Here is a 71272-nt window from a genome sequence, read left to right as displayed (position 1 = left end):
ATTTGTTCACCTCGAAAATGTTGTAAAAATTAGTGAGTGAGGCAACAAACAAAACAAGGTGGAGTTATTTGTCTCCTACAGTACAGAGTAATTAGATACAATGCACCAATGCATGACAGTTATGCACCTAACAACCTCCTCCTCACCTATAGCACACCGTACATTAGTCCTAATATTTTTATTTGTATTCCTAAATATCCATAGATTTAAATATCAAAGGTACATAACAATTTACCAGGAAGTCAATATATTAAATAAGTTGTCCTTCCCGCCTACCAATTTGCTCGTGACAGTGGAACGCAGAAATGTCTGGATATTAAAAAAACTTCCGCGCGGATGCCCGCGGCTTTCAATACAACTTTTGATCTTTCAATTTTGTCACTCAACAATTTCACAATATGAATACTTGAAGAGTCCGCCCTGGTTTAACTTGTTTAGACAGTTTTCTTTTTTGTACTTGCTGAAAATGAGGGCTTCTTTTCTCGACGGTGCCGTGGTGGCGTCTGCTGAAATTCAATGCGAAATGGTCACTATTATTATTGCATAAATGACACAATACACCTACTAACAGCTAGCTTAACGTTGTCGGATAGGTATATGAGTAATCCTGACATATTTTTTGTGAAAATCATTAATTACCGACCGAAGCCCGAATATTAGCGCCTCTTTTGTAAATGTCCGCAAAATGGAACATAAAATATGAAATATTCGGCCGTTTGGAAAAAAAACTCTTATCCACACAATAACTGGGTATATCCAGGGCGAACCGAGCTTCCGTAATTATCATCATAAAAACTCGTTTCAAAAGCGTCGAACACATGTTTTCGCTGTAATTATTGGCTTTTAGCATAAAACATTACTTTTCCAGTAGGACAAAGGCTTCTTTCGGATGATACAGGTATATAATATACAAATGAAACCCACATCCTACTAATATTATAAAGAAGAAAGTTTGTAAGTGTGTATGAATGTTATTTTTGTTACTTCTTCACGTCAAAACGGCTGAACATATTTAAATGATTTTTTTCATGGAGTTAGCTGACACCCCGGATTAACAGATATGCTTTTATATACTTTTTATTATGCCGGAATTCCTAAGGGAATTTTTTTAAGGCGAAGCGAAGCTCGCGGGAGCAGGTAGTCAGGCGCGGATCCAGACCTCAAAATAGGTGATGGGCAAATCTAAAAAAGTTCTTTTGCGTCGCCTTTAGGGACAGATAGCTGATTTTTTGTATGTTGTTAAGTACTTATACTAAATTAAATTATTTAAATGTATCTATGAAATGCATCTCAAAAGCTCTCCAATATTTAACTTAATTTAGACACAGTGCTTCAAAATAGTTGAAACATTAAGAAAATGTTACGAAAGGTGAAAACAAAAAAACTAAATTAAAAAAGAATTTTATCTAAAAAAAAATCAGGCACTACAGCTTAAAAACATAATCAATTTATAAGCTTTAAAATGACATATTCCAATCTAAAATCGATTAATCTAAAATATATCCAAAACAACCGCAAAGGCGAACAAATCCCAGTAGGGAAAAAACCAAGATTTTGTTCCAATTTTAAGGTAAAATGTCTTATAACTGGACTTTGATAGAGCTCTTTACCGTTTACTAATTATTGTTTTCCGATAGCGCGATTCCTCAAAAGCACAGATCGACACAAGATTGCTTCACCGAAATAATGCTTCTCCGATAACACGGTTAGGTTAGGTTAGTAGGGACTGAGATTAGTCCGCCTATGCGGTTATTTTGGCTATATCTTGGTCATACCTTAATCGATTTTAGATTGGAATATGTCATTGTAAAGCTTATAAATTGATTATGTTTTTAAGCTATAGTGCCTGAAAAATTCTAAGTTAAAATTCTTTTTTAATTTAGCTTTTTTGTTTTCACCTTTCGTAACATTTTCTTAATGTTTCAACTAATTTGAAGCACTGTGTCTAAATTAAGTTAAATATTGCGCAATTAATTATTATAATTAGTTGGCTAAGGTGTCACCAATGCAAAGCAATAAAAAAAGCATTTAAAAAAATGTTAGTATGTGAAATATTTTACTTTTAAACATAAATTTTGGCAAAAACAAAAAAAAAACTTAAAACTTAAATAACTCAGAAATGGTTGAATTTCGGATAATGCATTATGGGGTTTAATCAACTGAAAATGCCTTCGTCTACAACCCATTTAAAGGAATACATCGACTTTCCAATCACCCTGTATACTTAGACATAGCATTTTATTACATATTAACTAAGTAGAGGGATTATTCGGCAAACCTTTTGCTTACTTAACTTAGGGGTTACAATTGAGAAAATCTAACAAAACTGATATTCTGGCCGTTATGCAAAAAAAAAACGATTTCTTTATTTTAAATAAAATTATCATAAAAACTACCTACTTATTGGCTTATCGATAACAAACTAGTCTCTTGTACGAGTATTATGTACTTATAAGTACGTAAATAGTGGTTTTGGCCGTAAGCCGTAACCGTAACACAGACTCTTGGCATGACTTAAAATTTTATGCATTTTTAATTTCTTTAACAACCATCCGGAGGGCTTTCAGGCTGGAAAAAATGATATAGCATAACCCGAAATAATCACCACCAACATAAAAAACAATCACACCTCTTAGGTGATAAAATAACTACATTATAAATATTAAATTCTCATGGTTTGATATGGGGCAAGACATTTAGGTGATGGGCATGCCCACCTTGCCCATATGGGTGGATCCGCGCCTGCAGGTAGTAAAGAATAAAGTAAAATGTAATACAGGTATACCTTCAACGGAAGTACAACAATACTTGTGTGCACCTCACAAGTCCTCTACTCAAGCTTCAACTAGCAGAGAAAATCATTATCAGCATGACATCATAATGATCAATTAATAAAGGCAAGGATCTTATCAAACATCTGCCGTCGAAAATTAGATCTGAAATTTTGCGCTCATTTTATTCAATACACTAACCATGAGTTTAGCATGTTAAATTTAAAGTGTTACGGTCTTATTCATAAAAAGTTACGGGAGACCTATAGGCCTGCTATAAGCAAATATCAAAAAAACTTTATTCATAAACGATCAATAGCGCTAAAGAACTCTCCAACTGATTCGTAAAACCTTGATATGCTAAAGTTGGCTGGACCCTACTAGACACCTTCCGTAAACCTCCTCTTGTACAAAAACATGGCGGCCGGTCAACAGCTGTTCTGCTTTATTGACGATTTGACATTTGTTGTGAGTTAATATTTGCTAAAAATAAGTTGCCATGGTAACGTATTTTTTTTTTTTGTGGGTTTTGGCTTGGCCACTGCGCCTTTAAGCCAACGTAAACTTTTTTAAGTGCCGCGCCGTGGCTAACATAGATAATAGAGATTGATAAATGAATGAAACTTTTCGCTATTTTTGTTTATGGTTTCGTCAGACCGGCAACTTAATAGGGTAAATGTCAAAATGTTTGGTCTGTGAAATCTATTAGCATCACTATAGTTATTGAAGGTTTACGGAACGATTATGAATAGAGATTTTTATGAAACCTCAAATAGGCTTAAAGTGTTCCGTAGCTATTGAGCTCAGTAAACCTACTTTAAGGTTTTTTTATGAATAAGACCGTTAAACTATAATAGCACTCTATTTTGTTTTCTTATGCGCGCTGTATCCACACTATCTTTTAAAGCTCTGACACATAAAGCTCTGTCTAGGTAGTCGATATCGCTCGCTGTCGATGAGTTTCTCACATAAATTTTCTGCAAATAAGGTACCCTGTGGGTTTAAAAGTAGAAATTGCTAAAAGCACACTGCTACTTTTACAAGGCGTGAGTACCTTTGAAAGTATAAGTTTATTTCGAATATCTCATGGTAGGCGTTCGTGAAATAAATTGATAACGTCGCGAGCCCTCTTTGAGGAATTCCCGCAGTAATTTGTGGACAATCCGCCATTTGCAAGTTACAAAAGTCTAAACTTTATTTGACGTCTTCTTAATCAAGGGTCTTTTTCATCTCCCTTTTTAAAAGGAGGTACCTAGTACGTCACGTAGTGGCCAAGAATAGCCGCTTCTATTGCTGTTGTCCGCGAAGTTACTTCGACATAAAAAGTTTTCCAGTGAAAATCTTCGGAATAAAAAGTAGCCTAACATGTTAACGTCAAATACACTCACGGGAAATGAAAATGTTCCACCTTCCGATGACGTTCCATCATGTCACTGAAACATTTTCATTGGTCGTTACTCTATACAAACTTTCGCGATGATAATAATTACTGTATAAGTAAGATGGTTTAGGCCAACTATTGTTAGATATAGCGAGTAGATAAAGATAATATTTATAATATCGTCAACACACCATCGTAACCATCTTACACCAGCGGCACAAACTTCGAAGCATAACACGAATGCTCCATGTTATTTCGTGTTCTTCCTTTTTCCTTTTCTCCAATTTCACGAGCGGTTCTTTTGTTAGAGCCGAGACAATATTAGATGAGAATAATGACATTAGGTGTAACAAAGAAATGAGTCGTCAAACCATTAAGCAATGTAGCCGGCCCGCTATTCTGCTAAATACAAGAATAACATTATAGCATAGATAGCATTGGCTTATCTTGATTAGACATAGTCATTGTTGCGTTGGGAGAGGCCTACGTCCAGCAGAGATTCTTGGCTCTTGAAATAAAGACAAGAAATTGCATTGCAATGTGTCAGTGTCATCTTATCTGTCTGGTGTTAAAAATAGAGAGTGTAGACTTTATACCTTGAAATTATTTTACATAATTATATAAATCGATAGTTATTATTAAGCTTATAAGTATACCTGGATAATTATTATTAAGCTTATAAGTTTTGTAAACCAACTAGTTTTAAGTCTTTTTTTCAGGAGTTTCTTGCCTCCGTTCTTCTCCTTAGACAGGAAGAGCCCCCCTTATCCGAACGGAGAGTAGTTTGTAAAAATTGACGTTCATCAGAAAATGTTATATTTATACGATGAATAAAAATATTTGACTTTGACTTTGGATGTATGTTATAAATAGGTAGAGAAAAATAATGACATCAGTTCAAGTTATAGGCCTTTTCCAGGAGGTCTAAGTTATACCTCAATGATAGATAAATTCAAATTACACGCTGGTGGATTACTCTAGCTTATAAAGAACGAGAGCTTCTTCTATAACTATCGGTTAGTTTTTCGAATACTAGAGTGACGATGTGACCCCACCTCTTACTTCATCTTGCAATGAGAGATTGGTTTTCATGGTACATTCAGCGATAAACAATAACATAGCGCTTTCTTTGAACTAAAAACCTGCATTCCGAAATTGATGTAGGTACATTTTGAGCAGATAGGTACGTAAGAGAACAGCTAATGATGTGAAGATAACATCGTACATTGGCCGAGCCAATACACATTCGTATTCAGATATATCCAACGCTTTCGCTTTAGCAATCTGAAAATTTTGGAAGAATATTCGGATAGCATGGGAAACCCACGGTAGCTGTCATCACCATCAACCCGTAATCGTCCACTGCTGGATAACCTTCTCCCAAAGAGTGCCACAACTTTGTGCTTAGCTTTCCTCATCCAGCTAATACTGGCCACTCGTCTAAGGTCTTGGCTAAGGTAAGGCTTGTATTTAAACCTCCACCAGAAATTATATGATACTGCCGCCAATAAATTCGAAATCTCCACCAAAACGGCTAAATCATCACCATATCATGCTTCCCAAAATATTTTTGAAATGAACCAAATTATTTTTTACTGCATACTGTAAAACTATATTGACACCATTAAAATTTATTTCAAACCAAATAAAGTATATCATCGCTATATAGATGTAACCAATATATTCTTTTATCAGTATCATTTTAATAATCCTTTCTAACCAAAAAAAGTAAAAGTAAATATTAAAAATTAAGTTTATACCAAATAATAAATAGCTTATCCCAAAACAAAGTCACTTGTTAAATTGCTTTATGAATTAATTAAATCATTAGTATGTGCCTAGTAAAATCTATCCGTTACGCCATCTCGACTCCCATTCGTGTGGCCGAGGGTTTGATTTTGCCATGTGCCAATAAATTCTATAGAAATAAGGAATTGAAATACAATTGATTATAGTTAAGTGCTTGGTGCTTGGGGTTACTCTGATGGATCGTATCAGAAATGAGGTTATCTGTCAGAGGACTAAGGTTATTGATATAGCTGTCAAAATATGCAAGCTGAAATGGCAGTGGGCTGGTCATATTTGCCGAAGAACCGATAACTGTTAGGGTAGACGAGTTCTCGAGTGGAGACCTCGAACAGGCAAACGCAGCGTGGGACGCCCTCCTGCCCGCTGGACTGACGACCTTAGGCGGGTTGTGGTTGGATGAGGAAGGCCGAGGACCGAGTGTTGTGGCGCTCCTTGGGAGAGGCCTATGTCCAGCAGTGGATGATTATTGGCTGATGATCATGATGATGATAGGTAAATGTATGTATATGAGTATGCGGGCGCGGGGGGATGGCGCCGCTCAAATTTGACCTTGTCCAGAAGGGGTGAATTTGCCGCGATGTATTGAGGTCGATGTACTAGACATCAACATTGCGTCCACAAGCATCGCGCAAATTCAAAATTCATGCCGCACCACTCTTAAAGCCGCAAATGCCTACATATTAAAATTAAGAGGTAAATCGATTACCTTTATACTATATTTTATATTGTTTTTGGGTAGGATAATTTGGTGATATAAAAAAATTGAACACTTAGTTTTGGTGTCAATGTTTATATTTTAGTATAGCATAATTTGGTGATGATTTATCCGTTTTGGTGACGAAAAGATTTTCTATTGTAAACTTGCAATTATTTGGAGGCGTGTTTATTTATTTTGGAACGTAAACGTTTTTTTTTGGGGTTTCGATTTTGGAGTTGATTTAATTAATTTGGTTTTAATTTTTTTTTTTTTTGGTTCAATGTATTAGCGTACAATTTTTTTTTTTGGTGATGATTTAAATTGTACCCTTACAATATGTGGGGATATCTCACCCACAGCCATCCGACCCCTAACTAGGCAGAGCCTGTACTATGAGCATCGGGCAGCTGATACACCTACACAAATACACAGATAGATACATATTAACACGCAAGATCCGAGTAAAAACATCTGTCTTTAAAAAAACATCTGCCCGGCCGGGGATCGAATGCGGGACCTTCGGCATGCCAGTTCACTATCGCTTTGTGATCGCTAACTAGCCCTGAGTAGGGCTCCTGTCCTGGGTTACATTAATTAAATTAGTCTGGCACCGACTCGGCTCCACTCATTTCATTGGCTAATATGGTTTATGTTTCTGCAACCTTTGCTGATACAAGATCACTCAGATATTTGGCATGTGTTTGCTAAAAACTCCGTTATATATATTTTACTTAGATACAATACAATACAATACAATATAACTTTATTGAACAAAACACACAACATACATTAAATTACAAAAGGAGTAAGCACAATAGGCGGCCTTATCGCTAAAAGCGATCTCTTCCAGGCAACCTTTGGGTGAATGAGAGACTTATTGAGTAGAAGAGGAAGGTACACCTACACGTATTGCATTTAAATACTAGTGATATTTTTATGTTTTAATAATAAATACTTAGATACATACATACATACAAATATAATAGATACTTATATATATACATACATACCATATACTTATATAAAGATTTATACGTAGGTAGGTACTATTAAATGATGGACAGATAATATTCCTTTACTTGTCTTGTACTATCAGAGACGGATGGAATCTGTTTTTGTTTTTTTACCTACCAAAAAAGGTTGGTGATCCAATGATCACAATTGATACGCACAAAGATCATGTGAGTTTTTAGCCTGGTCTAGAAACTAATTTAGTTAGTTAGTAGTGCATATTTAATTATATATAGTTATTACATAGTTTTGTGTTAAATTGTATTAGTTATATATTAATAATTGAGAATCTCATTTTGCCCGATATTAACAAATTGTGTTTAGAAATTTAAATTTAATGATGCTGTTGTTCCTAGAAACAAAATATTATTATAAGTATTTAGTTCTTCTCGTCAGAGAAATAATTTTAGTTTATGTGACGTCATATCACGTATGTTTGAAATAAACATAATATTGCTATTTATTTCTTTCACGACATATTTGTACAACATATGTATGTCAGGAGACCCAGGAGATGAACCAAGATGATCCAACTAATCTACTGTATTTTAATTGAGGTTTAGTTTTACCACACATACGTATATCAACAACAGTCGTTTAATTATCAATTTATACAGTAATTTAATCTTTACATTACGGTGTTGCGTGTTTTCCTTATAATTATAAAGTGTGAGGTCTTTCATGCTTTGGTCATTATTTTAATAAATAAGATATAAAATATATATATATAGTCTTGGGAATGTACAGTAGGTACGTTAAGGATGAATACAAACCTCATTTCGAATCAGATAATCACAACAAGATATTGTACTTAAAAATGCACAACGTTTTAATTATTTTTAGCAGGTAAAAAAAAATAACACGCACTCACGCCTTGTACTAATGTACTCCCTTGCGGGGTAGGCAGAGGTGCATTGCTGCACCCACTTTTCGCCAGAATGTTAGCCCCAATGTATTAGGGGGGCGGGCCTATTGCCATTTTACGGGCACATCCAAGACCCGAGAACAATCTGTCTGTGTTTAAACAAATATCTGCCCCAGCCGGGAATCGAACCCGGGACCATCGGCTCTCTCAGATATTTGGTACACACAGTAGTCAGGGTCACTAACCACTACGCCATTCGGTCGTCTTTTAGCAGGTAACTTAATGAATTTTATCTGCACAAAAAATACTTAAAACCGTCCATTCTGCTTAGCAACACTTCCGCCTCGCCATTCCAGTCCAATTAAGAAAATGAAAATAATTGAAGGCAAAAGATTTAGTAACGTTTAATAATTTTAAGAGCTTTTATTCTAGATAGTTTAACAATATTCCTTTCATAAAAAAATATCGGCAAACATTTCTTTAACTATAGGAAACGTCACTTCAGCATCACATAAATACATAACTATAGCAAACACTTTTAATACATATAGGTGCTTAATTATAATTATATAGTCTTTGTAAATTATACAAGGCACTCATAAAACAGGTTCACACAACATATAGGTATTTATGCGAATGCTTTAACTCCTAATAAGGATGTGATATTGAACTTTAACCAAATGCAAAGTAGCCATGCCCTATTAAGGCTTCAACTCATTTTATTATGCAAAACAACAAAACTCCATCTTCATTTACTTCCCGTAAGAATTGGCGTACGAACTGGCGCTGGCGAAGGACCCGCCATAACCGCTGCCGCTGCTACTGTGAGAGAAGGCTTGTGACCCGCCACCGTGGCTGGGTTGGTACCCGTGGCTGGGTTGATACCCGTGGCTGGGTTGGTACCCGCCCCCGTGGTGGGGTCTATGACCGCCGCCGCCGCCGTAGACTGGCTGCAGGACCACTATGCCTACGGGTTGGTACTGTTGTTTGTAGCCTCCACCGCCACCGTGGAACTTGTTCTTGTGATGAGGAGACCGGATCACTCGACCTGGGAAGGAGATGGGTGGGATTTGGTATGGTATTTATTTGGTACTAGCTGTTCCCTCGCGCTTCGCTTCGCCTTAAAAAGTTTTCCCGTGGGAATTCCGGGATAAAAAGTAGCCTATGTTCTTTCCCAGGGTCTAGACCGTATGTATACCAAATTTCATTCAAATCCGTTCAGTAGTTTTGGCGTGAAAGAGTAACAGACAGACAGACAGACAGACACAGTTACTTTCGCATTTATAATATTAGTTAGGAAGGATGTAGGTAAGTGACTGATGGCCCCAAATGGAAGGCGCTCCCGTGGAAACCCAGTTCAAACGTCGCGCACAACTGGACTTAGCTGGAGTGAGGCCAAAATTTACGAAAGGTGGCAGTGGTGGACGTTAGAGGAGACCCTCTGCACTTCTGGGGTGTCATATGATTTGAAAATGTAGGTGAGTAGCTTCATTACGTTTGTGACATTCACAGCGACATTTGAGTTCTGAAACGCCTAAAAACAGTTGTTCAAAATTAAAGATGCTAAATGGCGGGTTACACTCATCCATTCATCAACCAACATGAACGTCACTGATAAAATGACAACCTGTATGAGTTTTTTTTAAACTTTTTTAGATTTGCATCAGGCTTAAACTGAGCACGGGGCGTAAGACGCGTCGTACGTCAAGTCTTGACAAAATTCTCGCTCTCAAAGCCGCGCGATGTGAGCAAAACTGTTGTGTGATGTCTAAACGTAGGAGTCTTGCGGGGCGCACTAGGCCTTCTGGTTTGCAAATCATATCTATATAAACTATGAATTTACCTAATAATATACCTTTTATTTTCAACTGTAGCCTTACCTCCATCAGTGTGGTCCAAACAAACCCCAACTAGCAACACCACCACAACCGCAATCACTGAAATCCGACTCATTGTCACTACACAATCTTTCGCAAACTGGTTAAGTTAAACAAATCTAATCATTTTATATATAAAACCCAACGTTAATTGTCCGTCGTGGTGCCATAACTACAAAGATGAAGCGAGTTTGAGGTGAATCATCAATTCAATACGTAAAACGAAAACCACTTAGATGTTTCACGTTTCAGGGTTCCGCTGTTGAATAAGATGAGTGGCACGCAATTTTACAGATTAGCAAAATAATACTAGATTCCTATGATAAGCTTTTACCCGCTTCACCCTAAAATGATGTCCCGGAGCAATTCAAGTATAATATAAATAGTGACCCAACTATTTTCAACAAAAAAAAACATGCTAGACCTTTGCTTCGTTATAACATGAAAGAAAAAGCTGTAAAACTGTTTGTACAGCATTTTCATGTTTATTAGTGTTATTCAGAACACCCTTTTGAATTTATGGAAAAAAACTGTACTTACTCTTTTACTGCTGTACATTTACAAATCATTCATTTACCTATTCAGGGTACATATATAGCACATAATGTAACAATGTAGGTATCAACGGAAAACAACTTAAATAACCGTCCTACGAGTAAGTAAGTATTAGTAACTCAGCGTAACAACATAATTATTTATTATACGGAACTATAATGACGTCATATTTACTTGTACTCTGCAGTGTGACGCTCTACGCTCGGGGATTTACCTATTGTTTTTTTGTTCAGAAGGATATAATAAAGTAAAATTATTTATACCACTATAATTACTTTGTGTTTTTGGCAAAAGATGGAATTTTTCAAGTCAACATGTCTAATTGTCGGTTGAGTTTTTCTAAAGATTTTGTTAAGTTTTTTAAAAGGTAAAATACCTACGTGTTATTTTTCGTGCGTAGGCTTAAATAACCACACTATGGGTTTTATGCCCGAACTAACGGAGGTGAATACGCGTACGTTTCCTATATATTCAGTTACAATGGCCAATAAAATTCACTGAACCGAGCAAAGGTCTAAATTAAAATAAAAAAGCTTTGTTTGCAAGTCGTAAGTACAACACTACCGGTCCACCGACACAGTGGAAACATCTGCTTACGTATAGTAGAGGTACTTAGTCATGGCGTAACATCGCCTATTGTTCGGAGGCGCACGGGGTCTCTCTCTAAACTCTAAATCGACGAACGAAACTCAAACGGCACGCTTAAAACGCCCTACGCTATTTCGAAACACTATGGACATAGAGCCGTGGTTAGGGAGTTATCCCCAGGACAGGAGCAAACGTGACGCAAAGTTGACGTAAAACTAAGTATAAAGTGATCAAAATATGCACTATAATTTGTTATAATCGCCCGACATACTGAGCTACTTTATAAGATTGAAATCGAACGTCACTGATATAATACCACATCATAATTCTAACACCTTAATGCTAGAGGTAGATATCATCCGTAATGCAAAGCCTTCTTACAGAAAAATACATTGTGCTCTGTACCTTCTTCACTGCTTAGCACTGTACCCGGGCACCCCCATAAAAACAAATGAGCATGCGCGTAGTTTTCTATGTTAACAAGTTCTTTACGCGATTTACGAAAACTTTGTAAATACGTGTAACTCTATACGTGGACCTCTAGGAAAAAGATAGGTTTTAGGCCACAAGAAAGAATGAAACTACTATAGGAGTTAAGGTGATTGGTAATTTGGTACAATACAATGGTGTCGATTCTGAAGGTCCTTACCAATGTTAAGTATGTGACATTTTATTTTACGAACATTACTACTTCTCTGACGAGAAGTTTTGCTATCAATAGTAGGTTAGGTACCTAATCCATAAAGAAAAAAATATTATTTTAAATTCTTTATTGCACACAGATCAATTTGTACATAGGCGAACTTCATGCTAAAAGCATTCTCTTCCAGTTAACCTTGGGCGTTGTGGAGAAAGTGATAGGTAGTGCGAAAGACATTGAGGACAGTTTAATTACCCGACTGCCGAAGGAGGAGGGTAATGTTTTTCGATTGTATGTATGTATGTATGTATGTTTGTCTGTTTCTTTGTTCCCTCCTGTGGCCTAAACGGCTTGATAGATTTTGATGTATGAGGTATCGTTAGAAGCGTATTAATGGCGCGATGGTTATAGGCTATGTGAAGTTTCATTAAAATGTACATAGCGCCCTCTAGAGGACATAACGTGATGATCGAAAAAAAAATATTTTACCAACTATGCCGTGTGGGGTATCAAGTGAAAGGGCTTGATTTGCAAAAAATACAAAAAAATGCATATAGTAGGTATTTAAATAACAACACCAATATTATAGAAATAAAAAAAAATCATGAACTAAAACCCGACTACTGATGTAAAATTTCATAAAATAAAAACAACTATAAAGTTACAAATAAAAAAATATAATTATAAACAAACAAAAAACCCGACTGCACGCTAAAAAGATGAAAACAAGTCCCAATGTTAATGGAAAGTATCGCAGGCGGGGACCAACTTGACCGCCACACAAAGCTGTTTTCTAAGTAACATTCAGCTAAATGGTGAACCCTCTGCTGGTCCCCGCCAACGATACTTTCCATTAACATTGGGACTTGTTTTCATCTTTTTAGCGTGCAGTCGGGTTTTTGTTTGTTTATAATTATATATATTTTTTGTTTAATATCTATATTGTTAAACACTAGAATAGATACTTACTTATACATAATATTATACAATAAACGATTAAAATGAACAGCAAATAGAGGGTTTTTAGCAAAAACTCAATTTACACGTATTTTGTGTTTCGAAACTTTATTTTCCTTTCATTTAAGTACTTACTCGTACTTTACTTAGTTTCCAGGCAGTTATTGAGCTGAGCTCGAGCGTGGAGGATTTTAGTAACTTTCGACAGAAAATAAGAAGAAAAAAATATAGGATCGTATCCAAACTCCTTCAAGTTAACTGAAGTTAGTTTACACAGTAAAAGTTGTTCATGGCACGAGATGAAAAGAAAATTGCCAGAATGAGTCTTAAAAGTCGAATGATCTAATGAAACAAAATCATAAGTATATTATTCAAACATTAACAATTGTTTCTTTAAATATCCCTATTGAGCGATGAGAATTAGAAAACAAAAGCTACAACTTAGTCAATTCAATTCTTTCTGAAGAAATGTTTATTTTCCCTATTCCGGACAAACAGGAAATCCCCGACCACGGAGTAAATATTTCGTTCCGTAACATAGCCTCATACGGGCCGAAATGGACGTACACTGAGGGAAAAAAACACTACGTTATAGTACTACATTCCAAATTCAAAATGAACGGTTCTTTTCCGCGCAGGTGAAAAGCGCAGTGTATTTTCACCGCGAAGTGTGAATTATGTGTAGTACTCCCCGGGTAATGGAACAGACACACTGTGGGAGAGGTTCGATTATCTATTCATCCATTCATCTTCATGTTGTACTCATACTCTACTATCGTTCGTGTAGATATTTACTAAGTAGTTGAGACTATTACCGCCACGGAACTATATTTTGTTCGTATGAGTTAATATTTTTTAAGAGTACCTCCTTCGTAGTGCATTACACCATACCAGCCACCTACTAAATTGTGCTATATCTCTTGTGAGATGTAGCACAATTTAGTAGGTGGCTAGATAAGTAAGTACCTAAATGTCAGACAAGTTCTCCTTCCGAGGTAATAAGGCGTAAAGCAAACATCAAACTTTATTTTGCTCTCATTATTAGCAGAGAAACCGCCTCTGGGTATTATCCTAAAGTGTCGTCTCTTAAATTGAAATGTACATAATTTATGGCCCGTTGAGTCGCGCAATCTTCGTCTTCGCAGCTCTAGAAAGTATCCGCTGAAATTATGAAGAGAATCTCAAGAACTTAAAAGATTGCATTTTATTATTTTATGAATTCGAATCAAAATTTTGTATAATTTGTCCTCAGGGGCCGTCTCACCAGATAGCTGTGATAACTCAGCGGGGAACACTAAGCAATCAACATGCATAATAGGGTTTGATGACAGACAGAACATAGACTGAAAGAAAAATATAATAGAAAACATAAAAAGTACCTACTTACGTAAGTACTTAAATAAATTATGTTTAGGTAATTCTAGCAAAAAATAAAAAAGCTGTCCACAATTCGTAAAAGATCAAAGCAAAAAAATATTATGAAAGTTGCAAAGCTCTTAATCTTTACATTTTAATACTTTTGAAGGTTTGTCTCGCGTACCGAAAGATCTTTTGTTTCAAACAAAAACAAATCCCTCAGTAACTAAAGCAACTTTTCACCTAAAGGTGACTTTAAAAACCAAAGTTATTATTTTTCTCGGAAGTAGCAAAAGTGAAAAGGCTGTATAACAGATACCTACCGCCTGCAGCGTAGTACAAACGGATGACCTAAAAAAATGTGCTGTTGTCGTCACAACACTGTGTTACCGACGGATCACACATTGTAACGTCTTGTGCAAGACATTTTTCCCAACTGATCTTAACAATAATGCCATGATGGATATTATTTAACATAACTCTTGTTAGCTTTCCTTGAACTTGCATGTATGAATAATAATAACACAAACGAAAACGAATAATAGTTGATTAATCATCGCATTTACCTAGTTGTTTTAAGTACTGAAGATTTTTAAATTAGACCATAATGATGCTTTATCAAGTACCTCGATAAAATGCGTCCATAGTCGAATTTGAGCCCATCACGTATCACTGCAACGTGTCAGTATTTTATACTGTACTACCAAAACACCTTGAAGATAATGAAAATAATTTGTTACAGAAGGAAATTAACTTCACGATTGACGGTGAGACAACTGTTAAAAAAGCAAACGCCCAAACTCTAAACTCAGAAGGTTCACGTTTAATTCATGGTCGGTTTTGAATGAGAACAAAGATAGTGGTAGTAGTAGGTATGGTATGCTTAGAGTTTCAGGCATTTCTAAGCCCAAACTCTTAAACTACCCTTAATAAATGATCAGTTCGGAACTAAGAAGTAGGCCAGCCATTTGTGCAGAAGGAAAAGCTCTGGCTTTGAGCAAAACGGTTTATCGTAAAGAGGTTAACGTTTTTACTATTATAGGGTAATTTTTAACTACTTATGAATTAATGACGAGAAATTAAACTACCGTACTTATATACCTGATTACATTTATTTTTATGACAGCAATTAAAACTAACTGCCTAAACACACAGATTCCTGTAAGTACTTACTTCAAATTTTTCGATAATAAATACCTACACAAGTAAATTACAGTATGTTATTGTTTTCAACTTATCACTGCTTCACTTCAGTAAAAAAATTATAAATCAGTGTGTATAAACGAGGTATAAACTTAGTTAAAGTCGCCGTAGCCGTATCGGCTTGGAAGACATCATCAATAAGTATAAGTTTGTAGGACTTCCACATACATTGAATCAACCCCGAAGTAACGAAAACCAGCTGTTTCACACAATGACAAAATTCCATACTTACTGTACAATGTATGGCACGGAAAGTCGAACAATCGATATATCGCAGTGGTGTGGCAATTTGTCAACTGCGGCTGCGGAGTTGTCAAGAGAAAGCTGGCTGCGAGCGACGTTGGATCCCCTACGGTTACCAGACTCGACCCCTTTCTATACTAGCACTCAACTCCGAATATAATCTCCATAGTCGAGATGTTGGAAATGTATAAGTAATATCTACCAGCTACAACATCGCTAATTGGCTTTCGCGAACTCTGGGTGCATGGTATAATAATATACTTAGGTACTCCTACTATGGGGCCAGGCAAAGACCCTAACCAGGATTTTACCACAAACAGATCGACTGGGTTCATGGAGGTGCACGGTGCACTTCGTACCTAGTGCGTATTAGGTTATTAGTTATTTTATTACCTACCATAAATACTCTAAATAGAATAGGTCGAAAACGGCTTACGACTAATAAGGAAGATTTCGAGTACCTACGTTAACAAATGGCCGTTCGTAGCGACCTCGTGCAGATCGGGCCCGCCAAGACTTGGCTGCCAAGTTCCACACATTATTCTTCATCCTCGATGATACTGGGCTAGTTTACTAGCTACTACAGTCGGCGAATCCACGAGTATGTGTATGGCAATAGGATGAAAGCCTAAGCTAGACTTCCGTCCAAGAAAACGGCGAACAAAAAATAGAGAAAAGTATTCGGGAACCGCTGACCTGAACTACCAGCAGGTCTAATGCTTAAGTTTATTAAGCTTACACATTTCTAGCTTCTGAAAGTCCAGCCGCAGGATAAATAGCTCCATTCTAGTGAGCTGTGAGCACTAAACCGATTTCCCTCGCGAAATGACAACAATGAGCTATCTTCATTGTTTCATACTGCCATTGTGAGATAGCAATAAAACAGTAAATATTGTCACTTCGTCCAGCTGTTTTATACCCTGATAAGCTTTTATTGCGTCGTTTAATTACTGGATATTCTGAATTGAAAGGTTCCATATTGTATGGGAGTACTGTCGGGTCAAGCTAAGCGTTGGTTGGTGGTAGATAATTTACCTTTAAATAATCAAAATGTTTAAAAAAGCTAGTAGAGTACGCTGAAATGAGAGGACGCATGTAGAGTCAGAGCTGATGCACTTACCGAGTAGAATGGCGAGACTGTGTCCTCGGCCGAGCACTCGTTCATTGGCCGAGGATAGAGAAGGTGCAATCAGGGTTTTTTTGCATCGGTCGAGCAATGTTTCCAGCTTTATTGTGTATGCGTCAAGATCTTCTAACTTATTATTTATTAACACTGTCCATGTGAAATCGTATATATACCTACAGGTTTTAACTCAAATATTCATCAAGCACCTTCACTGTTAAACAAACGAACCTTTTCGTTTGAATTTTTGGCTTATCTCAATTTGAATTTCTGAATAATTACCGACTAAGTTCTCCAACAAACGTTTGTCGACTTATTTAATCAGTCAACTTCGGAGACTAGGTACGTTGAGAATGGTTTGCAGTTCAATTGAATTTTAGAACATGGAACGCTTTTAGAACTGAATATACATCATTATATACCTTGATGTATGTATCTAGCTTATAGGAATATATCTACCTACCTACCTTGTACGAAATAATTATTCTACTATCTCTGATAATTACGTAAGTTACCTACTAACTCTTGTACAGGGCCACTCTACCTTTACCGAAACGATATTTCGGAGCGCTGCATCACAAACCATGAATCTATCTCAAACAATTCGGTTCAAACAACTTGGTAGTTCAAAAGTTTTTATTCAACTAACCACGCACGCAGCTCACCAAATCTTCGACGTCAAGCAAGGGTATACCTACCCGATGAATATAATTTTGTTGGCATAGACAAGTTAATGTTACAAGTTATGGTAAAGTTTAATGTTTCTGATAACCTAACTCCGTCGTTGAATCGTCAACGAAAGTCAATTTTAAAAACATGAGTTTTTACGTGTTTTTAATTAAGTAAGATATTATTTGACATTTACGATGAACGTTTACAAAAGTTTAGTAGTTACAACTAATGACAAATCATTGTATCTACCCACTTGATACCCGCCTACATCCTTGGCTACTTAATTTCCACGGAAAAATATTTTAAGGCGAAGCAAATTTCGCAGATACGAGTAAGATCCACAAACATAGATAAATAAGCGCTTCCCGGCCTTGACGAGCCCTCCATCACTTCCCCAAATCCCCGGCATTTCAAAGAAAATCCAATTAGCACATGTCCGATACAGCATGTTTTTTTAAATGAAACTGTTAACATCTTTTCTTTAGCTTTTCCCTAATGGAATGAATTTAGTGAAAGCTGTCCAAATCCAATTTAGTACAAGCTCAGTCAGCTCAGTCTACAGTTGAACTCATTTCGTTGGAGCTGGGGTACATTTGCGACTGTTCTCATTTAAACAATACATAAGCAGCTACCTATTTAGTATTCTGTTTAATTTTAAGTAAGTACTTAGCTTACCTACTACAGAGACAATGAACATGAACAGATCAGGGCGCGTCGTTTAATTATGGATATACATATATACCTACGCAGGATAGGTAGTTAGGTACCTATCTATTAACACCTCCCTAGTAGGTACCTAGGTAGGTAGTTCAGTATTTAATTAAACCTAGTATAACCTAGACCAACCAAGCGTAGGGTGGGACGCCCTCCGGCCCGCTGGACCGTCAACCTTAGACAGGTGGCCGGTGTTGTGGCTGGACAGAGTGTTGTGGCGCTCCTTGAGAGAGGCCTATGTCCAGCAGTGGACGACTACGGTGATGATGAATCGTATAAATATTAAAGAGAAATGGTAAGTATAAGGCATACTTATCCTCTATTGAAAAAAAGAAAATGGCGGAACCACCCAAAATGGACATAGAGGTAATAAGTTTACTCGCGCTATGTCGGTCGTTCTAATCATAATAATTGTTTCTTTATTCACGGGAGTCATGAACTTGTTAGCTACAATGAGTTTTTCGTAAGAAGCTCTAATTATGACTCAGACCATAATTATGAAGACTTCAACATGTATGAAATTATCAGCTGGGCAACATAATAATCATAAGTAACGTAACGGCACCAGTAATGGACACCTTAAGGATTTTTCACAAATGATTTGGCTGTAACTCGCTCAATTTTTGAGTTAGAATATTGAAAGTTGGTATGAATCGTAGGAATATCTTGCCGTTTAAGATGAATGTACACTATCTCGATTTAAACTATTGGCATTTCAGTAAATTGCATATTTGTAAAATATGTCCTAAAACCACAGTAATGGACACCCAAACTCCAGTTATGGACACCCAATGTTGGACAGTGATTTTTTATTGAATAAAAGTATACAATATTATTTTATGCTTATATTATTATAATTGTAACGATGATGAGTAATCATAACCGTTTACCCAAACAGGCTTGGTCGCCAGTTACACTATGGGGACCATCAATGACGGCTAATACAACTTTTTGAAAAAAAAGTTTTACAGAACCACTAAAATTTCCAATTCATAATATTATAAATCCTGTACTCCTGCATTTTATTCTTCTTCTTGGTATCATAATGTTCCCCCAGTGGGGCAGAGGGCGGAAGGCAAACACAACAGTTTTTTTTTATCCCAGACTGTTAACATCAGCCAGCTTTGCATCGGACCACGTCATTCTAACTTCCCGCATCTCCGTCCGATCGAGCGCCGCCAGGTCTATTTAGGGTGGCCTTGCTTACGCTTGCCCTCCGGATTCCATTCGAGAGCCTGTCTCAGGATTTGGTTTTAATCTCTACGCAGGGTATGGCTATTCCAACTTCATTTGCGGCGTTTTATCTGTGAACCAACAGGATCTTTATGGCAGATCTATGTTGGAGATCATCTCGGGCCAGAAAATCTTCAAGTTCCGCCAGAGACAGCTGTTAATAAAGACCTCCAGCTTCTGTGTGTCTTTGTGTCTTTATGGTCTACCAGGTGTTGCAAGCGTATAACAGTACCGACTTTAGTAACGTTGGTGATAAATATCTTTCACTGTAATGGAGTTGTTTTGACTGCCACATGTATCGCAGACATGCAAATGCACCGTTGACCGTATCAGTACGGGCACCCACATCTAGGTCAATGCCACCATCTCCTGCAACAACACTCTCGTCTCAACTTCTTCCGTTCCCACAATCCTCTCGTCATATCATCTGGGTTATCCAGGTCTTGCATTTAAACCAGCCAGAAAATGCTTTTAATTCAAGCTTTTCTTTTCAGAATCTTTTCTCTCACTGCCCTTTTTCTACGAAAATTTTGCTCTTAATTCCTTCTCCTCCTAAAGCCTCTTCTTTTGAAATTCTCATGGTATTCTTACCAAGCTTCACTGGTCTATTTGTCACACGATCACTGTCTATTTCTCTATTTCTATTCTCTATGGGGCTGTTAGTACCTGCACCTGGCTCTCTCGAATGAAACCTTTGTGCTTGTGCCCCTAGGTCTAAACTACTCTAAACTGCATTACTAAGCTTAGACCATTTCCCACCATGCTGGTTCACTGCAGGTTGGCGGGTTCACATATTTAGAAGTCTAACTACTACTATCATATTACTAATTTAATTTCATACTGCTTCTGTGAGCCTTCTGTGAGCCAACCACAACAGGTCACGTGAAGACTTGCATTTTCATGTGCATCTTGGATCAATACTTGTTCTGGAACACTAGAAATAGATGTTAGGGGGAACATGTTTGTGTCTCCATAAGCATGGCTGCAGTGGCCATCTTGTACATCCATAATAGCATCTCCCATTTGCTTGGGCGTATATACGTTTTTCATGGACAATATGAAAAATCCAGTGATGGACACCCAATTATGGACACCTGTACAACACTGGTATCCTTCATTTTATTCATGTTTTACAAAAACTACCAATATAATTATGAAATTCTAAAGACAATTAAATAAGAAAACTCAACATTACCATAAAACATTATTTTCGACACGTGTCCATAACTGGATTAACTGAAAATTTGCAAACCAGTAATGAACACCCCCCTCTGAAATCATTTCCATAAACGTAAGCTGTCCTATTCCTTTGAAAATATGTGCGTAATTCAGTATAGTTTCCATAAAATCAAGCTATTCAAAATAAAATAAAATAAAACGAAATTACCAACAATATTCTACACTTACCTTCTTGACGATTTCCTTAACAAATCTCTATTTCATTTGTGAACCCCCGTCAAATGATTTTTTTTGCCTCACAATTTTGAATCTAAATGGATGATATAAATAACTTGTTTATATAACAAGGAGGGATGTCTAGGCTTTGAAACTAAGGTGTTACAATTTTCGTAAAACTATGCATTCTCTTATTTTAGACAAAATAAGTTTGTAAGTGTCCATTACTGGGTCCCTGTCCATTACTGGTGCCGTTACGTTAATAGAGTCCGCGCCACCATTGAAGTCTCGGCCAAATCAAGAACTAATCTGCCTCTCATACTATCTGACCAAGATCTGTCGACCAGGCCCTGTAGCACAGGGCGCTTTTAAGACGTGACAAGAGTTCTCCGTCGCTCTCGCTCTTGAGGCTGCGCGATGCAAAACTCTTGTCACGTCTTAAATGCGCCCCGTACTAGCCCTTCAGCTTGAGTAAATAATACTAAGTACAGTCAGCTGCATAAGTAGCTATACACTTCTGTACCTTGTCAAACTACCTACATCAATCAACTAGGGAATGCAATCTCGTACGAGATTTCCACCTAGCGAGATCTCGCAAGACTCAAAAAGCAGTCTCGCGAGATCTCACAAATTACGAGATCTCGCGAGATTGGGAGAATTTCAATAAAAACATTATGCAAATGCTTGTATTAGGAACTAGTAACTGACATGATTTGTAATTAAATAGTAACTTCGTTGTTAGTTATTAAAATAATGTAAGATTCTTTTAAAAATCAACAGCAGAGTAGGTACTTATTATTTTGTCTCTAACTCTAATAACATTTGTTTATGTCCATGCCTAGTTATTATAAGTCCCTACTGTAGCTAATAAGTTAAAATTCATACAATATTGGTAACAAAATAATGATCTATATTAAGTATTGCTTTAGTTTCAATAATTAAGAGTAATACAACATTACTGTTTATAAATAAAAACAAAAATTTAACTTCACAAGTTTGAAATAAATGTTGTGAGATCGTATTAATCAAATACAATAAGTTTAAAGTAGAAGATGAAGTTATCAAGGTACGGAAAAGCTAGTTAGTTTGTCTGAAAATGGCTTGTCAAAAAACACATATTTTGCATGAAAAACACGTCGTCACGCTGCATTTCTCGATCTCGTTATCTCGCGAGCCGAGATCTCGCGAGATCGAGATCTCGGCGAGACGAGATTGCATTCCCTACAATAAACTGAAAATGTTTGAATAGAGAGTTTGTGAGTTTGACAAGGTACGAATGTGTACAGCTACTTATGCAGCTGACTGTACGTTGAAAGAAAGAAGCTAACTAATATTCTCCATAGAAGTTGGTAACTTGGTACTCTGAGCATAGAAGTAATAGTTAAAAACTAGAGAATAGTAATAGTACAGGTTTGATAGTAGGTACTTATTAGTTTTTTTTTTAAGTTTACTTGTGGTGCCTGCATTGATTTATATCTGGTGCCTGACTCTAGCGGTAAGTATGATGAAACTTTAATCAGTGCGACAAAATTATCTTTCGGTAAGAGTGAACTTCTCATTACTTTATCAGATGGTTTTATTAAAACCGCAAGGGAATTACCACTACGGGCAAACTAAAATCTTCAAGAATGAAGGAATATCAGGCATTTACGTGAGCTCTCCCCGGAACCGATAAATTTGTACAGACAGAAGAAAACGTAAACTTTTAGGACTCATTCACACACAGTGAAGCAAGGACTAGGTAGTGAAGCCACAGTTCCGTCCGACACAGTATCACACACTTGATCCGTGTAACGTCGGCTATATCCGGCTATGTAATCTGTGGACACAGCGATCGTTCATTCATTCCGTCAGTTTCATTCATTCAATTTTGTGACGGAGAAGGGAAACGACAAAGTGGAGTGTATTATTTTTGAGAAATAATTCGTTTATTTAGTCAAAATAGCCATTTTCAAGATGAACAAAGTAATTTTCATTTGTGTGTTATCGCTGTCCATGTGCCTCAGTGCTCCTACCGATGACCAGGGTGAGTAATTACGTGTGCTGCAATCTGGCGGCCATCAATATGCGTTCTATTGGTTTTTTCTCACGATTCTATGACCAACAAATAGGCAGGAATTATAATAAATTGGTGGTGAAACTGGTTCTACAACTTGTCAGCGTCACATTTCTCAGTCTCTACAGGTACATTTCCTATTTAATGAAACCTATAAAGTTATTAATGGGTAACGTTATGTCTTCGAGCTGCATAAACAATTAGCTGTTATAGATTACGTATACAATTTTACATATTAGATTTGAGCCAGCAACACAGGATTACATAAAGTTCGCCCTTTATTTACTAATTATACCTCATTCCTAGTCGTTAGCCTAATTTTTTATCAAATTACATCTTGCATCAGAAATTAATATGTTAACATTTAGGTATGTTAATTGCATTCTTATTGTAATTACAACAGATAACATTGATTCAACATATTTTCACGTACGGTGGCCTGCGCCTAAAAGTATACAGGCGGAGTTTTAAAAATAGCGATCCCTGATGATGAAGGGACCAGCTACATCTGTTATAAATCCGGGGACGTGTTGTGTGTGATGTGTGTAGCAGTGGTGTTTATGTGGATGTGCTTGAGCAGCATGTGAGCTTGAAATCGCTATTTTAAAAACTCCGCCTGTATACTTTTAGGCGCAGGCCACCGTACTTACTAATTTTCATGAGACTATTTTGCCTGTAAAGTAACCACCTTAAGTTATTTTCATTAAGTTCTTGTATTCCAATAATAATGTATTCTTAATTTTATCATTTCAGTAAAACCTCCAGTATTAGAAGCAGGTGCTAAGGCAGCCGCACCACACACTGAGGCAAAGGCTCCGGAAACCGGCAAAGTGCCTGAAGCTCCGGTCCACACAGCCAACGCAACTGCACCCACCACACCACAAGCTACCAACGCCACAGCCGTCACACCAGCTGCAACCACCAACCACACCAACGAGACCAAGCCCACCAACTCTACCGTACCAGAGAACAAAGCTGATGACAAAAAGCATGAAGAAGCTAAACCAGTCCCTTCAAAGGATACCAAGAATGAAACCAAGCCAGCTCCTACGGTTCAGCCGACAACCGTCAAGCCTACTGAGCAGCCTGCCCCTAAAGCGCCCACTGATAAGAACACTCCTACCCCAGCAAAGACAACTGAAGCACCCAAAACTGATGACACAACACATCTTGTGAAATCATCCCGCGGGTAAGAATATTTTTTTTAACATGAACTATGGCTATACAACAGTATATTTGTAATGATCTACGATTTAAAATACCCAAGGAAAAGGTCCCCTGCAATACATAACATAAATTACAAAATCTTATTTTGATCTGGGTATCTAAGAGTTAATATGAATAATTTATGCCTTGAATAAAGACTTGTAGCATGTTGAGCAACTCAACCCTTCCTAAGGTTTCACAAACAAGTTTTACATTCCATACAGTTTTCCTTGATAAGTTAATACATACTAAAACTTGCTTACTGTACTTCTGAGTATTCATGCATGTTATATCTGCATATCAAATACTGATATGATATTTGAATTTACTATAAGTTTATTTTATACCTAGTATTTAAACTTGTTTGTGGTCACTCCAATACCACACAAACTAAGTTCATAGAAATAAGAATTCTTGTGCAGATTATCATATTCTTTTGCAATCAGTACCTATGATGTCTTATATCAGAAGTTATGCATAATTCATTCTTACTTAGCAAAAGAATAAATTAACTCAGTCATTGTATAAAATCTAGTCATTATACAATACTGGCTATTGATTTTCATGAAGTTATACATTTTTGTTTTTATTCATTTTAGGTTTGATGGAGCAAGCTTCGTTGGTGGCATCATCATGACCCTGGGTCTGCTAGCTATTGGGTTCATTGGCTTGAAATACTACAGGACCCAAACTGAAAGGAACTACCATACCCTTTAAGCCCTCCACTATAGTATGTTGTTACTTTAGTATCACTTTGTATCTATCCCTAAGTGCACTTGTAAGTTTATTTTGCATATTTTTTTACGTTTCTGTTAATTTAAGTGCACTTGCATAGTCCCCTAAGAAATTCAGTTAATTTTTCAATTTCCGTTTATTTTGGTGGCTGGTCACATGCATAGGTGTAATTATTTTTCGAATTTATTTTGATTAGAATGATATTTTTATGTGTACATGTTGCCACTTTTGTTTAGATTATTAGATTAGAGAAATTTGTAAATTTTTGTTTAGATTTATTTTGTTTAATTATTCCTTCCACTACGTGTGGTCAGTGGCAGACTTGTCAGAATGTCGCCGCCTAGAGGCCGCTGACCTGTCCTGACCTGAGGACCACTTGGCATTTATATTCACATTTATAATAATTATTTAGTCTGCTTTTTCAGACCAAAAGGCAACTAACTACGAGATTTTGAAAAAAACATGTGTGATCCTATTAAAACAAATTTAAATTAGTATTATATTAGAAATTATTACTCGAATTTGAAGATATTTTAAAAGTTATATCTATACGTGATGTTGAATATACCTACATATTTGTGTGCAATTTAGCATAAGAATCACTCTTACTTGAATAGTGCCATGCCCAAAAGCATCAAGATAATATGTTTTATTTTCTGACTTAAACAAGAATCTGCAATATTATAAAAGCTTACCTGAAATCTCAAAGATACTGTGTAATTTTAAGTATGTAATAAGTGTTTTTTTAAGTCAACACAATGTGATGATGAAATAAGGGTCTAATATTAATGCTGGTTCCATGCAATTAAGAACTTATCTCTAATACATAATTGCTTTACGTGGGTCATATGGCAATGTCTTGGTTGCATGGGGCCCTTTATACTTTTTCATAGTGATTTTGCATGCTCTTTAGATCAATTCGAAGATGTTTCGATTCCATCCTGAAGTGCTCTTAAACCGGATTCTAAAAAGTATCATTCAAATTATAATGAAACAGATGTAGGTTTTCAATGTATTCTCACATAATAATCGCTACTTTTCATCACCATGTCACTGGCGAATTTATGTTTAATAATATTAATAAAGGTGTATACCAAATAACAATATTTAATTTTAAACTATATTTAAGTTCCCCAATTATACCTATGGTTGTTAGAGCGACAGCTTTGTAGATGTGTCATGATTATGTCCTACACAGCATACCATGCTTCATAAACCAATGAGACAATATAACTGACTGTATCATTTCCCTATTTGAACATCAGCCTTCTATGTCCAACCCAAACTAGGTTTCTCTTAGGGTAAAAATGTATGGTTTCTCTTGGGGATCGAACCCAGGGCCTGTGGAGGTTGAAGCAAATTGTCTACCACAACACAAAAGTAATCAAGTTTTTGTTGTAAACTTCTACTATCCTATATTGATGGATACTTTCTTCATTTCTTACAACCAAACGATCCATATCTCCTATTTACTCGTATAACATAAATAAACAAACATAAAAACACTAGTGCATATATTACTGTAGATCTTTTATTGTGAGTAACTGATAAATTGCTTTGCTAACTGTAGGACCTACATTCCTATTCAAATCACCATGTTTTAGATTGGTAAGTAACATTTCCCCTTCTTTTTTATCACAACACTTATATGTTTCCATCAGTTCTTTAGGAGTACTATAAGTTTTAGTGATAGCTAAGGCCTTCTCCACTGACATCCCTTTGAGCTGGAGTAGTATCTTGATAAATGTATCGGTGATGGTCAGGGTTTTACTCTTAGCAGATGTTTTGTTAAAATGGTTGAATGTCATTAGAAAATTTTCATTAGTCTCACTTGCAGCTCCAATTAGATCTTGATCCTGGAAAAGACAAGTGGTTAGTTTAGTTAAAAAGATAACTAAAATGAAAAGTGTAAATAAAGTGGTTTATTTTTTTTACCCCCTACCTTATACTCTATAGTCAGTCTTTTAGTCATCATTGCCAAGAATCTTGCAGAATTTGTCAAGGAATCAGTGACATGAACTTTAAAACCATCATGCACCCTTGTATTGGCTAGTGCCTGCATCAAAGAGGGGAGAGGCAGGCCCACGTGCTTGTTGCCCCCGTAATGTTCAACTAAATAAATAACATTCTTGAGGCCACACTTTCTTAACCTGAATTTCTGCTCATGGAACCTTCCATCTTTAATACTGGCGCCGAGATCATCCATTCTTTTTCTTTCAACAATAAATGGTAGGACCAGTTCTATATCCTTGTTCGCTTTGCTTCTAGCTACCCAGGTGAAATCTCCAACTTTAAGATGTCTGTACTCGTGTTTCAAATCTGGAAACTTCTTGAACTGTGCCACTGTTGGGTCGTTTTTATTTGAAAGTCTGAAAAGTTAATAATTTAAATAGAATTCAACTTGAAAAATTAAAATAAATAATACACATGTTTTGTTGTAAGTAGTATGTAAGTGTGACAATGATATTATTATATATATAATATATTTATTTATTTATTTAATCCTTTATTGCACAAATATATAAATAAGTGTACAAAGGGTGGACTTAATGCTAAAAGCATTTTCTACCAGTCAACCCACAGGAAGTACAGGAGAAATTATGTTAAAGGTGTGCAAAAAAAAGAGAAAAAAAAAAAGAAAGACATTGCAATGTCACTATATTATTTTAGTTAAGTACATTCTAGTGTTTATAGGTATTTTAACAAACTATATTTCCTCTCAGTCTTTCGCACTACCTATAACTTTCTCCACAACACCAAAGGTTAGCTAGAAGAGAATGCTGTTAGCATTAAGTTCGCCTATGTACATATTTATTATTGTGCAATAAAGTATTTAATAATGATAATAAATTATAGAATTTAAGGTACCTAATTATAAATACTACATACCCACTGGTTTCCATCTTATCAATAAGCAGAATTACATCAAAAGTGCCAGCCTCCAGTTCAACCAGGCTTTGACTAGAAGCTTCAGATACTTGACTCAGCTGTGGTGTATCCACCACCATTTCAGAAGAACTACTTGCTGTACTGGTACTTGGAAGAGCATCTTTGAAAATTATGTCATTAACAGATGGTATATTCTTACTATCCTCTAAAAGTTCCTGAGCTAACAAAATTCCTTCAGTAGTAAGAGAAAACTCAGCTTTTCTACTGCCTATTTTGTTAACTAGGCCTTTGCTAATCAAACGAGTCATATTGGACCAAGCTGTATAGTATGACTCGGGCTTTGGTCTAGTAAAAGACTCTTCACTAAAAGGCTGAGCTTTAAGTATAAGCTCTTCTCTCTTCAGGGATGGAGAACTCTGGTTTTCCTGGTATTGGTAGAATAAAGCTACAAGCAATGCATATCCACCAGATCTATGGGAGGGTTTATATGCTTTTGGCCTTTTTGGAGATTTCTGTTTATGTTTTACAGAGTTTGTTTTATCTACCACTTGATTATTATTACTTTCTGGAACTATAATGGGTAGCTCTGCTTCACTGGAACTGTTTAACTGTTGAGACAGGCTCGGGGGTACTATGGCTGGGCCATTTGAATCAATGGCTTGGTTGTCATTATACACTTCCAACTTCTTATCCAAAAAAAGACACAGTTTCTTCCCGAATCCCTGCAGAATTGCGCAATCAGAACCTGACTGCAGAGGTAAAGGATACCTGGAAAGAGACTCGAGCGCCTGTTTCAGCATGTCTTTGAGTTTGCTGTTCTTTTCTACAGATTCATCGTATAGTTCTTGGAGCCAACTTTGAAATAGAGGATTCGGTTTGGTTTGTTTAAATGTTATCCTCTTAGTATTGGTACCTTCAGACATATTTATTAATGTAGCGACAACTAATCATCACCATCATCGATCTAAATTAAAAATTATAATTATTTAACTCGCAAAAAGTAAACAAACAAAATACGAAAACACAACACATTACATTACCTACATTACCTACTATAAAATGTCAAACGTCAAACGCTCCCGCTCCCGCCAACGAGTCCAACGACAACGGCAACGCTCAAGTCATAGAGAAAATAATACTACACCATAGACTTAGTATATACTAGCGTATAGACGAACTGACAGCTCGATAAAACGTGACCAATTTTGATTTTTCAGTGTGTGCATTAGCTAGTGATGTACCTTTCTTTACTTTGGAGGACCATCGATAAGTTATTGAAGTTCGATGTTCGACCCTTGGAGAGTTGTTCCATAGACTGTTGTTATCCACATTATAATTTTGACATAGTGTAAAAAATGCATAAATAAAAATAAAAACACTTTTTTCATCGCTCTTTATTTTATTGACTTTTAAACAGAACAATCTTAGATATATCAGCTGTCTGACCCATATCACAGGCTCTGCCTCGGATGGCCGTGTCTGAGATGTTCCCACATATTTATTTATTTAACTGGTTCATTACAGTTTCGTTTCCTAAATTATGAAGTTTACATTCATTCTTAAGTCGAATTGCTGCAAATGGTAGAGTTCTTCTTTGGATTCCAACCAACGCGTCCAACTTATTTCAACCACTTTCGGCTTATTATAATATCTATAGAAGGAATCTTGTAGAATTGATACTCCTTGTATATAATGTATATGTTTATTTACTCTTCAATCATATAAGTACAGTTTACAGGTATGTACAGTTTCAGTACTTAGGCATACTCTTACATAGGTACGTCGGGAGGTGTTGCCTCCGTGGCGGCTACCGAACGACTGAGAGCCGGTCGCCTCTGCGCTGGCCTTTTATAGGGAAAGGTTGGTTTGCCGCCACGTGCACACTGACCGATAGTTACACTACTTATAGATGTTATTTGGTCATGCCAGCTGATACATGACACTATCAGCTGTCATGACACTTTACATACATAGCTTATATATATATATACTATAGCTTATATACACTACATCTCTTCCTTTTTCACTTAAAAATACATAGCTGATAAATTACTTATTATCTCATAATTATATCGCTTAATATTATATTTATTAGTTTTGATATTTTTAATATATTTTGAATCAACTTTAATCAATAGTTTTCTTATACTATCAAAATATAATTTACAGTTTATGTTTTCCTTCTATTACAATATACATGCTTATTTATCTTATTATCATAATCAACAATTCTAACTATACATTTTGTTTATTTATTCATTGCTTTTTCTTCATCTACTTCTTCATTAATGGTATCGTTTTCATCTCTATTCACACTCTTCCACTGTCCCTCTACCTTTTTCAAATGTACTACATTCCTTCGGTATTGCTGACCTGTTAAGTCATTACGTATTTCAACATCACCGGTATTACTCTTTGCCCTAGTTACAGTGTGAGAAGCTGGGGAAAAATTAGGTGTTAGTTTGTTTTCTTTTACCAGGGTTTTGACATACACCTTATCACCTTCCGCCAATGTGTGTTCTGTCGCTTTCCTTTTATGGTCACTGTAGATTCTGCCAAGTTCTTTTTGCTTTTTATCCTTATCTCTAACTTCCGAGTCGTCTATACTTTGCTTGTTCGCTATGTCAGCCACGCAAGGTATTTTGTCTCTAAATTGTCTTCTGTAAAAGAGTTCAGATGGTGTCTTACCCGTTGTTGTGTTAGGTGTACTGTTGTACATCATTAAGTAGTTAAAAAGTTCTTCCTTCCAATTTCTCCGCTCAAGTTGGCTTATTTTGATTCTTTTCAAAATGCTCCGGTTTTGTCGCTCCACTTCTCCATTTTGCTGGGGCCAGTATGGTATGGTGCTGTAAAGGGTGATACCACATTCCTGAAGGTAAGTCTTAAATTCTTCACTAGTGAATTGCTTTCCGTTATCTGCGGTAATGCTTCTAGGAAACCCTAACCTAGAAAACATCTCTTTTAGCATTTTGATTATTTCAGCTGAAGTGATGTTCCTTGAAGTTTTGACCTCCTTGTAGCGACTGTAGTAATCAATCACCACAAAAATATATTCTCCGGATGGTAAGGGGCCCATTAAGTCCATGGCTATGTCGACCCATGGTTCTACAGGTAGTTCTCGTCTCTTCATTGGATTTGGTGGATTGGGAGCTGATACTAAAGTACACCCTTTGCAATGCTTTACTAATTGTTCAGCTTCTTTATCCATTTTAGGCCACCAAACTTTCGTGCGTAATCGATTTTTCATGGCCACAATACCCGGATGTCCTTCATGCGCAGCTTCCAATACTCGCTGACGGAGTTTTGTTGGGATAACGATCTTATTACCTCTCAATAATACATTATCTTGGAAACAAAGTTCGGTTTCAAATATTTTGAAACTGCTTACAGAAGGATCCCAACTTTGTTGATATAAACCTTGTTTCACTTTTGTTATCTCGTCATCATTCTCAGAGAATCTCTCGATATCCTTAAGTGGTACTGCTACAGGTCTTGCATATTCGACAATCTGATTTACATGATTAGTAATGTCGAACTTTTCTTCCTTGTTACCGACACATAACCTGGATAAAGGATCTGCAATGTTACTTTTCCCTGGTTTGTATATTATTTTATATTTATACGACTGAAGTCGCAAAACCCATCTTTCGATGCGAGCACACGGTTTGGAGTGTTTGCCAAATATGACTTCTAGAGGTTTGTGATCGCTTACTAGCTCAAACTCCTTGCCATACAAATATATGTTGAAATGTTCAACTGCCCACACCAATGCTAATGCTTCTTTCTCAGTCTGACAATATCGTTTCTCACAATCACTCAAACTTTTATTTCCGTAGGCTACGATTCTGCTTCCACTAGAGTCAGTTTGAATGAGGACTGCTCCGAGACCCACTGGACTTGCATCGGCAATTACTTGGGTTTTATCGGCTGGGTCATAGTATCCCAAGGTCTTTATATTGCTCAGGCACGACTTCAGTTCGTTAAAAGCCTTGTTCTGTTCCTCGGTCCATATATTGGTAATATTGGCATTTTTACCTAGTTTTAGCCGCAGAAGTTTCCTTAGGGGTTCTGTAAATGTTGCTAAATTTGCTATCCACTTTCCCACAAAGTTAACAAGTCCCAAGAAGCTCTGTAACTCTTCTAAGGTAGAAGGTGCCCTGAATTCTTGTATTGACGTCACGTATTTGGCCAAAGGTTTCACACCATTTGGAGAGAGCGTGTGTCCAAGGAATTGAATTGACTTTATCTTGTAGAGACATTTCTTCTGGTTTAGTAAGACACCGTTGTCGTCCAGGACTTTCAGAGTCTGTTGAAGTCTTTTATCGTGTTCTATGTCATCAGATCCGAAAATAACAATATCATCTATGAAGTTTACTGTTCCTTCACACCCAGCTAGTATCCGTTCTAAAGTCTTTTGGAATATCTCTGGTGCACAAGAAATTCCGAACATGAGCCGTTTGTATCTGAACAGTCCTTTACTGGTAATGAATGTCGTAATATAACGCGAATCTGGATGTATCTCAAGTTGATGAAAAGCATCCTTTATATCAAGTCGAGAAAAGAGTTTCGCTTTCCTGAAATTTGGCAGTAGCTGATCCATTGTTGGTAAAGGATGGTTTTCTCGATCGATTGCAGTATTTGCGCGTCGCATGTCGATGCAGATTCGAACTTCGCCGTTCTCTTTGAGAACCGGTACCATAGGTGAAACCCACTTGGATGGTTCTTCAACCTTTTCTATGATCTCTGCTTGTACGAGATGGTTTAATTTGTCATTTATCTTTTGTTCTAAGGGTATAGGAACCCTCCTGTAAGGTTGGACAACTGGCTTGACAGTCGTATCGATTGGAATCTCAATGAGCACGTTTTTAAATTTTGGAAACGGTATAGCTGTTTCAGCTGTGTGTAGCACATCCTGCACTTTTAATCCAATATGCAATACTCCAAGTGCCATTGCTGTGACTTTTCCAAGAAGATCTTTGGTGCCATCTTTGATCACGAAGAATGTAGCTACTTCATTTTTATCATAAATCCTGATCGTTGTTTTGAATGACCCAAGGACGACCAGTGGTTGGTTACTGCCGTATGCCAGAAATACCTTGTCTGGTGACTTCACTTGGTCGTGCACGTTGATTTTCTGGCTTTTCAGTTGATTCCAGGTTTTGTCCGTAATGAGATTGCACTTACTTCCCGAATCGATCAATAGGTTTGCTTCTATTCCCCCTAGAATGCATTTAATGTTTGTGTCGTCACCCAAATGGAACACATAATCAATCTCTTCGTTATTTGTTTCCGAATGACGGGATTTTTTTGCAGGCACGTTCAATTTGTGAGAATCTGGGTTACTGCGCTTGAAAGGTTTTCCTGACAAGCAACACTTCGCGTAGTGGCCCTTTTTTCCGCATTTATTACATTTCACTCCTATGGCTGGACATGACTTTCCAAGGTGATCGTTGCCACATCGAATGCATCTCCTTTTGTCATTGCTCCTCCCAGAAGCAGAATGGTTGAAGGTACTTTTCCTTGCATGGATTTTGTTAATTGTTACCTCAGAATTCTTGTTGCCAAATTCATCCAGTTGACGAGAGACGCTTTCAAGAGTGTTGGCGTCATGGATAATGGAATCAAGTGTGACACTATCACCGACTTGCAGTATTTTCTTTCTCAACTCAACCGACGCACATTTTTCGGTAATTTGGTCGATAAGGCTTTCATCCTTGTTAGCAAACTTGCATCGGTCGGCTTGCTTGCGCAATCTGATGAGAAATTTCTCGAACTTTTCACCTCCTTCTTGTTTCATCAGTCTGAAAACATGCCTTTCGTAGACCCTACTTTGTTTGGGGGCGAAATATTCATCTAGTTTGCTTACGGCAATCTGGTAGATATCGGTGTTTGGGTCTTCGTTGCTCTCTACATGGGCGCCAGGTACGTTGTAATATATCTCTTGTAAAGAGAGACCACCCATGTGTAGTAGCGTAGCTCGTTTCTTCTCTGGTTTATCGATATTGGCTGCCTCCAAATAGATATTTAACCCACGCTTCCATTTCTCCCATTTTAGGCCTACGCCAGAGGGATCACCATCACAATCAAAGTTGTCCAATGGTGGTAGATTTGACATCTTGAATCTGGTGTGTAGTACCAATGTAGTTTATATATTTACCCTCGTCGCCAATGTAGAATTGATACTCCTTGTATATAATGTATATGTTTATTTACTCTTCAATCATATAAGTACAGTTTACAGGTATGTACAGTTTCAGTACTTAGGCATACTCTTACATAGGTACGTCGGGAGGTGTTGCCTCCGTGGCGGCTACCGAACGACTGAGAGCCGGTCGCCTCTGCGCTGGCCTTTTATAGGGAAAGGTTGGTTTGCCGCCACGTGCACACTGACCGATAGTTACACTACTTATAGATGTTATTTGGTCATGCCAGCTGATACATGACACTATCAGCTGTCATGACACTTTACATACATAGCTTATATATATATATACTATAGCTTATATACACTACAAATCTGTTGGACAAATTATAGAAAATAATTAGTTTATGTATTTGTTAAAAGATGTGCATTAGGTACTTATTTTATAGCTAACATTCAAGATAAAATATCGATAATGATATCGATTAATTTGAGTCAATCCCTAGCGTACATGTAAAATAAATTGATGAAAAATATATCCACTAAAATCTTGTAAATTATTAACAAATGGACTTCCACATACACAAAATATGAAAGTAAACAACAGCATTGGCATTATTTCATATTTAATATAGGATAAAAGACAAGTTTTAACCAAAAATATACGCGTCATAGCAGTGATGACGATTTTGGTATTTACCTGTGAAATGTGCGATTTTCAGGATTATTTCTATGATTAACGCCACAATCACTCGCAGAAGATGTTACCATTGTTGAATACAATTAGATTTACTGAAAATAAACCACGATGTACGCAAAAAATCCAAAATACTAAGGTGTTGATTTTCCGCGTGCTGAATTGTGACGCTCTGTCATTCAAAACCAGTCACAGTTTCATTGTATTCGCTATCCTTTTCTATCTTGCCAAATTTCCGTAAGGGATTTTCTTCTCCCTCGCTCGCTTTGTTCGTCTATACGCTAGTATATACTAAGTCTATGTACTACACTTACCTACTCTTTGGTCCTAAGGGTCTGTGTGTGTCCACTGTTTTCCTCCTCACTCAATGTCCTCACCATGGAAGTAATAATACAACAGGAATGCGCACTCACCAAAATGATGCAAACAAAAATAGACCTAACGAATTCATCTTAAGATTTATATTTGAAGTGAAAGAGGCCGCGAGCCGATAGAGAGGGTTACCACAGAGCCCTTCCTCTCTTTCTAACAATTGCCAGGATTTAGTTGTGTAAACTTTAGTAGATTTTATACGAAGAGAGCTATGCAAAAAAAAATTAAATTAACTCATAGACTGCTGTATATCATATCATTTTCAAAAACAAATTTATAATAAATAATTATAAACATGTAATTTTAATGAAATATTTGGTATTTGTATGAATAATAATTTCATAAAAAATATTGGTAGTTTTTATAAATACTTTACGACAAGACCGAAGTTGTCAAGATGACGGATGACGTTTATACTGTTGTGAGAGACGTTATGGTTAGGGTGACCATTCATTCGTACTTTTGAATCACTTACCATTAATGAGGCGTTTGTTAAAAAAAAAAAAAGTTCCTTTTTGGAGAAATAGATGGCGTTGTCTGGGGTTGTACCAACTTTCAAACCCTCAGAACACACTCAGATCACAATATGTTATTCTGTGAGGCTAACGAAATGTGAAAGTGGGTTCTACCTTTTTTGGCATAAGATTTATTTGCCTAATCTCGTATTGCATAGTAACGTTTGGTCAAAGTCTCGTTACGCCGAAAATCGTATGGCATAAATCTCGTTTAGTAAAAAGTTATTTCGCATAACATTGTTTAGCCTAATAATGGTATGGCCAAATCTTGAATAGCCTAATAATGCTATGGCATAGGTTTATACAAAGTAATAATATTCGTTTGGCTTTAACTTTGACGGAGCGTCTCCCTACATAGCGCAAACTGGTGCCTTGTATTGTTTCCGCTGTTTGGAAAACGCTCCGCTCCGCTTCGCTGCGCTCCGCTTTGGTTTTGATGAACATGTGCACCAAACACGCTCCTCCTCGCTTTGCTCGTCGTCGCACCTATTTTTAGGTTTCGATCTCATAGGGTTTGTAATAATTATATTGGTCGTTAACTTTCGATTTTTTGATCATACAATATCGTGATTTTCGGGATGTAGGAGAAAAATAACACAATTTGTACATTTACTACATACTTAATATATTATTTATTAAGATAACATTAGGAGAAACAAGATTATACATAGGTATAGACGAACATAAATTTGAGCAAACGAAACTTAGGTGTTTAAAGATTGTGCCTAAAGAGTTTTAGACGAAACGAGCCTTATGCCACATAAGTCTTGGCAAAGTGATGGTTCGGCCAAAAAAGTTTAGACCATACGAGTTATGCGAAATGAGTTTTGGTCAATAAAGATTATGCGAGATGAGCGGAACCCGTGAAAGTGACGTAGGTAGGTAGAATTGTAGTATTATTTTCTCTATGATGTCGATGTCACTGTTGCTTCAGCGTTCAGTGCGATTGTGCGTAACTTTCTATTACTTACTTAGAATATTCTTTATGACTTAGATATAAGAATTAAACTTGCAATCATGGAAGTAGAAAAAAAGATTATTTTTTTTCTACTTCCATGCTTGCAATGCCTTGCAGTACAGGGCACTATGTTAAGGACAATGTATACATAATATTAAGGGCAATGTAAAACTCACATACTTGCAATAAATATATTAATTTACTATTGATAATGCACACAACATGTATATTTTCCATTTCAAATAAAAATACAAGTAATAAGTATCATCTGAAAGTAATGTTTCCGTCAGATTCAATGGTTGTCTTAAAATTTTAAATGTCTTTAACATACCAATTACTCTCTCAACATGCACTCTTTTGCTTGCAATTTTTCTATCTTTTATTAAAGTTTCAGGATGTATTTGATTTCCTCTCTTAAAAAATGAAGGCATATTTACTTTAACACCGTATGCAATGAATATATCCTGCACATTGAGGCCTTTATCTACCATGATTTCGTCATTATACTGAAATTGGTTCAAGATATCACTTCTTTCTATTATTTGCCTGTCAGACGCGGAACCCCCATATGCAGGAGACATATATGTTATAAGACCACTTGGTGCTATTCCAATTAAGAATTTTATTGTGTTCCTGTTTTTGTAACTAGAAAAAGTTATTTGTTGTGCTAGTGGAAGACCAGGTTTCTTAATAGGGCATTCAGTTGCATCAATCACTACCCTTGTCATTGGGTATTTATCATAAAAATCTAAAGGCATGTGCAATTTCACTGTCTCTCGGTTGTTATTATTACAAGTTGCGACGGCACACATTCTCATCTTGTCTTGTAAGTATTTCTTTGGGATCTTATTTAGGATCATACAATAAATAAAAATAGAAAATCAGTTCTCGCACGCAGCACCCGTTCAAACGGCGCGCATAGAGAAAAGAACACTACGTGACGGCGCGGGTAGAACTATTCACAGAATACTTAGCACTATCCCAAGCCACATGCAGTCTGAGCCTCGGAAGGATGGCTCGCGCTACCACCCGACATTTAATCACAACTAGTGAGTTCTTATTCTGAGTTTAGTACTCTTTGCTCTCTATGTAATTTTTGACAGTTGGTACACTGCGTTTTCACGCCATCTATCGGCATACCCAAAAGCTCAACTGACAGCTGTCAAGGAAAACGGCTCATTAGGACCTGTTTCATTCAACTTTTTGTTTTATTTTATGCCTAAGTATCATTAGGTATTATTGTGGCTGTTATCTTATAAGTCTGGTAAAGAGTTATGAGCTGTTGATTTTTTTGGTGATACATATGAGTATTATAAGATAATTTATCAAGCTTAAAACCGGCGGAAGCACTTAGGTTGAGATATTTTTTTTAAATCTTATGATTTTCATCAACTAGCTAGCTAGACTATGTAAACGGAGCACCCACAGAATAAATACGTTTTAGGTACATAGTTGCGTTTAATGTTAACCTGTTTTGACACTTTCTTGTCAACACTACACCCAACTTAATTTTATTTACTTAAAATTATATTTTCCCAAATTTCAGCTTTCCTTTCAATGAAGAAACATAACAAAGGTGGTTCTAAGTATTTCCCACAAATTTTCATCATTTTAAACCCGATGATAAATCCCGATTCATCGCAAGTGTTTATTATCGTTACAGTCGAACTACAAAGTCCTGACAATAAAGAGTGCGATTTTGCTTAGACTTTTTATCACTGTCAGTTATTTCTCCTAACTCTCTAATTAAAACCAGTCCATCTTAGTAGAATTTGGTAAAAAGACAGATTGTGTTGCTAGTTCAAACCTTGGGAATATCTAATTGATATGGAAAAAAAACATATCAATATTACATTGCAGTTTGTGCTGCAACAACATATCTATACAAATTTTACCTTCACCCCATTTGTTTACTCAATTGTCATATCACCAAAATACATTCGTGCCTACATTGCAATCGAATTATTCGAATAATAGGTGACTTTGAGACCATCGACACCTATTCGCGACATGATAGATTAGAAGTGATGTCTCATAAATTACCTTAAATTATGGTCACCAAAAATAGAAAGAGATGGAGGGCTCCGTGCTGACTATCTCTGTCGGCTCGTTTTTTCGGTGCAGTGCGCATTCCTGTTGTATTATTACTTCCATGGTCCTCACACGTTAGTTTCTAGCTTTCTTTCTTTATACGGCCTAATTCAATAGGGCCTACAGTGACACTTCTTTCTTACTTCTAGGCTTAAATCGTTAGAAGAAGTAATTATGTTCCTTGGTTTAAACAGAGTATAAAAAACACAGTGGCATAAAAAACTACGTCCTACTAATTTAAAAAAAAAACTGTCAGTTTTCTTCCTAACCTCTCTTGCGTTATTGTTGTTGCGTCGTCAAATCGGAGAAATAAAGTTAAAATCTGATAGTTATGAAGTGATTTGTGTACAAAATACGTGAAAATGTCGGGGACTTTGGAAATCCCGTTGATGACGACCGATGAGGTATTGTTTTCATGTCCAAGCTGTTATTACAAACAAACATACGATGAGGCGTATTCGTAACATTATAGTTTGTGTTTTCTTCAGGTGATTGAGCTGGATCCAGATCAATTGCCGTCGGGAGATGAGGTCCTCAGTATCCTGCAGACTGAGCGCTCGCAGCTCAGTGTTTGGATCAATGTCGCTGTAAGTTACAAGTGTTTCCAACATCGTCTGTTCTTCGGCCTAAAATTTCGTTCATACCTGTGCATAATTAGGTCATTACTATTAAAATGTATATTTTCCGTAGCTGGCGTACTACAAACAAAAGAAGATCGAGGATTTCCTCAAGATCCTCGAGTCTTCCCGAGTGGATGCCAACATTGACTACAGAGACTTTGAGCGGGACCAGATGCGAGCCCTCGACATGTTGGCGGCGTACTACGTACAAGAGGCCAACAAAGAGAAGTCCAAGGATAAAAAGAAGGAACTGTTCACTAAAGCCACCTTGCTGTATACTATGGCGGACAAAATCATCATGTATGATCAGGTAATGAGCAGGAATGGTTGACTTTGGTGTATGGATATGTGGTTAAGTTAGTCACATCCTGTAAAATCAAAACACAATTAAAATATGATTGTGTCTGGTGTATTAATTGGTCACCAGAAAGTAAGTGGTTAATTCAATAGTTTATGTTGTGCCAGTTAGATAAGTATCTATAAAACTTTGTGGAACCTTATAATTGAAATCCATATTTTACAGCATTTCCATAGCTTAGGCATTTATCCTATAATTATTCTATTATAATAACTTTTTTTCTAAATCTAGAACCATCTTCTTGGACGTGCATACTTCTGCCTTCTTGAAGGAGACAAAATGGAGCAAGCCGATGCACAGTTCAACTTTGTCCTGAACCAGTCACCAAACAATGTGCCTTCATTGCTTGGCAAAGCATGTATTGCATTTAACCGCAAAGATTACCGAGGAGCCTTGGCTTTCTACAAGAAAGCTTTGAGGACAAACCCTGATAGTCCAGCCGCTTTGAGGCTGGGTATGGGGCATTGTTTTATGAAGCTGAATAATCAAGAGAAAGCTAGGTAACTATGGTCCCCACTTTATTTTTGTTTTGTATTTTAATAATTAAATTTTAATGCATATGGGAGTAAGAAAGATTATTTGCATGCACCTGCTTTTTACTGTACATTTGTACTCACTTGATAGTTTGTGAGCCAGTATCGTCTTGGAATGCATACACTTTAGGCACATACCTATATTATTATGTTTCCTATACATAATTATCCTGTTGTATAAGTTTCCAAACCTGTATGTGTATGTGATTGTGAACGCCGCTGCAAGGCTGTGGGTGCCGTTTCATAATGGCTTATACCCACCTACATAATATAGGTATACATATATCCGGACCGGCTACCTACTTACTATACTGACGTACTTTTATTTAAACTCTTATCATATTATGTTATGCATTTATATTGTACCTATTCTATTATTTATCGTTTATTAATAAACTTAGTATTATGCGTCTTATTATTTATAAATATATATATTTTACTTAATGTACCTACTTACTTATATCTACTTATACACCTACCTAGCTTACTCAAATATGCACACATTCCACACATACACACATACACACAACACAACACAACCCATCCTAATTAAATCCAATCGCGTTCGTGACTGAGGTCACAACACTAAGGGCCAGCTGAAAACCAGCGCTGTGGCCTCTCTGGCCACAGCACACGCTGAGCTGGTGCCTTTTTGACGCTCTGGACAGCAACCTTGTTTGTTTATAATGTATTATTTTCTGTTTTTTCATATATTTTTTGTAGTATTCTTTTTTTTTTTTCTTTTTGTTTCTGTTTTTATTGTTCAGTGTGTCAAATAAATGTTTCTTTCTTTCTTTCTTTCTTATTTGAAAAGTACATTTCTGCATGCCAAGATTTGAACTCATGCCCTCAAATTAAGAGATTGTAGCTTTTGATAAATTTTATGAGTCACTATAAGATTAAGTGATGGGAGACAGAAATGTATGACTTCATAATCTCAAGTAATAAGCCTCTTTTTTTCAGAATGGCATTTGAAAGGGCCCTGCAGTTGGACCCCCAGTGTGTGGGAGCTCTAGTCGGCCTCTCGATCTTGAAGCTGAATCTACAGGAAAATGAATCTAACAAGTTGGCAGTTATAATGCTCTCCAAAGCCTACGCCATAGACCCTAAGAACCCTATGGTTTTAAATCATCTGGCCAATCATTTCTTCTTCAAAAAGGTAATGTTTTAATAATATATTACACATCCTGTAATCTAGACCTAAAAACGAAATGAATAAAGTATGCTTCATTACTATTTTATACACCATATCAAGTTCTTGGCTTTTTGGGTAGACATACCAGCCAAGGAATGAGAATATTCAAATCATATTTTTTTAAGCACCCACTAACCAAAACCCAATCCCACCTACCAGGACTACAGCAAAGTGCAGCATCTAGCTCTGCATGCGTTCCACAACACAGAGAATGAAGCGATGCGAGCTGAGAGCTGCCACCATCTGGCCCGTGCGTTCCATGCCCAAGGGGACTGCGACCAGGCGTTCCAGTATTACTACCAGGCCACACAGTTCGCTCCGGCCAACTTTGTGCTGCCCCATTATGGGCTGGGCCAAATGTATATTTATAGGGGGGATGCTGAAAATGTAAGATTTTTTTTTTGTACTCATATTATTATTTAAAGAGTAATAGCCTTACTGAGTGCCACTCAGTGAGTGGTAGCCATCTGCTTTAAAATACCCCTTTTTCTAATACCCCGTGTAAATCATAGACTGTATGTACCGATTCTAGAGCCTGATAAGGATATGGTAATGTGTTATAGCTTCTATGCGAGTTGTAGATAACTGTTAGGCGATTCACACACGCACCACTCCACCGCGCGGATTGCGGATTTTAACGTGGAAGGTACTTACATACTACAATTCACAACCCCCCTTTTCTCAGGCGGCGCAATGCTTCGAGAAAGTGCTCAAAGTCCAACCAGGCAACTATGAAACCATGAAGATCCTGGGATCCCTCTACGCCAACTCCAACTCTCAGTCGAAGCGCGACATCGCCCGTCAACACTTGAAAAAGGTCACGGAACAGTTTCCTGATGATGTTGAAGCGTGGATCGAGCTCGCGCAGATATTGGAGCAGAATGACTTGCAGGTTTGAAGCTGTCATTTAGATTTAGGGATACATCCAATGTATTCTTCTCAATAGCATTATTTCCTTAATTATCTAAAGAAATATATCAATTCAAAAAAATTGTTACATTTGGAATATCTGACCGAAAAATAGAAGAGTAATAAGTGTGTGTCTGTAGTGAATAGACCAATCAAGTGTGGTTCTTATACTACTCTGCCGCCGCACCACCTTACATACATTACGGCCCTTTCGGCCTCCGGGAAAATCTTGAAAGATAACCTTGGATACAATATACTAGAAAGACAGACTTCCTAACATAACATTATCTATAAGTGCTCACAATGGCCTTGAATATTTTGAAAGCAAGACAGCCTTGACTACCCCCCAGCTAATAACATAATTATTATTTCCTCATAGTCCTGAACAGCCCTGCTAGCTAACATACCATCTCTCCCCAGGGCTCGCTAAACGCATACACTACAGCTATGAAGATCCTCAAAGACAAGGTGAACACGGAGATACCCGCAGAGATACTGAACAACGTGGCGGCGCTACACTACCGGCTGGGCAGTCTGCAGGAGGCCGCTGCGTATCTGCAGGAGGCCAGGGAGAGGTATGTTCCCGTGGGAATTCCGGGATAAAATGTCAAGTGTTGTATTCAGGGGTAAATTAGCAATAAGATGGTGAAAGAATTTTGAAAATCGGACCAGTAGTTACGGAGCTTATTCATTACAAACCATCATTTCAATTTGGACGGTCGAATGGTGTAGGGTTAGTGACTGACTGCTATGCTGAAGCTCCCGGGTTCGATTCCCGGCTTGGGCAGATATTTGTTAAAGACATTTGCACTCGAGTTTTGGGTGTTGATATTTATGTATTTGTGTAGATATATCAGGTGACCGATACCGTGTGTGAGATGTCCCCACATACATAACTATATTTATATGTGTGTGTGTGTGTGTGTGTGTGTGTGTGTGTGTGTGTGTGTGTGTGTGTGTGTGTGTGTGTGTGTGTGTGTATTGATATACTCAACAACGTGGCGACTTGCATGAGGCCAGAGAGAGGTAGGTTCCCGTGGGAATTCCGGGATAAAAAGACAGATGTAGTATTTAGGGATGATTTGGCAGTACTATGGTGAATGAATTTTCCGAATCGGACCAGTAGCTGCTCCGTCATTTGTTATTTTTACTAACAATCATTATCTATTTGAGTTTGAGGTTATATTTGTTGTTTGATTTAGCGGTTGTGTCGTTATTAATTCAGCGGAAATTAAATAGCTTTAGCTACCACACCAAACTTATTTTAATTATTTCTTTATGGTGTTTAAATGCTCATGTACCTAGACAACTATTGTGAATGTGTCTGACTTTATTCAATCAATCTAAAATAATATCAACTTGTTACAGAGAACGGGTGGACGCAGAGACGTTGGACGCGCAATACTACAACTCTATAGCGGTGACCACCACCTACAACCTGGCCAGGCTGAATGAGGCCTTGTGTATTTACAATAAGGCTGAGAAGCTTTACAAGGACATCCTGAAAGAGCATCCCAACTATATTGACTGTTATTTGAGGTAAGTACAAGGGTCCTCTTTTATTATTATTACCTTGCGTTTTTTCATTCAGTTCATTTGGTCGCTCAATACTCATCTCATCTTTGGTACATCCAAGAGTCATGAACAGAATGTTCCAGCGTGAAAAAAAACCCGGGACCCTCGACCCAGCCAAAGTTATTAAACACCTCTTTATTATGTAATTCGGTTAACATTAATCATACATTGAAGTCCATCATTGAAATCCATCAGTCCATCATCATTCATCATCATCATCATCATTTACTTGGAGCCCTATAGAATGATGAATGGGGGGGGGGGGGGGGGCTTTGTGAAATGGTGTTAGGATAATATTATGACTATCGACAAATAATTGTAATATTTTACGTCGATTAAACCATTTGACTTTCTTTTATTGTACAAAAAATAAAACACTTTCTTTCTCCAACCCACAGACTAGGATGCATGGCACGCGACAAGGGCCAAATCTACGAGGCGTCCGACTGGTTCAAAGAGGCCCTCAAAGTGAACACCACCCACGGAGACACGTGGTCTCTACTGGGCAATCTGCATTTAGCACAGCAGGTATTATTATTAGACGGCCGAATGGCGTAGTGGTTAGTGACCCTGACTACTGAGCCGATGGTCCCGGGTTCGATTCCCGGCTGGGGCAGATATTTGTTTAAACACAGATATTTGTTCTCGGGTCTTGGATGTGTCCGTAAAATGGCAATAGGCCCGCCCCCTATTACATTGGGACTAACATAACACTCTGGCGAAAAGTGGGTGCAGAAATGCACCTCTGCCTACCCCGCAAGGGAGTACATTAGTACAAGGCGTGAGTGCGTGTGTAGTGTGTATTATTATTATTTATTTATTTATATTTGTAGGATTCAATTCAATTAAAATAATATAGCCATGCGACATCCATGCCCGATTTAAAAACCGGTAAAACGTCAGAAACCGCTCAGTCCATAGACAAGTGATGTCATAGACACCTTTCTTCTATTCTGAGTTATTCCTCGAGATAAGAGTGCGGCCACAAAGCTGTTGTGAATAATTCCTTCTAACAATAAGTTAAAAAATGTACTAGATATATAACCAAAAAGATGAAAAGATACTTGAAGAGTTTCTTTCGCCATTTCTTTCCTCCTTAATGACGGTGCCTTTGCGAAATGGTGGTAGAGTAATATTATGACTATTAATTGTAAAATTCAACATTGACAAGTAATTGTAAAATTCTACTAACCATATTTTATTTCATTTCAGGAATGGGGGCCCGGACAGAAGAAGTTCGAGCGAGTACTGCACAACCCCAACACTAGCACTGACGCCTACTCGCTCATTGCTCTAGGTAACTATACAACATGATGATCATCATCAGGTTATTTTATTATTAGTTACATACAGGAGAGAATTGCATCAGTGACGTTCGGCATACCTAGGTATTATTTCGCGAACTTAGCGTTGGTCATATAGTGAAAGTTTCTCAGTTTATCATGCCCATTAAGGGCCCGTACAGGGTGACGTGCCGCGCCAATTTTGGGTTTTCAATGCTCTTCACACAGCACACGCAGTGACACGCACACATGTAAGTTTGCACAGTGGGTCGATAAACTTTTACTCGCCAACTTTATTGACAATTATGTTCAAGTACATTTTGGGTGATTTTAGGGTAAGTAACTATAATTCTTACTTACACTGGTAGGCACCAGGAAAGAGTAGAAATTAATAGGGGTGCCACTTTACTCTATACTCGAAACCCGATTAGCTTTCTCAAACAAATGTGGTATTTACTTGTAGAAAGGTAACTACAAGTATTAAAGTGTAGATAATAAGTTTCGGGCATTCTCCAGCCAACTGAACCCCGACGACAAAGCAAAGTAAATACATAGTGTCGCAAAAGGGCTATACTAAGCCAAAAGGGGATGACTCAAGGGGTCATTCTGAACAACTTTTGTTCTACGAGATTTGCAAATTCGCGAAAAAAAATATTCGTTTTCCATGGTAAAAAGTCACATGTCCAACAAAGTTAATTTCCAAAACTCGCAGAGCAAAAGTTCAGAATGACCCCCTGTCTTACTAGTTTTTACCGGACTGCCGAAAGAGGAGGGTAATGTTTTTTGATTGTATGTATTTATGTTTGTCTGTTTCTTTGTTCCCTCCTGTAGCCTAAACGGCTTGATAGATTTTGATGTATGAGGTATTGTTAGAAGCGTATTGATGGCGCGATGGTTATAGGCTATGTGACGTTCCATTAAAATGAACATAGCGCCCTCTAGAGGACATAACGTGATGATCGAAAAAATAATAATTCAACTTTGCCGTGTAAGGTATCAAATGAAAGGGCTTGATTTTCACATTATAAAAATATGCATATTGAAGGTATTTAAATAACAACACCAAAATTATTGAAATAAAAAATGATCATGAACAACTGACGTAAAATTTCATAAAATAAAAACAACTAAAAAGTTACAAATAAAAAAATACAATCATAAACAAACGAAAAACCCGACTGTACGCTAAAAACATGAAAACAAGTCCCAATGTTAATGGAAAGTATCGCAGGCGGGGACCAACTTGACCGCCACTCAAGGCCGTTTTCTAAGTAACATTCAGCTAAATGGTGAACCCTCTGCTGGTCCCCGCCTACGATACTTTCCATTAACATTGGGACTTGTTTTCATATTTTTAGCGTGCAGTCGGGTTTTTTGTTTGTTTATAATTTGTTTAGTACTATATACCGCTTTTTCAATACCTGTAAGTACATTTTTTGGTAGCAGCATAATATTTTTACTTAATTTTAGGGTTCCGAACGTCAAAAGAAAAAAGCAACCGTTATAGGATCTCTTTGTTGTCCGTCTGTCACCGCCCTTTTTCTCAGAAACGGGTAAAGATATCAAGCTGATATTTCGCATAGATGGGGAGTAACCCAAAAAAAATATTATGGTACTCCCTGTCCCACACAAGTAAATTGGGGCTTATATTTTTTCCAGTTATTTTGATGTGTATCCTTTTTTTTCTTTGATGTTTTGTATAAGTATGTGTTTGTTTACTTTAAATCTGTATTTTTTTTGTTGTTGCTGTCTATGTGTCGAATAAATGTATCTTTATCTTCAAATCACGCCATCTATCGTTTGTTTTTTTTGTGGCTACTGTCTATAGAAAAAATTCCGTCATTGACAATTTTACGTTACGAATTTATTTTTATTTATTTTATTTTTATTTTTACATTTTCGTGGAGAACCAACAGCATTTTGTTAAAAAATAATTATTACTTATGAACACATAACAACTTGATGCCATTAACAGAATGAACTTAGTAAACCCAGTAAACCTAACACATCCAGAGGAAAAATAAAATCTCTTTCTCTCTCTCTGAAAAACATACTTAATAGCCCAAACTCGATGCTTTTAGCTATTAACATCTTTGAAATAAAATTGAGCCACCACCGTGTTACTGCCCTCATCAGATCCTCACGAGACCATACCTCAACCAGCACCAAGAGACTGTATTTTTGATCCCTAACCTAATGTTGGTGCGTATTGTCATCACTTAGATCCATTCGCTATAATCCTGCTCCTCATCAGACCTTTACGAGACTGTAATGTCACGAGAATATTGCACACTATCTAATTTAATTTGATGTATTGAATATACTGGAAGAATTATGCTTCCTCAATTTCAAATCAAATTATGTTGGTGTCATAAAAGTTGAAAAAGTGCAATGACAACCAATGTGCAGTGATTTTGTATCTGTACACGATAAGATCGCGAGCTGTCAGTGCTGCCTAAACCGACGTGACCCTTCTTTGGAGGCCAGCGGCCAACTGAGTCAAACGTCACTTGTGTTTATGATTTTATAACACAGAAAACCGCCATAGATATTTGTATGAAGTTTTGAGGGAAAAAAATTGCTCAAGTTTGGGATTAATTTACACAAAATAAGTGTGTGTTTATTAAAAAACAAGGTATTTAGCGCCTAGTCCAAGCCTTTAACTTTATAATATGATAAAAATCATATGAAAATTCTCGATGATTACGACACAGTTGTTACAATACGGGAGTGTCATTTACTGGTTTTTCGTCATATTCTGAATTTAATTTACAGTTATCCATAAGCTTTTACTTAAATTCAAATGATTCAGCACCTAGCTAGACTCTTCGACTACCGGTGTGATTTTTTTCAAGGCTGTAGAGCATCATTTACTACATAATTCTATGACAATGCCAACCCTCGATTGCCTATTGCCGACCCTTAAGAGGAATGCAAACGACAGTTTCTTACAAACGTAGTCCGCTGTTCCCTCCCTGGATAATGCCACTAGAGCAATAAGTTTTTTATATTTAATCTATCGTGGCCGTATGTTTTCCTTTTTGTCACATATTAATTACAAAAAAAGATATGAACCTTTAAAAACCAAAAAAATGGGACAGATTTTCTGCTGTGTTTCTTCTATACTTTTTTCTAATTAATAATGAAAGAAGTAATTAAATCGATGGAGTATTGGAGGAGAAAATTGAGGACTACGAAACGTTGATTTTGTGTAATTTTTATAGGTATTTTCGGCCCTAGCTGTAGCTGTCCCTGTCGCGCTCTACGGGGAAGGTTCGGGCATGGCGCGACAGCAATAGATCTATGGAAAACCTAGTTATGAATTCACGCGCTCGTTTGCCGATTAAGGGCCAGTTTTTTGATCCGTGGTCAACTTTAACCATTAGTTAAAGGACGTGTCAAGCATGACAGCTGCATACGAAATTTTATGGTTTATAATTATAACTAATGGTTGCCATTTTTGACCAATGGTTGAGTTAACTAGGGATCAAAAAACTGGCCCTAAGACCGATTAACCTGGCAGCTGAAACTCTAAATGAACGGAGCGAAAAAACCAGTAGCTGCAATTTCGCTGACATTTTGATACGTGAATAAAGGCTCAAAATACTAAGGTAACACTTTAATAAGAAGTTTAATACTAATAATAAATCTCTTGTCCTTAGCGAACGTGTGGCTTCAGACGCTGCACCAGCCGTGTCGAGAGAAAGACCGGGAGAAGAGGCATCAGGAGAGAGCTCTCGCTATGTACAAACAGGTTCGTTTATTTTATTTATACAGGATGTTGCAAAAAGGGTATACTAAGCCGAAACCTAAATTCTGATTTCAGTTTCGTGCTTAGATATACCATGCTGATGCTGCACATGTAGGTTCCGGCTTAGTATACCAATTTTGCAACAGCCTGTATATCCTCCTAGCCGTATTCGGCCATGGCGACTGCGTTCAGACTCCGTGTTTTATGGCTGGTGTGCCTTCAAGTGACTTATATAGCCAATCTTGGCTTGCAACGTTCATTCCTTAATTTTATTCACTAATGTGTAATAATATGTAATGTTTTACAATGTTGTAGTGTGGTTAGCAACGGACTATTTTGTACCGAGAATGACTGTAGCTTATGAAAAGAAATACAAATGAACTATATTTGTCACTCGATCATTTAATTGAAACTCAATTATTCGGGGAATTAATATAAATAATTATTTATTTATTCCTTCAGGTGCTGAAGACCGATCAGCGTAACATCTGGGCAGCCAACGGTATTGGCTGTGTGTTGGCGCATAAGGTAACTAAATACTGGGTCAGATGCGACCTAAGTTTATATAAATATAGCAACTTCGTAGGTAATCATTTAAAGCACAGTAGGTCACACCCTATATGGGTGCAAATCCTTAGTATGTTCTTGTCTTTTTTATGTCTTGTATATCTTATATTACCTACGACCCGACCGACCCGTGCCTTTTGAAGAGTGGTAATTTTTATGAGATAGTTTTTAATTCTTTTATCTACTTTCAACTCGGTAAGGAAGTTTAGTTTATATATATTTATTTATATTTATTATTATTATAAAATTCTTTATTGCACAAAGTAAATTGGTACAAAGGCGAACTTAATGCTAGCAGCATTTTCTACCAGTTAACCTTTGGTGATGTATGTATGATTTATAAATATAATATAAATATATCCCTACAGGGTTGCGTGAACGAGGCCCGTGACATATTCGCGCAAGTCCGCGAGGCGACGGCGGACATGCCCGACGTGTGGATGAACATAGCGCACATCTACGTTGAGCAGAAACAGTACCTCAACGCTATACAGATGGTGAGATTGTGTCACAGACCATAATGACCATAATACTCAGATCAACTACAAATAGATTCGCAATCGCCGTGTGCACTATTCTCTTTCTCACTCAAACCATAGATGTTGCCGACAAAAAAATAAAACCTAAATATGGGGAAATTTAACTTATCATAATAACAAAAACAAAACTTGAGTATATCGTCGGTTGATAGGAAAAAGACACTAAAGCCTAATTTTTCAATAGCCAGACAAAAGTTTTGCCGGGAAATAATTTTGATGCTGTTGCGTCTCAATGTTTCTCAATGTTTGTATTACCCAGATAACATTTATCTGAATATTGAAAATTCAGCCTTAGTGAGTTTTTCCTGTCAACCGACGATATAAGAAAAAAAACTTTACTCATACTTATTTGATTTCAATATAATTATTTAATATACACAAACTGAGTGGATTGTATAATTCATTGTCTTCGTCCAATCGAAACAATCCTCTTCAAAATGTGCCGAACACAATTTTTGTATGTTTCCTTGGTTCCCAATTTGTGCGACCGGTAATGTCTATCCATTTTCTTGATATTTTTTTTTCTTTCGGAAACCTATGAAAGAGATAAATGGATGAGCATGAGCATTATAATCGTGGGCCAAATATGTGATGGGGTTTTTTTTAAAGGAAACACGTATTTCGTATCAATACAATAAACTTTATATTATACAGAAGAAATCACACATAGAAGAAAAAAACGAAACGAACGTTTCCTCACAATGAGGGGCACCTCATTTGAAACAGGAGAATGACTTCTACAAAATACAATCTTCACAAAAACCGAATTCGTGCGCCCAATTTGCAAACCCAACCCGAGTCCGTTACAATTTCTAGTATTTTCTTTGCATACTATAATATTTGTGGGTAAAATAAATTTTCAATAACTTGCAACACCATGTGATTTGTTATGATATGGTAACTCGTAATTTTTACTTAAAACTGATACTAAAAGACCTTACAGTATTAAAATTAGTATCGTTTTATATTAAAATCGAGCCAATAGATAGTACTATGATGAATGTAAGCTTGTTAAACTTGATAGTATCTACTTACATGTGAAAATATATCTCATCCATCATTCCATCGTGTTTTCGTTCAATATGCTCTATACAACCGAACAAAATCCACCCACCCATGTCACACACTCGTTAAGTGATGATAATAGTCTAATAAACTTAATAAACACCCACAAATCACTAGCAAATCAAAAATAAATAGCATTTAGAAAATTTTGTTGTAACTGTCAGCCTTTGTTTGGCAAAGATTTTTCATTTGTTTCATTGTTTGGCAAAGAGAACTGACGTAAACAGGCGCCACAGCAAAAAGGACAAAAAACATTTACAGCTTAACGTTTCTTTCTTACGCTTAATGTAGCAAAGCGTCTCTTTTTCGCTATGTCAGAACTGTCACGATTATACCCCTGTGCCATAATATGACCAAAACTACACATATACCTACGCAAACTACAAAGTATAAAAACTAAATCGCTAAAATGGAGCGGTATCTTTCAAACCCACGTCAACGTTTTCTTTATCATCTCTACCATGGAACCTATCAATGATGTGTGACAGGTGCCGGTTTATATGATAAATGACAAGCATAATGTGAATTAATATATTTTCCAAGGCGCTGTATATTTGTATGGCCTGTTAAGATAATGACGGACGCAGAAAAGTTGCAGAAAACGTTTAATGCTAACGTTTTTTTTCTCAATAAATAATCTTACATAATGTTCGCCGTCAAACTGTTGATGTTTTGGAGACCCTCCTTACCCCTTATGTAACATACATATAACCTATTCCTATCCTAACTAATATTATAAATGCGAAAGTAACTGTGTCTGTCTGTTACTCTTTCACGCCAAAACTACTGAACGGATATGAATGAAATTTGGTATACATATGGTCTAGACCCTGAGAAAGAACGTAGCCTACTTTTTTATCCCGGAATTCCCACGGGAAAATCTTTTTAAGGCGAAGCAGGCACAGCTATTAACAATAAACCTTTCCACCCCACAGTACGAGAACTGTCTCCGTAAGTTCCGTATGCACCACGATGTAGAATGGCTGACGTGGCTCGCGCGCGCCCACGGACTGGCTTCGCGGCCGCACGCCGCTCGCGCCACGCTCCTGAGGGCCAGACGTGTCGCGCCGCATGATACGGCACTGCTGTATAATACTGCGTTGACACTAAGAAGATTGGCGGCTCATGTTTTGAAGGTATGACGTTTGATTGACAGATCAAGAGCTATCCCAGTGGAATATAGTTTGTTTTCCCTTGAAAACGCTATAATTTATTAAGTATAGTTGCAACACCATTGAATGAAAAGCAGTGTTATAGATACCATATATATACCATAACGTAAACAGAGTCACAAGCCTATTTATGTCAAATCGTTAGTAAGTAGTCGCTTTGACTCGCCTCGCGGCCGCACGCCGCCCGCGCCACGCTACTGCGGGCCAGACGTGTCGCGCCGCATGATACGGCACTGCTGTATAATACTGCGCTGACGTTGAGGAGATTAGCGGCTCATGTTTTGAAGGTATACTATGCTGTGCTGAATAAGTTTCTTATATTACATTCTAACTAATATTATAAATGCGAAAGTAACTGTGTCTGTCTGTCTGTCTGTCTGTTACTCTTTCACGCCAAAACTACTGAACGGATTTGAATGAAATTTGGTATACATACGGTCTAGACCCTGGGAAAGAACATAGGCTACTTTTTATCCCGGAAGTCCCACGGGAAAACTTTTTAAGGCGAAGCGAAGCGCGCGGGAACATCTAGTAATATATACTTACCTATATTATAGATTAGCAAAATGTCCTATTGCGACCCAATTCCTGACTAAAAAGCAGTGTTATAGATACCATAACGTAAACTGAGTAAGAAGCCTAGTTTCTGTCACATTGATTGTAAGTAAGAGCCACGCTGCTGCGGGCGAGGCGTGTCGCGCCGCATGATACGGCACTGCTGTATAATACTGCGTTGACGTTGAGGAGGCTAGCGGCTCATGTGTTGAAGGTATGCTATGCTGTACTGAATAAAACTCAAAAATAATGAAATTGGTTTCTTAAAATTTTCTATATTTTCAAAATAATTAGGTAAATTAAGTAATTGCGACGCAGGTTCCTGAAAAGCAGTGTTTTAATAACATACACTGAGTCAGAGGCCTATTATTGTCACATGTATTATAACTAAGAGCCCACGGAATGGCTTCACGGCCGCACGCCGCCCGCGCCACGCTCCTGAGGGCCAGACGTGTCGCGCCGCATGATACGGCACTGCTGTATAATACTGCGCTGACGTTGAGGAGATTGGCGGCTCATGTGTTGAAGGTATACTATACTAATTTAAAAAAAATAAGTTACTATACTGAAAATAGTTTCTTAAAATGGTCCGAAATGGCCTATTGCGACCCAATTCCTGACTGAAAAGCAGTGTTATATAGATACCATAACGTAAACAGAGAGCTAGGCGTATCTTCTGTCACATGTATTGTAAGTAAGAGCCACGCTACTGAGGGCCAGACGTGTCGCGCCGCATGATACGGCACTGCTGTATAATACTGCGTTGACGCTAAGAAGATTAGCGGCTCATGTTTTGAAGGTATGCTATACTTACTGTACTGAATAAAACACAAAAACCGGCCAAGTGCGAGTCGGGCTCGCGCACAAAGGGTTCCGTAGCAGCAAATATAATATTACAGTTAAATCAACCTATCTCAAAAACTATAAGAGATACTTTGATCAAACCAAAAATCGTTGAAAGAGTTAATTAGCATGCATCACCTCTATTTTTTTTAGAATTTTATACCCCGTAGTTATAAAAATAGAGGGGGGGGGGACATACTTTTTACGACTTTGAGAGCTGATATCTCAAAAACCGTTCACTTTAAGAAAAATGTTTTTTAGAAAACTTTATATCATTTTAAAAGACCTTTCCATTGATACCCCACACGGGTATGTACTATCGAACAAAAAAGTGTGGACCCCCTTAAGGATCATTTTCCTTTGCAGGCATCAGCCATCAATGACTCGCTCTTGACCAATGGGGTACAAGTTAACCAAAAGTTACTGTCTCTATTGCCACCAGATGTGTAAACACAAAACAACATTGCATTGTCTTAAAGGTGCAAAAGTCCGAAAGCAATAAATAATACAAAGGGAGAAATTTAAAATAATGGGGTTGGTTAAAAAGACAGGCAAAGGCAAATTTGTGATTGCAAAGGATTTGTTTTAAAAGTGGCAACTAACTTTTTTGTTCGATAGTACATCGAAAAAAAAAATTTCATCCCTCAGTTACATGTATGGGGGGCCCCACCCCCAATTCTTTTTTTTACTATTTAGTGTCATATTTTTGTAGCGGTTCATACAACACATATTCCCATCAAATTTCATCACTGTAGTACTTATAGTTTCCGAGTAAATCGGCTGTGACAGACGGACAGACGGACAGACGGACAGACGGACATGACGAAACTATAAGGGTTCCGTTTTTGCCATTTTGGCTACGGAACCCTAAAAATAATGAAATTAGTGTCTTAAAATGGTCTATATTTTCAAAATAATTGGGTAAAATGGGTAATTGCGACGCAGGTTCCTGAAAAGCAGTGTTTTAATAACATACACTGAGTCAGAGGCCTATTTTCTGTCACATGTATTATAACTAAGAGCCCACGGACTCGCCTCGCGGCCGCACGCCGCTCGCGCCTCGCTCCTGAGGGCCAGACGTGTCGCGCCGCATGATACGGCACTGCTGTATAATACTGCGCTGACGTTGAGGAGATTGGCGGCTCATGTTTTGAAGGTATAGTTATTTATTGACAGAAATTGACACAAAAATAGTGACTGAGAAGCTGTGTTATAGATTGCCATAACGAGTCAGAGGCATATCACATTTATTCTGAGTAAGACCCACACTGCCTAGTGCCAGGCGATTCGAACGATAAGAGGCGTGAGCATAGGATTCGATACTATTTTCGAATCTACACGAAGGGTCGCTTTTACCAAACCCGAAACGTATTTAAATCAAATTTTATAAACATTTTGTACCAACTGACAAACGTCTGACAGGCTACTAAATACGTTTAGCGTTTGGTGAAATTCCACCTAACATATGGAAAAAACAAATGTCACTTTTGGAACTAACTTTGCCTTACATTTTGACAGTGACAGTTGACGATACGCAACGTTTACGGAGGATCGAAACTTGTGCTCACGACTCTGATAACGTTTTTTTGACATATCCTTAACCTTATGTTAGTAAAATACCGTTAGTTTTCCCTTGAAAACGTACAAATGACAAATAAATTTATGGATTTGTCAGATGGCAGCCTCATGCTATATTTTACTAAGTATAGTTGCAACGCAAAACGCAATTGCAGTGTTACCAATCACTATAACGTTAACTGAGTGAGAGGTTGATATTTTTGTATATTCATTGTTAATATTGTTTTTTGTGACAAAACATAAATGTTTTCTTTCTTTCTTTCTAAAGGATGAGAGATCGTCGCTGCACGTCGTTCTCAGCGCTGTGCATGAGCTGCAGGTGTCGCATAAGTGAGTAAATTTCTGCACAAATTTAGGTACATCACATAATAAAGACGCATAATTAAAGAGCAAGTCAATGCCGCTATACACGAATAGAGACCGACTAGCATAGCGCAACTTAAAAATCATGCTATTGTCAATTCATGTGAGGATAACATATTGATTAAGCATTTTATTCCCTTCACAGATACTTCCAACGCCTAGCGGCCGCCGAATCAGGGGAAGGTCAAGAGCGAGCGCGCTACGAGCCAGCCGCCGCCGCTTTAGAAGCCAGAACATGTGCCGACCTGCTCTCGCAAGCGCAGTGGCATGTGGCCAGAGCGAGACGGCAACATGACGAGGAGGTCACGCTTAGAGACAGGCAGAGAGAACAGAGAGAGGCGTTTAGGAAGCAACAGGTAAGAAAGAGATGGCTGAAAAGCTCCATCAATTGTAGCAAATTTTGAGGTGGTTACTAGGGTTGCATAGGTAAAGGCCCATCAACTGTAGCGAATTTTGTAGCAGTTACCAGGAGTGCATAGATTCGTAGGGCTGGTATATAGAGGTAAAGGCATCCTGCTCTCGCAAGCGCAGTGGCACGTGGCCAGAGCGAGACGGCAACATGATGAGGAGGTCACGCTTAGGGACAGGCAGAGAGAACAGAGAGAAGCGTTTAGGAAGCAACAGGTAAGATTTATACAGGTTTTGCAGTAGTTGTTGTAGCATGTTATATCTAAAAATGAAAATGAAAAAAAAAACCATAGAAACTTTGTTGGTCACGTGACTTTTTACTATGGAGAATGAATCTGTATACAAAATTGGCTTTTTTTAAAATTAATTCGCCTTTCCGAGGTATATAGTAAAAAGCGGGTACCAGCAGGAATGCATAGATTAGTAGAGCTATATCCTGATATTGGTAGCACAGCTTCGGCATACTACAACAGTTTTCTTAAATTATCCCAAGCTATACCTATAACTTTAAGTATCATTTATTATTCATTTCCATTCACCAAACAGGAAGAAGAGCGTCGCAAACGCGAAGAGGAAGCGGCTAAAAGCTCCGTCGTCGCTCTTCAGAAGCGACAAGAGTACATCGAGAAGACCAAGAACGCTTTACTATTCGCCGACATGCCGGCCGAAGGGAAAAGCAAGGGAAGGGGCAGAAGGAAGGATGAATATGTGTCGGACTCGCCCAGTGGCAGCGATGCGCCGAAGGATGATGGGTATGTTTGTGAAGTTTAGGGTGGTTATTGGTTTGTTAAAGTTAGGGGTATTGGTTTTCAGAATATTGTCGGTTTTAACAGGTAACGCATTTTTTTATTAGGATATAGGTCCACATCTAGACAAAGGTTTTTTAAAAGGCTCTGTATATGCTATAGGGCTTTGTCCTTGTATACCCTCATCCGACCACTAAACCGATATAATAGTATACTATACTGGCAATCTAAGGTCGTGGGTCTAGTGGGTTGAAGGGCGTCCCACTATTCTGTTTTCCTGTTCATGGTTTAACTCATCATAACAACATCGATCATAAATGATAAGAATATTCGGAAATATACTGAACGCAGTGAATCTTCTATCATAGGTCTCGGCCACACTCATTCATTCTTTATTACAACAATACGATGTTTTCCACCCCATACACACAACACTCACCCCCTAACTCCACTTCCAGTGGCGAGGGCAAGAGCAAGAAGCGCAAGAAGGAGGGTAAAGACAAGAAGGAGCGCAAGGGGCGGTCGCGCAAGCGAGCCGAGCGCTCCGGCAGCGACAGCGACCGGCCCAGCGCCAAGAAGGGGCGGAAACGGGTGAGTTTTGTGCTGTTGTGTACGTTGATTGGTTCGTAAACTAGAAATATTGGCCAATGGAATGGCGGGGTGACAGCGACAGCGACCGGCCCAACGCCGAGAAGGGACGCAAGCGGGTGAGTGGTGTACTGCTCTGAAGGGCTAGTACGGGGCGCATTTATGACGGGACAAACGTACTCCGTCACGCTCGCTCTGAGTGAGCGCGATACAAAACTTATGTGACGTCTTAAATGCGCCCCTTGCTACTAGGCCTGTTCGATTATTCATCCATAAATTATTGTACACTGCATACATATATTTTTTAATACAAAATTTTGGAAATCTAAACTTTTTTTGTAAAATATGTACAGCATGAGCCCTATGACAGCTGTCAAATCGATGCTAGAGAGATGCGTCATGTTTAAAACCTCGCGACGCTGCTCGAACGCTATTCGTCTATTGCGAATAGGACGCTTTTCGAATATTCTGTTAAGATTTATAAATACAACATGCGCAGACGGCCGCCATTTTGGTCAATATACATGATGATAGTGTACCTTGTTTAGATTTAAAATGCTTATGCGTATCAGAAAAATCTTGGTAAGACACTCTGTGGCATAGGCATCTCCATAGATGTCAGCTAACTCGTTCGTGTGCCATTCACCATTTCCACATGCCCAAACTCTTTAGACTTGACTAAACATAATCATTCGATCCAATTACAGATCGAGAAAGGCATCGGCCGCCGCGAGCGCGCCAAAGCGGCCAAACTCGAAGAGAAGCTCAGCGCCAAACAACGCCTCAAGATCGTGTCCAAAGAGACGATCTCCACGTCCGAGTCGGACTCGGATAGCGGGAAGAAGTCTCGCAGTAGAAGCCGCAGTGGTAGTGGCAGTCCGCCCGCCAACAAGGGACGCAGGAAGATCATGTCGGGCTCTGAGAGTGATAGGTAATAATAATAATAGTTCCAAGGACTAAATCCCCATCCTAAGCTTGAACTATTAGCTCTAACATAGGTTACGCTCAATAGGGATCGGCAGACAGAACAATGACAGGTGTTTAGATGCAACAGGTAAGATTTATGTGCAAAATTGACTATAAACCACGCATTCCTGAGGTTTAATACGAGGAGCGCATGGATTAGTTGAAGTATTATTATATAGAGGTAAAGGCATCCTGCTCTCGAAAGCGCAGTGGCACGTGGCCAAAGCAAGACAGCAACATGATCTCCACGTCCGAGTCGGACTCGGATAGTGGGAAGAAGTCTCGCAGTAGGAGCCGCAGTGGTAGTGGCAGTCCGCCCGTCAACAAGGGACGCAGGAAGATCATGTCGGGCTCTGAGAGTGATAGGTAATAATAATATAATCACTTTATAATCATAATAATAATAGTAGTAGTACCTAGGAGTAGTTCCATTCGAGTGAGCCAAGGACTAAATTTCCTTTCTAAGCTTGGGCTATTACTAATGAACATGAACGGGTCAGGCTCTCTAGGGACTGGCAGACAGAACAGAGAGGTGTTTAAGAAGCAACAGGTAAGATTTACTCTTATAAGCAACGCATTCCCGAGGTTAAGTACCAGGAGCGCATGGATTAGTAGAAATATGATATATAGGGGTAAAGGCATCCTGCTCTCGCAAACGCAGTGGCACGTGGCCAGAGCGAGACAGCAACAGACGATCTCCACGTCCGAGTCGGACTCGGATAGCGGGAAGAAGTCTCGCAGTAGGAGCCGCAGTGGTAGCGGCATAGGTAAGATTGGTGGTACTATATGGGAGTGAGATAAGTTTTATCATAGTTTCCGCTAGAGGCGCCATTTTGTCGATGCTGTAAAAACGTTGTTTTCATAAAAAATAAACTATGAACTGAAACCAAAGGCAGACAGAACAGAGAGAGTTGTTTAGGAAGCCACAGGTAAGATTTATGTGCAAAATTTACTCTTATAAACAACGCATTCCCGAGGTTTAATACCAGGAGCGCATGGATTAGTAAAACGATGATATATAGCAGTAAAGGCATCCTGCTCTCGCAAACGCAGTGGCACGTGGCTAGAGCGAGACAGCAACATGATCTCCACGTCCGAGTCGGACTCGGATAGTGGCAAGAAGTCTCGCAGTAGAAGCCGCAGCGGCAGCGGCAGTCCGCCAGCCAACAAGGGACGCAGGAAGATCATGTCCGGCTCTGAGAGTGATAGGTAAGATTGATGATACTATAGGGGTGAGGCAAGTTTTATTATTGTTTCTGCTAGAGACGCCATTTTGTGCACGCTGTCAAAAAGTTGGTTTCATAAAAAAAAACTATGAACTGAAACTAAAGGCAGACAGAACAGAGAGAGGTGTGTTTAGGAAGCCACAGGTAAGATTTATGTGCAACATAAGTTCTTATAAATAGCGCGTTCCGAGGTTTAGTACCAGGAGCGCATGGATTACTTGAACTATGATATACAAGCGCAGTGGCACGTGACCAGAATGAGACAGCAACATGATGAGGAGGTCACACGTAGAGTCGGACTCGGACAGTGGCAAGAAGTCTCGGAGTAGGTAGAAGCCGCAGTGGTAGTGGCAGTCCGCCCGCCAACAAGGGACGCAGGAAGATCATGTCGGGCTCTGAGAGTGATAGGTAATAATAATAATAGTTCCAAGAACTAAATCCCCATCCTAAGCTTGAACTATTAGCTCTAACCCTCGAGGTCTAAACCCTCTTCCTAAGCTTGGGCTATTTCTGCAAACTCTCTACTATTGTTCATAGTCAATTATTAACTCTTTGTTTCAGGTCTCGCTCTCGATCCAAATCCAAGAGCCGTTCCCGATCCAAGTCCCGCAAGCGTTCGCGTTCTGGCTCTAGATCTAAGAGCCGCTCTCGCTCCAAGAGTGGGTCGCGATCAAAGAGCCGTTCGCGTTCGAAGAGTCGTTCCCGGTCGAAGAGCCGATCGCGATCTAGATCGAAGAGTGCATCTCGGTCTAAAAGCCGATCTAGGTCGAAGAGTGTGTCGAGGTCGCGTTCTAGGTAATATATCTGATAGATTTTATAATTATGATGCATAATTACACATTAAATTACTGTTTTTTTAAGGAAAGCTTGGGGTTGAAAACTGTGATTTAATATGTACATTATTCCGTTGCAGGTCCAAGAGCAAGTCCCGCTCCAAGTCCAGATCGAGGTAATCTTTTTTAATTTGCACTACTTACAATATCTCATTACATTACGTACAATTTTTCCACCACATTTGTCTTTTTAAAACTCTATCTAAAATTCTATTTCTTTCCACATTTACAGATCAAAGAGTGGGTCGCGATCGAGATCCAGATCTCGTTCAAAGAGCGGCTCCCGCAGCCGGTCCGGCTCCGGATCCGGCCGCTCGCGACCGGACACGCCGGTCTCACGGAAATCCGTGTCGGCAAGTGAAGACGAAAATTAACCGTAATTACTACGTTATAAAACTCCGTACACTAGTAATATTCAGGATTCTCTTCATCAAGTATTCACGCGGAATTTCATGACATGTTTGACGATAATGATTTTAGCTGTAAGACGTTGTAAATATATCTGTTTAGGTTAGTTCTTGATTTGAATAAAGCGTGTTATGCCACAACATGTACGTTTGATCTTTAATCCTAAATGATCGGTGGTTAGTTGCAAAATTAATAATTAATGGTCAAAGTACAAGGATTAAGTAAAAAAGACTTGTATATAGTAAAATGTTGTATATTTACCTATTTAATGAATGCCCCTTAAAGAGTAATCTGGAGACACACTAATAATAATAATGTCAGTAAAATTTTATTTGAGTAACATAAGTTTGACTAGAACAAGTAGTATTTGATCACAGGAAATAAACACCTTAAAAATATGCAACGCATTTAAGCATTACTGTAGTTTAAGGAAAACATTTTAATTACATTAGAAATAACCATCTAGGTCTACACCTTTGATATTAACATTTATTAATTTCATTTCATAGCAGTCAGTAAACAAATTTTGCACTACAAGATAGAACTGTTTTGGACTAGATACTTCATATAAAACAAAGGGTGTCATTTAAACGATCGCCAATTAAATCAGTTTTGAATTTGCTAAATAATAGGTTTGAAGGCAAAATAGTAGATTTGCCAGCAAATTTTTGCCCCCAAACAATTTTAAATCAATTCAACAATTTATCACTTAAAATCGCCGGGATTTATGATCAAGTGGCAAATTAACATTTATGTATATATTTTAATAGGTATGTCCTCATAACTCGATGGTATGTTTAATCTTTAAATGAAACAAAAAAAACAGTTTAAATAATCAATATTATTTATTAAAAACAATAAAAATAACCTTCTTCTAATTAAAACTTAAACCTTAAACTTCTTCTCATAAAAAGCAATCATCTTCTAATTAAAACATAATCTTTCTCTTATCAAAATCATTGTATTACCAGCGCTGGTCTTGATTTGGAAGGGCGCCCTCTCTCCCATCATGCCCCGCGTGTCCCTACACCTGTACGCGGGAAGAGCTCATGACCGCTACCAGCGGTGCAGTATCAGTGGCCCAGTTCTGGGCATGTATTATTTAGTGACTTTCTTGGTTTGTCGTCGACACGATAAGAAGAAGAAGAAGAAGAAGAAGACTTTATATTCATGCAATAGAAAGCATATTGCCACAATAGCGTAATATTGTGTACAAAGGTCCTCTGGTAGCTGTTTTATCGCAACCCATCACGTCCGCACTGCTAGGGCACGAATCTTCTTCTAATTTCTAATCAAGAGCAACTTGTGCCATGTTCATGTCATTTACTTACAATACAAATTTAATTGTGATGCAATATGGAGCATATATGAGTGGTTCGTTGACCAGCGAAGAACGACTGGTCACAACCTAGCGAGTCCAGTGTGGAAATGCTGTGGAATGACTAGTTACAACGTAGACACTACCATGAATTTACCCGCACCCGCGCGCCCGCACCTCGTACGATCCATACGACCCATCCGCGAAGCCGCTGATTGGTTAATTTTCGTCGCGCGCCAATTTGGCTCCGCCCCTTTGAACATTTTTTCATTAAATTTGTAAACTCATATATTAAATTGTTAACAAATTATAATATTTTAATAACTGAACCTATTAAAATGTAACTACTGCAATGCTGACAAAATATGAATTAAAAAGAAATCGCAATATGCGACCTAGAGTCAATATATTTGCTGGCAAATCTACTATTCTGCGGGCGCAGTTATTATTTATTGAGCAAAAATAATATTCTGCAAATAAAGTTTTTATTTATGTAATGAACTCAATTTTTTTGGCAATCGATCTATTGTTTTAGATTTTTGTATTGATATTATTTGCTAATTCATACCAGAGGACACTTTTTATTTATTTGAGGATAAAAATATTTAGTTACGGTGGATCTATTAATTTGCTGATACAAGTTGATGACAAAAATAAACTTTGCTGGCAAGAAATATAGTTCCCTAAAACAAAATATACATAAACTTCTGAATGGACGTCTACGTATAATAATTAATTAACCATATTAAATATTGTCTACTGACTGCCTTTGGTAAACACGGTCTTCTGATTTGCATACATTTGATAGACACTGATGGTAGCTACAACAGCACATGACAATAAAATTTAAAAAGCATTAACTATTGATAAACACAACCATTAAATAGTTTGATATTGAATACGTCTAACGGAAATTACAATTTATATAGGTACTTAGCTATTTAACCTTATTTTCACTACGCCAGGCGTCTATTAGGCAATTTATGAATAGTATATAAACTTTTGTACGTCGACGCCTAGACAACATTTTGATCTGCAAATTTATAAGTGTTAATTTATAATTTTATTACACAACAGAATTACCTAATGGACAAGATTTAATATCAAATCCCTTACAATAATAATTGAGCGACATAATTATATAACATAGATTTGAGTTTGGTCTAAGTAGCTTTGAGATCAATGAACCTTTCCAGCGATTGCACAATACCATTTCATAGCCACTGTTATGCAAACGTACCTATAATAGAATCGTATTATTCTATTATAGGTAAAAAAAAACAACAATACCCACAAAATGTTTGTTTACTAATTACATGGATGAACCAGTCTATAACCAATCTAATTACATAAACTTCTGAGTAAATATCAATGTATGAAATAAATACCAACTACAGTACTATCTTACACAGATAGTTTACGATTAATCCGCCGTAGAAACTAGTTTAAAATCCGTATATAAATGTAGTTTAGTAAGATAATATAAATTGAAAAGTTTAGTAAAAATTCGATTATGTTGCAGTAAGTACTGAGAGAATAGGGTTCATAATAATATTAAAGAACTATAATATACCGTGGTCATTTGTAGCAAAATCTTAAAAAGGTAGCTTCCTAAAACACTACGGTAAAGTCTTATTACAAAAATTCAACATGGCGTCTAAAATTGTGCGGGTATAGGTATGAGTAACAAAAGTTATACTTACGGAATATGTATTAAGTACTCAAAAAAGGTTCTGAATCTAGGCACAACAATGTAGAATATTATGACAGTTCTTTATTTTTGTGCCTCAGAACCCCTACCAGAAACATCCAATCTTATATTTTAACTTTCCCAAATGGTAGTCCAAATACTGACGTATTATAAGTAGGTAAAACTGTATGCAAGTCACTTACAAGACAGGTTCTAAACTATACCATACATAACCTATATCTATGAGTACTAACGATCTCCTGAAAAATTTAATGCTCACATTCTAATGTTAAAATTCCATTTATCTGTTTATAACTATCAGCTTTATAGAAAATTGGATAACGAGGCGGAATACCTTATGTTTATATTATTAACTCTAAACTATCATAACTTTCTCCCCTTTCTCCTTATTAATATCTATCGAATTCAACTAGTTTGATGTGTTTTTATACATCACTTTTAATTGAGAATGTATTTATTATCTCTATATGGCTATGGGCAGTGGTATGGCTACAAAACCAATAGCTAGTTACAGGGATTAAAATGTTAATGGGCAGTAGGTATAGTAATTATTTTATTTTATGACGATAAATATATAAAATCTGCACTTATACAATTCCTCATTACCCATAGTAGAACAATTTACAACTAGCAACAATTTACTACTATTTCACAATATCGGAAATTAGCCCAAAAACTAAATCATCCATTTATGTCTTTCATTAGTAAAGGTGCTATAAGACTTCGTACGTTCATTCACTATCACACATTTCATCGCGAATGTTTTTTCCTGCCTGCACCGGTCCACTACTAAACCTGATTTAGCTAACCTACCAATAAGTAAAAACAAAAGAAATATGTGATTTACTAAAACATAATATTATGCACAAAACAAGGAGGGTAAGTGTAAGATCACCCTTGCTCTGTTAAAAGAAACAATAACAAAATGGCGGCCGTTACTTCAGAGAGTTCTTTTTACATAGCCTTGTTAGTGTCCCAGTGCTGGGCAAAGGCCCCCCTATGAGAGAGTAAGGAGATTATAATCTATGATTACAGCAAGATAGCACGATTCCATCCACCATTTCCAATCGTTTCTTTATTCAAGTACATTATCCTAAGAATAGATAATCTATGTCCTAAGCAGAATACAACTATACCATTATCACATCATGAACCATACTAGGTATCCTTCAAGCTGGTGTTACCGTTAGCGTGTCCGAATGCTATGGAGCCGTTGGGAAGACTTGCCTGCGGTCCGCCGAGGAATGAGGTGAAGGTGGTGTCTCGACTCATCGGGGGCTCCAGGCCTTCTATAGGGATGCAGTCGAGCGTCGGTACTGTGTACTCCCTGGAGAAATTAAGATTATTGGTGAAGATCAGGACTTCTAAATGCAATATAAAAATAATGTAAAACATTACAGGCTAAAGGTAAAATATAATTTTGAATAGATTTATTACTTTTACTGGAAATTCACTGACACTGACACTAACAGAGCCGTCTAGGTCAGGGCAAAGCAACTTTCCATGATGATTTTATACAGGCCATAGGCACACAGAGCACTTTAATCAACTCCTGCGCAGGTGATAGATATCACTAGGGCACCGTGGTCAGATTTCAACCAGGAGACCATTATTATAGTATTACGATTTACAGACGCGTGTCCCTTGTGATGTTATTATACTCACATTGACACATTATCCTGCGAGGGCATGGTCTCGTTGACCAGATTGGGCAGATGTGCGACCGGCGACGCGGGCGGTGACGTCACGCGCGAGCTGAACAGAAACACGCCCACCATCGACAGGAAGAACGAGACCAGGTATAGGCCGTGGAACTGTGGATAACAATTGTTAATTATAATAATGAAGTAAGTGGTTAAGGAAGCTGGTAGAGACTGGATGAGGAAGGTCGTGGACTTATATGTCCAGCAGCGGAGGATTATGGGCTGATTGTATTTCAAGTTCATATGAAATAGTTGCCTTTTCTTTTACTCATTGAATATGCCAGGAATTGATCACTTTTTCAACATCACCAAAGGTTAACTGGTAGAAAATGCTGCTAGCATTAAGTTCGCCTTTGTACCAATTAACTTTGTGCAATAAAGAATTTAATAATAATAATACATTTATCAGATTTATGTTTATGACTGACCATAAATAAATAAATAAATTTACTTTCTGAGAAATCTGACATCTTTGGCCTTTATATCAGACTAGAGGAGTCGCAGCAATAGATAAGCATAAAATGACCACTGTTTTGCCTATGAATCAGACTAGAAGATTTGGAGATATGGTAAGTAAGCATAAAATATAAAATTAACAGTCTTTAACTTACCTTAAATTGAAATATAAACATCCCAGCTATCAAAGTATAGTAATCAGCTGACAAAAACGACAGGTGCAGTATTATTGACCCAGCATCTCTTAACATAAAGCTCTGCAGTATCTGAAACACAGTCTGCACAGACCAGTAGCTTCCCAGTTGTACTATTGTATCCAAGTCGTACCAGTAAAACGATAACAGTTCATTGTAATCAAGGAAGAAAGTCTGGGTCCCGGATACAACTGTGCCGATTAAGCCAAGCAGAGCTAGGTACACGGAGCAGGAATGCTTCTGGAGTATCACTTCTTGGAGCACCGTTACAACGGCATAGAGCAGAGAGCCTCCGAGGCATAGCATGTCTCCTACTAGCTGGTTTTTACCTGGAAAATATGACAACAATAATTACCAAAATGATCATTCATCATTCATTAGTAGCTGTTGCAATAGAGAAGCAAGCACCAAAGTCAAGTAGCACTTAAGATAATTTACTGCCTCCCCAAAATATTTAAAGTTTTCAATTATTTTAATTTTGATTTATTTCAAGGAAATTAAAAAGCTATAACACTATAACTGACCATCAGTGGGTGCCCCTTCCACATCCACCCACACAATGCACACCACAGCCATCAGGCCCAGCGTAGCCCCGGCCACATGCACTACACCAAGCCTCTGCCCCCTCCAAGCCCCGCCCACCAGGGCCACTCCAACTGCACTGCACGCTAGCAGCTGTCAACTAAGTACCGATGTGAACCTCTGTGATTTCACCAGAAGCCAACTGGCTTCCACATCCAATGTACATGCTAGTAGAATTATGAGCCAGCTGCTGAAAAGTTGAATAGTTTTTGTGAAGATTAGTGTCTGAATTCTGATGTTAATTGGAGCAAAACAATTTTTTTCAAGGGTATTCTTGCCACGGTTGGTAGGGTGAGAGATATTTGCAATATTTGTAGTTATAGCTAACTGGGGCATTCCACGGGTAGTGGGAAAATGAGATATTTTTTTATTAATCTAATCAAGATTATTTTATTGTTAATTCAATATTAGATATACATATTTACATGTCCTGTTATTTTTTTTTCTGAAAAAAGCAGGAAAGTATTTTTTTACATACGTTTCATACGTTGTCTTTTTGTTCTGAACATGTGGTACGATTTTTTGGGTCATGTTCATGTCCCACCAGTCACAATTTATTTGGTCTATATTTCTTGCAGAAACAAAGCTTGCTCATAGTTTATAGTTCACGTCTTAATATATTTAATCATTTAATAGCACATTCAAATACATTTTGCTATGTTAAGTATTTGGACTAAAATCTCGTTTGACGGAGCAGAGGTCGGGGCTGAGGTATTTTTGGCTGTCCCACCAGTCACACTCCTTAAACCGTTAATATATCACCAATAAATGTACATGGGTTATTAATTTGGTAATCAATACATTACTTGGTTCATTATCTACTATACAGTATATATTTAATCATATTATTTGATTAAAATAAAAAGTTACAGGTCTAAACAATAGCAATTCTGGAGTAAACAGTCCCACCAGTCACTATGGAATGCCCCAACTACAAATATTGCAAGTACCTAAGTACTACTCAACAAATTGTAAACACTTACCTGGCAATAGAGTTCTTTGCTCCATTACATAGTAATACAGGAGTGAATAAAATGAAAATCACTAAATACGGCACTATTAGCTGGCCAGTGGTTGGAAACTGCCAGGTCGCACTTTGTAATAAGGTGGTCAAAATACATTTTCCACTTAGAAGTAAGGACAGCACCTGCCCTAACAATATACTTCTCCACACCTTCCTGTAAATGAATAAGCACATCAAATCTTGACATAGGGTTTGAAATAGACGCTTACAAACAAATATTATGATTGGTATACTAGCCATCGCCCAAGTTCGGAAAAATAAACCTCTATTTTATCACTGAAAGAAGTGTCTTCCATGGCTTTGATCTATGGAGTAATATCTGCAAGTGGCCACTATATTGAAAACGCACGGGAGGAGGCAAAAAGTAAAGGGGGAATGGAAAAAATCATTTTATTTTTCACACTTTTAGCTGTAGGTTTCCGAGAAAAACAACAAATTTCAGGAGTCCATAGAGATTTTCAGGGGATAGAGGGAGACCATAGTGAATGAATGAAGTACATGAGTGAATGAATAAAACCATAAACAATACCTAAGGCTGTGTTTCAAAATTTGTTTGTGAAGGAAGATCCCACAAACTGTAGAACAGTGAACGGGCCAAGCGGATTTATGACAGTAAAAATAAATCGTTTGTAGTCTATGCTCTATGGTTCTGTGCATTTGTAAACAAAGCTGAATTTTTTATCATTTAGTTTATAAAATAACACAGAAATACTTATTAAATAATAAAGAATTTGTAATTAAAATGGGTGACGGTAAGTTTTATTCTTATTATTAGCACATATTGTATGTCTCTTTTTAATTTTTAATATAATTTTGTTAACTCTGAATTACAGAAGACGTTATCCGCCGAAGACTTCTTATTGATGGAGACGGCACGGGAGACGACAGAAGATTGAATGTCCTTCTCAAAACACTCATAAAATGGTGTAATACCGACGATAAACCCGAAGAAAGGTACTTGTTCATAACCTAACCTAAAAATATCTTCCCACAACACAGAAATCTTCATAGGATCATCCCTGCTCATTAAAAATATTGTGTTTTGTTTGTTCACAGTAAAACAACTCATGACCGTATGTTAGCACAGCTTGCGCAGTGCGAGTTTGCAGTCACAAAATCTCAACTAGCCTCTGAAATGATGGCTGCCGAATTAAAAAGCTACGAAGCATTATCCCACATACTGGAAACCGGCATAGAGGCTGCTAAAGGTAACATCGAGAAGAGCAAGGCTGATCTGGCACAAGCAAAGGTGGTCCGTAAGAACAGAATTGAGTATGATGTGCTCGCAAAGGTAATCAGTGAACAGCCAGACAGAAAACAGACAAACGAAAAGCTTAGTACTTTGAAAACGGAACTGGCTAGTCTAGAAACTTCTAAGCAGCAGTTGGAAAGCCGTTTGTCATTACGAAAGAAACAGTTCCATGTTTTGGTAACGTCCATACATCAATTGCAAGCGTTGTTGGATGAGCCTGAAGATGTTGACTCTGTGTCTGATGATGTTGAAATGAAGGAAGTGGTGAATGAAGTATAAATAAGTCTTATGTAAGTTGGTAATTTTTAATAAAATCTTGTAATATTTGTATTATGTTTAATTTCATGCCATGTGTAGTTCGTAAATTTAAGTGAAAAGCTGAGGCTAATGTTAGTGATTTTTGTATGAATTGTAATTAACAAATGACAACTAACCGCGAGATTCACTTCATCTTAAAAAGTTTTTTTGTGGGAATTCCGCGATAAAAAGTAGCCTATGTGTTATCCAGGGTGTCAGTTGACTACATACAAAATTTCATTATTTTAAAAATCGGTTGAGTTGTATTGACTTAAAGAAGTAAGAAACATACACACACACATACTCACAATTTTCGCCATTACAATTTTAGTAGGGTTCGCTGCAGGTGCAGGCATGAGTAGTATAAGAAAAAACATCAGGTAAAAATGAGTTCTTTAATCTGAAAAGGATGGCAATCATAGTTTTTTTCGCAGGAACTCAATTATTTTGAGAAACTCTTGCGTATCAAATCAAATCATTTATTTGTTTAACACAGGATAATGGTAAGGTGGTAAATATTAACAAAGTTCCGCTATGCTATGCCACAGGGCGTACAAATATTTTAAAGATTAAAATCCATGCTACATAGTACATACGACATGCAATAACTACAAAGATAAAAGAAAAAAAAATACATATAAAATTTAAGCCAAATAATAATTTTGATGCAAAAAATAAATAAAAAATAATTAAGTTGTTGAAAACTCCATCCTCCTACACATTTTATTTTATTTTATTTACCTACCCTAAGTAGACTGTGTACTCATTCAAAAACGGCGAGACGGCTTGCGACCTGTCACGTGAGTACAAATGTACAGCGAAAAGTGGGTGACTTGATTGCGAGTCACCTCTGACTACCCCTTTAGGGATTACAGTCGTAAGTATTTATCATCATCAGCCAATAATCATCCACTGCTGGACATAGGCCTCTCCCAAAGAGCGCCACAACACTCGGTCCTCGGCCTTCCTCATCCAACCACTACCCGCCACCCGCCTAAGGTCGTCAGTCCAGCGGGCAGGAGGGCGTCCCACGCTGCGTTTGCCTGTTCGTGGTCTCCACTCGAGAACTCGTCTACCCCAACGGTTATCGGTTCTTCGGCAGATATGACCAGCCCACTGCCACTTCAGCTTGCATATTTTGACAACTATGTCGGTAACCTTAGTCCTCTGACGGATAACTTCATTTCTGATACGATCCATCAGAGAAACCCCAAGCATAGCTCTCTCCATAGCACGCTGAGCGACTTTAAATCGGTGGACCAGTCCTACCGTCAGTGTCCATGTCTCTGCACCATGCGTCATCATACGTAAGTATTTATGTATGTATGTAATTATTATCTAACATAACACCGAGTTTTGCAGATGGGATAGGAAAATTAAGAGTTCACAACAGATACGTACCTATACTTATCAGTTGGCACAGTGTATACATACGCCACCGATAGTTAAATGATTATACCATGGTATACCATCACGAAGTTCGCTGTATAAAAAAAGTCATAAAAAGGTGGTGGATATAGTATAGATACAATACATTCTAAGGGCGTCTTGCACAACAAAGTTAAATAAAATTAAATAGTTTGTCTCTTGCTCTGACAGTATAATGTCCATAATGTCAGAGCAAGAGGTCATAGATTTAATTTTATTTAACTTTGTTGTGCAAGACGCCCTAAGGTTAATAATTTTGTGCTACAAAACTGCTACGAACGGCTACGAAAGTGCTACGACCAGCTACGAAGTGCTACGATCACTGAAATGTTTTGTAGACAACGGCGGCGTAGCAATTCGTAGCGTTTTTTTTATATTCCATTAACAAGCACTATTATGATGGATGCTTGCAAATTCTGAAATGACTCTTAAGCAAATATCGAATTTTGTTTCTTCCGAACATCCATTTCGTTGA

The 71272-nt window shown here is 37.6% G+C and overlaps 7 protein-coding genes across 9 annotated transcripts; 3 read left to right on the top strand and 4 right to left on the bottom strand.

Annotated features, from left to right (window-relative positions):
- Nucleotides 1-8910: 8910 nt before the first annotated feature.
- On the bottom strand, nt 8911-10578 carry LOC119692595 (glycine-rich cell wall structural protein). Its single transcript, XM_048629533.1, has 2 exons — nt 10415-10578; nt 8911-9582 (listed from the first exon to the last, which is right to left on the bottom strand). The coding sequence occupies exons 1-2, from the start codon at nt 10485-10487 to the stop codon at nt 9287-9289; spliced, it is 369 nt and encodes a 122-aa protein (XP_048485490.1). The 5' UTR covers nt 10488-10578; the 3' UTR covers nt 8911-9286.
- Nucleotides 10579-22937: 12359 nt separating this feature from the next.
- LOC105392227 (sialomucin core protein 24) lies at nt 22938-26185 on the top strand. The gene is made up of 3 exons (XM_011563824.3): nt 22938-23116; nt 23900-24335; nt 24952-26185. Exons 1-3 carry the CDS (start codon nt 23047-23049, stop codon nt 25067-25069), a joined length of 624 nt encoding a protein of 207 aa, XP_011562126.3. The 5' UTR covers nt 22938-23046; the 3' UTR covers nt 25070-26185.
- A 413-nt stretch (nt 26186-26598) lies between these two features.
- Nucleotides 26599-29042, bottom strand: LOC105392228 (crossover junction endonuclease MUS81). 2 transcript variants are annotated; one of them, XM_048629422.1, is made up of 4 exons: nt 29026-29042; nt 27977-28940; nt 27030-27456; nt 26599-26943 (listed from the first exon to the last, which is right to left on the bottom strand). In XM_048629422.1, exons 2-4 carry the CDS (start codon nt 28897-28899, stop codon nt 26605-26607), a joined length of 1689 nt encoding a protein of 562 aa, XP_048485379.1. In that variant the 5' UTR covers nt 28900-28940; nt 29026-29042; the 3' UTR covers nt 26599-26604. The 2 variants fall into 2 exon arrangements, with proteins under 2 accessions (XP_048485379.1, XP_011562127.3); XM_011563825.3 differs by lacking the exon at nt 29026-29042 and having other exon boundaries at nt 27977-29013.
- Nucleotides 29043-30224: 1182 nt separating this feature from the next.
- LOC125490432 (uncharacterized protein K02A2.6-like) lies at nt 30225-34091 on the bottom strand. Its single transcript, XM_048629619.1, has one exon. It carries the CDS (start codon nt 34089-34091, stop codon nt 30225-30227), a length of 3867 nt encoding a protein of 1288 aa, XP_048485576.1.
- Nucleotides 34092-38999: 4908 nt separating this feature from the next.
- Nucleotides 39000-60972, top strand: LOC105392235 (RNA polymerase-associated protein CTR9 homolog). Of its 2 annotated transcripts, XM_048629376.1 has the most exons (24): nt 39000-39155; nt 39240-39338; nt 39442-39681; nt 39961-40229; nt 41226-41421; nt 41617-41844; nt 42143-42349; nt 42787-42941; nt 43735-43905; nt 44340-44469; nt 45154-45238; nt 48887-48978; nt 49438-49503; nt 49911-50039; nt 52082-52282; nt 55563-55624; nt 55803-56013; nt 56612-56817; nt 57270-57402; nt 58107-58275; nt 59921-59999; nt 60153-60386; nt 60505-60540; nt 60657-60972. In XM_048629376.1, exons 1-24 carry the CDS (start codon nt 39114-39116, stop codon nt 60796-60798), a joined length of 3582 nt encoding a protein of 1193 aa, XP_048485333.1. In that variant the 5' UTR covers nt 39000-39113; the 3' UTR covers nt 60799-60972. The 2 variants fall into 2 exon arrangements, with proteins under 2 accessions (XP_048485333.1, XP_048485332.1); XM_048629375.1 differs by lacking the exon at nt 59921-59999 and having other exon boundaries at nt 58107-58330.
- Nucleotides 60973-64630: 3658 nt separating this feature from the next.
- Nucleotides 64631-67972, bottom strand: LOC105384508 (solute carrier family 35 member F1). The gene is made up of 5 exons (XM_038113563.2): nt 67780-67972; nt 66739-66986; nt 66176-66543; nt 65527-65675; nt 64631-65188 (listed from the first exon to the last, which is right to left on the bottom strand). Exons 2-5 carry the CDS (start codon nt 66788-66790, stop codon nt 65020-65022), a joined length of 738 nt encoding a protein of 245 aa, XP_037969491.1. The 5' UTR covers nt 66791-66986; nt 67780-67972; the 3' UTR covers nt 64631-65019.
- A 463-nt stretch (nt 67973-68435) lies between these two features.
- Nucleotides 68436-69400, top strand: LOC105384506 (THO complex subunit 7 homolog). Its single transcript, XM_011554759.3, has 3 exons — nt 68436-68572; nt 68654-68774; nt 68877-69400. Exons 1-3 carry the CDS (start codon nt 68563-68565, stop codon nt 69349-69351), a joined length of 606 nt encoding a protein of 201 aa, XP_011553061.1. The 5' UTR covers nt 68436-68562; the 3' UTR covers nt 69352-69400.
- The last annotated feature ends 1872 nt before the right edge of the window (nt 69401-71272 follow it).

The sequence above is a fragment of the Plutella xylostella genome, chromosome 23 (assembly GCF_932276165.1).
Source record: "Plutella xylostella chromosome 23, ilPluXylo3.1, whole genome shotgun sequence".
NCBI lineage: Eukaryota > Metazoa > Arthropoda > Insecta > Lepidoptera > Plutellidae > Plutella > Plutella xylostella.
This window is presented reverse-complemented; position numbering and strand designations above follow the sequence as displayed.

What these genes read in the sequence shown, in the direction of transcription:
- LOC119692595 (XM_048629533.1), bottom strand. Translation starts at nt 10,487, where the DNA reads ATGAGTCGGATTTCAGTGATTGCGGTTGTGGTGGTGTTGCTAGTTGGG. An exon ending in TTTGGACCACACTGATGGAG is followed by an intron (nt 9,583 to 10,414) that starts GTAAGGCTACAG and finishes TCTCCTTCCCAG; the next exon opens with GTCGAGTGATCCGGTCTCCT.
- LOC105392227 (XM_011563824.3), top strand. Translation starts at nt 23,047, where the DNA reads ATGAACAAAGTAATTTTCATTTGTGTGTTATCGCTGTCCATGTGCCTC. An exon ending in TGCTCCTACCGATGACCAGG is followed by an intron (nt 23,117 to 23,899) that starts GTGAGTAATTAC and finishes TTATCATTTCAG; the next exon opens with TAAAACCTCCAGTATTAGAA. An exon ending in CTTGTGAAATCATCCCGCGG is followed by an intron (nt 24,336 to 24,951) that starts GTAAGAATATTT and finishes TATTCATTTTAG; the next exon opens with GTTTGATGGAGCAAGCTTCG.
- LOC105392228 (XM_048629422.1), bottom strand. Translation starts at nt 28,899, where the DNA reads ATGTCTGAAGGTACCAATACTAAGAGGATAACATTTAAACAAACCAAA. An exon ending in GATAAGATGGAAACCAGTGG is followed by an intron (nt 27,457 to 27,976) that starts GTATGTAGTATT and finishes TTAACTTTTCAG; the next exon opens with ACTTTCAAATAAAAACGACC. An exon ending in GACTGACTATAGAGTATAAG is followed by an intron (nt 26,944 to 27,029) that starts GTAGGGGGTAAA and finishes TGTCTTTTCCAG; the next exon opens with GATCAAGATCTAATTGGAGC.
- LOC125490432 (XM_048629619.1), bottom strand. Translation starts at nt 34,091, where the DNA reads ATGTCAAATCTACCACCATTGGACAACTTTGATTGTGATGGTGATCCC.
- LOC105392235 (XM_048629376.1), top strand. Translation starts at nt 39,114, where the DNA reads ATGTCGGGGACTTTGGAAATCCCGTTGATGACGACCGATGAG. An exon ending in AGGCGTTTAGGAAGCAACAG is followed by an intron (nt 56,014 to 56,611) that starts GTAAGAAAGAGA and finishes TTCACCAAACAG; the next exon opens with GAAGAAGAGCGTCGCAAACG. An exon ending in GTGTCGAGGTCGCGTTCTAG is followed by an intron (nt 60,387 to 60,504) that starts GTAATATATCTG and finishes ATTCCGTTGCAG; the next exon opens with GTCCAAGAGCAAGTCCCGCT.
- LOC105384508 (XM_038113563.2), bottom strand. Translation starts at nt 66,790, where the DNA reads ATGGCTGTGGTGTGCATTGTGTGGGTGGATGTGGAAGGGGCACCCACT. An exon ending in GGAAGGGGCACCCACTGATG is followed by an intron (nt 66,544 to 66,738) that starts GTCAGTTATAGT and finishes CATATTTTCCAG; the next exon opens with GTAAAAACCAGCTAGTAGGA. An exon ending in TGTTTATATTTCAATTTAAG is followed by an intron (nt 65,676 to 66,175) that starts GTAAGTTAAAGA and finishes TGTTATCCACAG; the next exon opens with TTCCACGGCCTATACCTGGT.
- LOC105384506 (XM_011554759.3), top strand. An exon ending in GACGATAAACCCGAAGAAAG is followed by an intron (nt 68,775 to 68,876) that starts GTACTTGTTCAT and finishes GTTTGTTCACAG; the next exon opens with TAAAACAACTCATGACCGTA.